The 72,089-nt window shown below is 43.2% G+C and overlaps 1 long non-coding RNA gene across 1 annotated transcript; it reads right to left on the reverse strand.

Annotated features, from left to right (window-relative positions):
* Nucleotides 1-31,976: 31,976 nt before the first annotated feature.
* On the reverse strand, nucleotides 31,977-50,360 carry LOC148150522 (uncharacterized). Its single transcript, XR_015751776.1, has 3 exons — nucleotides 50,182-50,360; nucleotides 36,510-36,701; nucleotides 31,977-32,305 (listed from the first exon to the last, which is right to left on the reverse strand). It is a non-coding gene; the product is annotated as an uncharacterized LOC148150522 (long non-coding RNA).
* Between the last annotated feature and the right edge of the window lie 21,729 nt (nucleotides 50,361-72,089).

The raw sequence follows: 72,089 nt of genomic DNA on the forward strand, positions 1-72,089 counted from the left end.
GTGACGCGTGTGGATCTCATTAATCTGGGAGTGTGAGGCGTGTCGAACTCATTAATCCGGGAGTGTGTCGCATGTCGAACTCATTCATCCGGGAGTGAGTCGCATGTTGAACTCATTAATCCGGGAGTGTGACGTGTGTCGAACCCATTAATCCGGGAGTGTGACGCGTGTTAAACTCATTAATCTGTGAGAGTGATGCATGTCAAACTCATTAATCCGGGAGTGTGACACGTGTTGATCTCATTAATCTGGGAGTGTGACGCGTGTCGAACTCATTAATCCGGGAGTGTGTCGCATGTTAAACTCATTAATCCGGGAATGTGACACGTGTCAAACGCATTAATCTGGGAGTGTGACGTGTGTCAAACTCATTAATCTGGGAGAGTGACGCATGACAAACTCATTAATCCGGGAGTGTGACACGTGTTGATCTCATTAATCTGGTAGTGTGACGCGTGTCGAACTCATTAATCCGGGAGTGTGTCGCATGTTGAACTCATTAATCCGAGAGCGTCACACGTGTCAAACACATTAATCCGGGAGTGTGACGCTTGTCAAACTCATTAATCCGAGAGCGTGATGTGTGTCAACTTTATTAATCCGGGAGTTTTTCACGTGTTGAACTCATTAATCCGGGAGTGTGACACGTGTTGAACTCATTAAACCGGGAGGTTTTCACGTGTTGAACTCATTAATCCGGGTGTGTGACACGTGTTGAACTCATTAAACCGGGAGTGTGACGCGTGTCGAACTCATTTTTCCAGGAGTGTGACGCAATTTGAACTAATTTATCCGGGAGTGATTAGAATGTCGAACTCACTAATCTGAGAGAGTAACGCGTGTCGAAATCATTAATCCGGGAATGTGACGCATGTCGAACTCATTAATCCTGGAATGTGATGCATGTCAAACTCATTTCTCTGGGAGTGTGACTCTTGTCGAACCTATTAATCCGGGAGTGTGACACGTGTCAAACGCATTAATCCTGGAATGTGACATGTGTCGAAACCATTAGTCCAGAAGTGTGACACGTGTCAAACTCATTAATCTGGGAGTGTGACACGTGTCAAACTCAGTATTCCGGGAATGTGACACGTATCGAACTCATTTACCCAGATGTGTGACGCGAGTTGAACTAATTAATCTGGGAGTATGACGCATGTCGAACTCACTAATCTGGGAGTGTGACGCGTGTCGGACCCAGTAATCCAGAAGTGTGACACTGTCAAACTCATTAATCTGGGAGTGGGACGCTTGTCAAACTCATTAATCCGAGAGCGTGATGTGTGTTAACCTCATTAATACGGGAGTTTTTCACGTGTTGAACTCATTAATCCGGGAGTGTGACGCTTGTCAAACCCATTAATCCAGGAATGTGAAATGTGTCAAACTCTGTATTCCGGAAATGTGACATGTGTCGAACTAATTTATCAGGGCGTGTGATGCGGGTCCTACTAATTAATCCGGGAGTGTGACGCGTGTCGAACCATTAATCCGGGTGTGTGACAGGTGTCAAACTCAATGTTCCGGGAGAGTGACGCATGTCGAACTCATTAATCTGGGAGTGTGACATGTGTCAAACACATTAATCTGGGAGTGTGACACTTGTTAAACGGATTAATCCGGGAGTGTGACATGTGTCAAACTCATTAATCCGGGAGTGTGACACTTGTCGAACTCATTAATCCAGGAGTGCGACACATGTCAACCCATTAATCTGGGAGTGTAGCACGTGTCAAACTCAGTATTCCTGGAATGTAACACGTGTCGAACTAATTTATCCAGGTGTGATGAGAATGTCGAACTCACTAATCTGAGAGTGTAGCGCGTGTCGAAATCATTAATCAGGGAATGTGACGCATGTCGAACTCATTAATCCTGGAGTGTGATGCGTGTCAAACTCATTTCTCCGGGAGTGTGACACGTGTCGAACCCATTAATCCAGAAGTGTGACACGTGTCAAACTCATTAATCTAGGAGAGTGACGTGTGTCAAACTCAGTATTCCGGGAATGTGACACGTGTCAAACGCATTTATCCAGGCGCGTGACGCGAGTTGAACTAATTAATCTGTGAGTGTGACGCATGTCGAACTCACTAATCTGGGAGTGTGACGCGTGTTGAACTAATTAATCTGGGAGTGTGACGCATGTCGAACCCATTAATCAGGAAGTGTGACACGTGTCAAACTCATTAATCTGGGAGAGTGACGCATGTCAAACTCATTAATCCGGGAGTGTGACGCGTGTTGAACTCATTAATCCGGGAGTGTGTCGCATGTTGAACTCATTATTCCGGGAGTGTGACGCGTGTCAAACTCATTAATCTGGGAGTGTGACGTGTGTCGAACTCATTAATCCGGGAGTGTGACACATGTGAAAGCCATTAATCCAGGAGTGTGGCACGAGTCAAACTCAGTATTCCGGGAATGTGATACGTGTTGAAATAATTAATCCGGGAGTGTGATGCATGTCGAACTAATTAATCCGGGAGTTTGACGTGCATCGAACTAATTAATCCGGGAGTGTGACGCATGTCGAACTCACTAATCCGGGAGTGTGACACGTGTCTAACTCATTTATCCAGGAGTGTGAACCATGTTGAAATCATTAATCCGGGAGTGTGAAACGTGTCAAACTCATTAATCCGGGAATACGACGCGTGTTGAAATCATTATTCCGGGAGAGTGACGCTTGTCAAACTCATTAATCCGGGAGTGTGACATGTGTCAAATACATTAATCCGGGATTGTGACACGTGTCTAATGCATTAATCCGGAAGTGTGACGCATGTCGAACTCATTAATCTGGGAGTGTGACGTGTGTCAAACGCATTAATCTGGGTATATGACGCGTGTCGAACTCATTAATCCGGGAGTGTGACGCATGTCGAACTCATTAATCCGGGAGTGTGACACGTGTCGAAATTATTAATCCGGGAATGTGACACGTGTCAAACCCATTAATCCGGGAGTGTGACACGTGTCAAACTCAGTATTCCGGAAATGTGACACGTGTCGAACTAATTTATCAGGCTGTGTGATGCGGGTCCTACTAATTAATCCGGGAGTGTGAAGCGTGTCGAACCATTAATCCGGGTGTGTGACAGGTGTCAAACTCAATGTTCCGGGAGAGTGACGCATGTCGAACTCATTAATCTGGGAGTGTGACACGTGTTGAACTCATTAATCCGGGAGTGTGACATGTGTCAAACTCATTAATCTGGGAGTGTGACACTTGTTAAACGGATTAATCCGGGAGTGTGACACGTGTCAAACGCATTAATCCGGGAGTGTGACACTTGTTAAACGCATTAATCCGGGAGTGTGACACGTGTCAAACTCATTAATCCGGGAGTGTGACACTTGTTAAACGCATTAATCCGGGAGTGTGACACTTGTCGAACTCATTAATCCATGAGTGTGACACGTGTCAACCCATTAATCCGGGAGTGTAACATGTGTCAAACTCAGTATTCCGGGAATGTAACACGTGTCGAACTAATTTATCCAGGAGTGTGACGTGATTTGAACTAATTTATCCGGGAGTGATGAGAATGTCGAACTCACTAATCTGAGAGTGTAACGCGTGTCGAAATCATTAATCCGGGAATGTGACGCATGTCGAACTCATTAATCCTGGAGAGTGATGCGTGTCAAACTCGTTTCTCTGGGAGTGTGACTCTTGTCGAACCTATTAATCCGGGAGTGTGACGCGTGTCAAACGCATTAATCCTGGAATGTGACGCGTGTCGAACCCATTAATCCAGAAGTGTGACACGTGACAAACTCATTAATCTGGGAGAGTGACGCGTGTCAAACTCAGTATTCCGGGAATGTGACACGTGTCGAACTCATTTATCCAGGCGTGTGACGCGTGTTGAACTAATTAATCTGGGAGTGTGACGCATGTCGAACCCATTAATCAGGAAGTGTGACACGTGTCAAACTCATTAATCTGGGAGAGTGACGCATGACAAACTCATTAATCCGGGAGTGTGACACGTGTTGATCTCATTAATCTGGGAGTGTGAGGCGTGTCGAACTCATTAATCCGGGAGTGTGTCGCATGTTGAACTCATTAATCCGGGAGCGTGACACGTGTCAAACACATTAATCCGGGAGTGTGACGCTTGTCAAACTCATTAATCCGAGAGCGTGATGTGTGTCAACTTTATTAATCCGGGAGTTTTTCACGTGTTGAACTCATTAATCCGGGAGTGTGACACGTGTTGAACTCATTAAACCGGGAGGTTTTCACGTGTTGAACTCATTAATCCGGGTGTGTGACACGTGTTGAACTCATTAAACCGGGAGTGTGACGCGTGTCGAACTCATTTTTCCAGGAGTGTGACGCAATTTGAACTAATTTATCCGGGAGTGATTAGAATGTCGAACTCACTAATCTGAGAGAGTAACGCGTGTCGAAATCATTAATCCGGGAATGTGACGCATGTCGAACTCATTAATCCTGGAATGTGATGCATGTCAAACTCATTTCTCTGGGAGTGTGACTCTTGTCGAACCTATTAATCCGGGAGTGTGACACGTGTCAAACGCATTAATCCTGGAATGTGACATGTGTCGAAACCATTAGTCCAGAAGTGTGACACGTGTCAAACTCATTAATCTGGGAGTGTGACACGTGTCAAACTCAGTATTCCGGGAATGTGACACGTATCGAACTCATTTACCCAGATGTGTGACGCGAGTTGAACTAATTAATCTGGGAGTATGACGCATGTCGAACTCACTAATCTGGGAGTGTGACGCGTGTCGGACCCATTAATCCAGAAGTGTGACACTGTCAAACTCATTAATCTGGGAGTGGGACGCTTGTCAAACTCATTAATCCGAGAGCGTGATGTGTGTTAACCTCATTAATACGGGAGTTTTTCACGTGTTGAACTCATTAATCCGGGAGTGTGACGCTTGTCAAACCCATTAATCCAGGAATGTGAAATGTGTCAAACTCTGTATTCCGGAAATGTGACATGTGTCGAACTAATTTATCAGGGCGTGTGATGCGGGTCCTACTAATTAATCCGGGAGTGTGACGCGTGTCGAACCATTAATCCGGGTGTGTGACAGGTGTCAAACTCAATGTTCCGGGAGAGTGACGCATGTCGAACTCATTAATCTGGGAGTGTGACATGTGTCAAACACATTAATCTGGGAGTGTGACACTTGTTAAACGGATTAATCCGGGAGTGTGACATGTGTCAAACTCATTAATCCGGGAGTGTGACACTTGTCGAACTCATTAATCCAGGAGTGCGACACATGTCAACCCATTAATCTGGGAGTGTAGCACGTGTCAAACTCAGTATTCCTGGAATGTAACACGTGTCGAACTAATTTATCCGGGTGTGATGAGAATGTCGAACTCACTAATCTGAGAGTGTAGCGCGTGTCGAAATCATTAATCAGGGAATGTGACGCATGTCGAACTCATTAATCCTGGAGTGTGATGCGTGTCAAACTCATTTCTCCGGGAGTGTGACACGTGTCGAACCCATTAATCCAGAAGTGTGACACGTGTCAAACTCATTAATCTAGGAGAGTGACGTGTGTCAGACTCAGTATTCCGGGAATGTGACACGTGTCAAACGCATTTATCCAGGCGTGTGACGCGAGTTGAACTAATTAATCTGTGAGTGTGACGCATGTCGAACTCACTAATCTGGGAGTGTGACGCGTGTTGAACTAATTAATCTGTGAGTGTGATGCATGTCGAACGCACTAATCTGGGTGAGTGACGCATGTTAAACTCATTAATCCGGGAGTGTGACACAAGTTGAACTCATTAATCCGGGAGTGTGACGCGTGTTGAACTCATTAATCCGGGAGTGTGTCGCATGTTGAACTCATTATTCCGGGAGTGTGACGCGTGTCAAACTCATTAATCTGGGAGTGTGACGTGTGTCGAACTCATTAATCCGGGAGTGTGGCACATGTGAAAGCCATTAATCCAGGAGTGTGGCACGTGTCAAACTCAGTATTCCGGGAATGTGATACATGTTGAAATAATTAATCCGGGAGTGTGATGCATGTCGAACTACTTAATCCGGGAGTTTGACGTGCATCGAACTAATTAATCCGGGAGTGTGACGCATGTCGAACTCACTAATCCGGGAGTGTGACACGTGTCTAACTCATTTATCCAGGAGTGTGAACCATGTTGAAATCATTAATCCGGGAGTGTGAAACGTGTCAAACTCATTAATCCGGGAATACGACGCGTGTTGAACTCATTATTCCGGGAGAGTGACGCTTGTCAAACTCATTAATCCGGGAGTGTGACATGTGTCAAATACATTAATCCGGGATTGTGACACGTGTCTAATGCATTAATCCGGAAGTGTGACGCATGTCGAACTCATTAATCTGGGAGTGTGACGTGTGTCAAACGCATTAATCTGGGTATATGACGCGTGTCGAACTCATTAATCCGGGAGTGTGACGCATGTCGAACTCATTAATCCGGGAGTGTGACACGTGTCGAAATTATTAATCCGGGAATGTGACACGTGTCAAACCCATTAATCCGGGAGTGTGACACGTGTCAAACTCAGTATTCCGGAAATGTGACACGTGTCGAACTAATTTATCAGGCTGTGTGATGCGGGTCCTACTAATTAATCCGGGAGTGTGAAGCGTGTCGAATCCATTTATCCGGGTGTGTGACAGGTGTCAAACTCAATGTTCCGGGAGAGTGACGCATGTCGAACTCATTAATCCGGGAGTGTGACACGTGTTGAACTCATTAATCCGGGAGTGTGACATGTGTCAAACTCATTAATCTGGGAGTGTGACACTTGTTAAACGGATTAATCCGGGAGTGTGACACGTGTCAAACGCATTAATCCGGGAGTGTGACACTTGTTAAACGCATTAATCCGGGAGTGTGACACGTGTCAAACTCATTAATCCGGGAGTGTGACACTTGTTAAACGCATTAATCCGGGAGTGTGACACTTGTCGAACTCATTAATCCATGAGTGTGACACGTGTCAACCCATTAATCCGGGAGTGTAACATGTGTCAAACTCAGTATTCCGGGAATGTAACACGTGTCGAACTAATTTATCCAGGAGTGTGACGTGATTTGAACTAATTTATCCGGGAGTGATGAGAATGTCGAACTCACTAATCTGAGAGTGTAACGCGTGTCGAAATCATTAATCCGGGAATGTGACGCATGTCGAACTCATTAATCCTGGAGAGTGATGCGTGTCAAACTCGTTTCTCTGGGAGTGTGACTCTTGTCGAACCTATTAATCCGGGAGTGTGACGCGTGTCAAACGCATTAATCCTGGAATGTGACGCGTGTCGAACCCATTAATCCAGAAGTGTGACACGTGACAAACTCATTAATCTGGGAGAGTGACGCGTGTCAAACTCAGTATTCCGGGAATGTGACACGTGTCGAACTCATTTATCCAGGCGTGTGACGCGTGTTGAACTAATTAATCTGGGAGTGTGACGCATGTCGAACCCATTAATCAGGAAGTGTGACACGTGTCAAACTCATTAATCTGGGAGAGTGACGCATGACAAACTCATTAATCCGGGAGTGTGACACGTGTTGATCTCATTAATCTGGGAGTGTGAGGCGTGTCGAACTCATTAATCCGGGAGTGTGTCGCATGTTGAACTCATTAATCCGGGAGCGTGACACGTGTCAAACACATTAATCCGGGAGTGTGACGCTTGTCAAACTCATTAATCCGAGAGCGTGATGTGTGTCAACTTTATTAATCCGGGAGTTTTTCACGTGTTGAACTCATTAATCCGGGAGTGTGACACGTGTTGAACTCATTAAACCGGGAGGTTTTCACGTGTTGAACTCATTAATCCGGGTGTGTGACACGTGTTGAACTCATTAAACCGGGAGTGTGACGCGTGTCGAACTCATTTTTCCAGGAGTGTGACGCAATTTGAACTAATTTATCCGGGAGTGATTAGAATGTCGAACTCACTAATCTGAGAGAGTAACGCGTGTCGAAATCATTAATCCGGGAATGTGACGCATGTCGAACTCATTAATCCTGGAATGTGATGCATGTCAAACTCATTTCTCTGGGAGTGTGACTCTTGTCGAACCTATTAATCCGGGAGTGTGACACGTGTCAAACGCATTAATCCTGGAATGTGACATGTGTCGAAACCATTAGTCCAGAAGTGTGACACGTGTCAAACTCATTAATCTGGGAGTGTGACACGTGTCAAACTCAGTATTCCGGGAATGTGACACGTATCGAACTCATTTACCCAGATGTGTGACGCGAGTTGAACTAATTAATCTGGGAGTATGACGCATGTCGAACTCACTAATCTGGGAGTGTGACGCGTGTCGGACCCATTAATCCAGAAGTGTGACACTGTCAAACTCATTAATCTGGGAGTGGGACGCTTGTCAAACTCATTAATCCGAGAGCGTGATGTGTGTTAACCTCATTAATACGGGAGTTTTTCACGTGTTGAACTCATTAATCCGGGAGTGTGACGCTTGTCAAACCCATTAATCCAGGAATGTGAAATGTGTCAAACTCTGTATTCCGGAAATGTGACATGTGTCGAACTAATTTATCAGGGCGTGTGATGCGGGTCCTACTAATTAATCCGGGAGTGTGACGCGTGTCGAACCATTAATCCGGGTGTGTGACAGGTGTCAAACTCAATGTTCCGGGAGAGTGACGCATGTCGAACTCATTAATCTGGGAGTGTGACATGTGTCAAACACATTAATCTGGGAGTGTGACACTTGTTAAACGGATTAATCCGGGAGTGTGACATGTGTCAAACTCATTAATCCGGGAGTGTGACACTTGTCGAACTCATTAATCCAGGAGTGCGACACATGTCAACCCATTAATCTGGGAGTGTAGCACGTGTCAAACTCAGTATTCCTGGAATGTAACACGTGTCGAACTAATTTATCCAGGTGTGATGAGAATGTCGAACTCACTAATCTGAGAGTGTAGCGCGTGTCGAAATCATTAATCAGGGAATGTGACGCATGTCGAACTCATTAATCCTGGAGTGTGATGCGTGTCAAACTCATTTCTCCGGGAGTGTGACACGTGTCGAACCCATTAATCCAGAAGTGTGACACGTGTCAAACTCATTAATCTAGGAGAGTGACGTGTGTCAGACTCAGTATTCCGGGAATGTGACACGTGTCAAACGCATTTATCCAGGCGTGTGACGCGAGTTGAACTAATTAATCTGTGAGTGTGACGCATGTCGAACTCACTAATCTGGGAGTGTGACGCGTGTTGAACTAATTAATCTGGGAGTGTGACGCATGTCGAACCCATTAATCAGGAAGTGTGACACGTGTCAAACTCATTAATCTGGGAGAGTGACGCATGTCAAACTCATTAATCCGGGAGTGTGACGCGTGTTGAACTCATTAATCCGGGAGTGTGTCGCATGTTGAACTCATTATTCCGGGAGTGTGACGCGTGTCAAACTCATTAATCTGGGAGTGTGACGTGTGTCGAACTCATTAATCCGGGAGTGTGGCACATGTGAAAGCCATTAATCCAGGAGTGTGGCACGTGTCAAACTCAGTATTCCGGGAATGTGATACATGTTGAAATAATTAATCCGGGAGTGTGATGCATGTCGAACTACTTAATCCGGGAGTTTGACGTGCATCGAACTAATTAATCCGGGAGTGTGACGCATGTCGAACTCACTAATCCGGGAGTGTGACACGTGTCTAACTCATTTATCCAGGAGTGTGAACCATGTTGAAATCATTAATCCGGGAGTGTGAAACGTGTCAAACTCATTAATCCGGGAATACGACGCGTGTTGAACTCATTATTCCGGGAGAGTGACGCTTGTCAAACTCATTAATCCGGGAGTGTGACATGTGTCAAATACATTAATCCGGGATTGTGACACGTGTCTAATGCATTAATCCGGAAGTGTGACGCATGTCGAACTCATTAATCTGGGAGTGTGACGTGTGTCAAACGCATTAATCTGGGTATATGACGCGTGTCGAACTCATTAATCCGGGAGTGTGACGCATGTCGAACTCATTAATCCGGGAGTGTGACACGTGTCGAAATTATTAATCCGGGAATGTGACACGTGTCAAACCCATTAATCCGGGAGTGTGACACGTGTCAAACTCAGTATTCCGGAAATGTGACACGTGTCGAACTAATTTATCAGGCTGTGTGATGCGGGTCCTACTAATTAATCCGGGAGTGTGAAGCGTGTCGAATCCATTTATCCGGGTGTGTGACAGGTGTCAAACTCAATGTTCCGGGAGAGTGACGCATGTCGAACTCATTAATCCGGGAGTGTGACACGTGTTGAACTCATTAATCCGGGAGTGTGACATGTGTCAAACTCATTAATCTGGGAGTGTGACACTTGTTAAACGGATTAATCCGGGAGTGTGACACGTGTCAAACGCATTAATCCGGGAGTGTGACACTTGTTAAACGCATTAATCCGGGAGTGTGACACGTGTCAAACTCATTAATCCGGGAGTGTGACACTTGTTAAACGCATTAATCCGGGAGTGTGACACTTGTCGAACTCATTAATCCATGAGTGTGACACGTGTCAACCCATTAATCCGGGAGTGTAACACGTGTCAAACTCAGTATTCCGGGAATGTAACACGTGTCGAACTAATTTATCCAGGAGTGTGACGTGATTTGAACTAATTTATCCGGGAGTGATGAGAATGTCGAACTCACTAATCTGAGAGTGTAACGCGTGTCGAAATCATTAATCCGGGAATGTGACGCATGTCGAACTCATTAATCCTGGAGAGTGATGCGTGTCAAACTCGTTTCTCTGGGAGTGTGACTCTTGTCGAACCTATTAATCCGGGAGTGTGACGCGTGTCAAACGCATTAATCCTGGAATGTGACGCGTGTCGAACCCATTAATCCAGAAGTGTGACACGTGACAAACTCATTAATCTGGGAGAGTGACGCGTGTCAAACTCAGTATTCCGGGAATGTGACACGTGTCGAACTCATTTATCCAGGCGTGTGACGCGTGTTGAACTAATTAATCTGGGAGTGTGACGCATGTCGAACCCATTAATCAGGAAGTGTGACACGTGTCAAACTCATTAATCTGGGAGAGTGACGCATGACAAACTCATTAATCCGGGAGTGTGACACGTGTTGATCTCATTAATCTGGGAGTGTGAGGCGTGTCGAACTCATTAATCCGGGAGTGTGTCGCATGTTGAACTCATTAATCCGGGAGCGTGACACGTGTCAAACACATTAATCCGGGAGTGTGACGCTTGTCAAACTCATTAATCCGAGAGCGTGATGTGTGTCAACTTTATTAATCCGGGAGTTTTTCACGTGTTGAACTCATTAATCTGGGAGTGTGACACGTGTTGAACTCATTAAACCGGGAGGTTTTCACGTGTTGAACTCATTAATCCGGGTGTGTGACACGTGTTGAACTCATTAAACCGGGAGTGTGACGCGTGTCGAACTCATTTTTCCAGGAGTGTGACGCAATTTGAACTAATTTATCCGGGAGTGATTAGAATGTCGAACTCACTAATCTGAGAGAGTAACGCGTGTCGAAATCATTAATCCGGGAATGTGACGCATGTCGAACTCATTAATCCTGGAATGTGATGCATGTCAAACTCATTTCTCTGGGAGTGTGACTCTTGTCGAACCTATTAATCCGGGAGTGTGACACGTGTCAAACGCATTAATCCTGGAATGTGACATGTGTCGAAACCATTAGTCCAGAAGTGTGACACGTGTCAAACTCATTAATCTGGGAGTGTGACACGTGTCAAACTCAGTATTCCGGGAATGTGACACGTATCGAACTCATTTACCCAGATGTGTGACGCGAGTTGAACTAATTAATCTGGGAGTATGACGCATGTCGAACTCACTAATCTGGGAGTGTGACGCGTGTCGGACCCATTAATCCAGAAGTGTGACACTGTCAAACTCATTAATCTGGGAGTGGGACGCTTGTCAAACTCATTAATCCGAGAGCGTGATGTGTGTTAACCTCATTAATACGGGAGTTTTTCACGTGTTGAACTCATTAATCCGGGAGTGTGACGCTTGTCAAACCCATTAATCCAGGAATGTGAAATGTGTCAAACTCTGTATTCCGGAAATGTGACATGTGTCGAACTAATTTATCAGGGCGTGTGATGCGGGTCCTACTAATTAATCCGGGAGTGTGACGCGTGTCGAACCATTAATCCGGGTGTGTGACAGGTGTCAAACTCAATGTTCCGGGAGAGTGACGCATGTCGAACTCATTAATCTGGGAGTGTGACATGTGTCAAACACATTAATCTGGGAGTGTGACACTTGTTAAACGGATTAATCCGGGAGTGTGACATGTGTCAAACTCATTAATCCGGGAGTGTGACACTTGTCGAACTCATTAATCCAGGAGTGCGACACATGTCAACCCATTAATCTGGGAGTGTAGCACGTGTCAAACTCAGTATTCCTGGAATGTAACACGTGTCGAACTAATTTATCCAGGTGTGATGAGAATGTCGAACTCACTAATCTGAGAGTGTAGCGCGTGTCGAAATCATTAATCAGGGAATGTGACGCATGTCGAACTCATTAATCCTGGAGTGTGATGCGTGTCAAACTCATTTCTCCGGGAGTGTGACACGTGTCGAACCCATTAATCCAGAAGTGTGACACGTGTCAAACTCATTAATCTAGGAGAGTGACGTGTGTCAGACTCAGTATTCCGGGAATGTGACACGTGTCAAACGCATTTATCCAGGCGTGTGACGCGAGTTGAACTAATTAATCTGTGAGTGTGACGCATGTCGAACTCACTAATCTGGGAGTGTGACGCGTGTTGAACTAATTAATCTGGGAGTGTGACGCATGTCGAACCCATTAATCAGGAAGTGTGACACGTGTCAAACTCATTAATCTGGGAGAGTGACGCATGTCAAACTCATTAATCCGGGAGTGTGACGCGTGTTGAACTCATTAATCCGGGAGTGTGTCGCATGTTGAACTCATTATTCCGGGAGTGTGACGCGTGTCAAACTCATTAATCTGGGAGTGTGACGTGTGTCGAACTCATTAATCCGGGAGTGTGGCACATGTGAAAGCCATTAATCCAGGAGTGTGGCACGTGTCAAACTCAGTATTCCGGGAATGTGATACATGTTGAAATAATTAATCCGGGAGTGTGATGCATGTCGAACTACTTAATCCGGGAGTTTGACGTGCATCGAACTAATTAATCCGGGAGTGTGACGCATGTCGAACTCACTAATCCGGGAGTGTGACACGTGTCTAACTCATTTATCCAGGAGTGTGAACCATGTTGAAATCATTAATCCTGGAGTGTGAAACGTGTCAAACTCATTAATCCGGGAATACGACGCGTGTTGAACTCATTATTCCGGGAGAGTGACGCTTGTCAAACTCATTAATCCGGGAGTGTGACATGTGTCAAATACATTAATCCAGGATTGTGACACGTGTCTAATGCATTAATCCGGAAGTGTGACGCATGTCGAACTCATTAATCTGGGAGTGTGACGTGTGTCAAACGCATTAATCTGGGTATATGACGCGTGTCGAACTCATTAATCCGGGAGTGTGACGCATGTCGAACTCATTAATCCGGGAGTGTGACACGTGTCGAAATTATTAATCCGGGAATGTGACACGTGTCAAACCCATTAATCCGGGAGTGTGACACGTGTCAAACTCAGTATTCCGGAAATGTGACACGTGTCGAACTAATTTATCAGGCTGTGTGATGCGGGTCCTACTAATTAATCCGGGAGTGTGAAGCGTGTCGAATCCATTTATCCGGGTGTGTGACAGGTGTCAAACTCAATGTTCCGGGAGAGTGACGCATGTCGAACTCATTAATCCGGGAGTGTGACACGTGTTGAACTCATTAATCCGGGAGTGTGACATGTGTCAAACTCATTAATCTGGGAGTGTGACACTTGTTAAACGGATTAATCCGGGAGTGTGACACGTGTCAAACGCATTAATCCGGGAGTGTGACACTTGTTAAACGCATTAATCCGGGAGTGTGACACGTGTCAAACTCATTAATCCGGGAGTGTGACACTTGTTAAACGCATTAATCCGGGAGTGTGACACTTGTCGAACTCATTAATCCATGAGTGTGACACGTGTCAACCCATTAATCCGGGAGTGTAACACGTGTCAAACTCAGTATTCCGGGAATGTAACACGTGTCGAACTAATTTATCCAGGAGTGTGACGTGATTTGAACTAATTTATCCGGGAGTGATGAGAATGTCGAACTCACTAATCTGAGAGTGTAACGCGTGTCGAAATCATTAATCCGGGAATGTGACGCATGTCGAACTCATTAATCCTGGAGAGTGATGCGTGTCAAACTCGTTTCTCTGGGAGTGTGACTCTTGTCGAACCTATTAATCCGGGAGTGTGACGCGTGTCAAACGCATTAATCCTGGAATGTGACGCGTGTCGAACCCATTAATCCAGAAGTGTGACACGTGACAAACTCATTAATCTGGGAGAGTGACGCGTGTCAAACTCAGTATTCCGGGAATGTGACACGTGTCGAACTCATTTATCCAGGCGTGTGACGCGTGTTGAACTAATTAATCTGGGAGTGTGACGCATGTCGAACCCATTAATCAGGAAGTGTGACACGTGTCAAACTCATTAATCTGGGAGAGTGACGCATGACAAACTCATTAATCTGGGAGTGTGACACGTGTTGATCTCATTAATCTGGGAGTGTGACGCGTGTCGAACTCATTAATCCGGGAGTGTGTCGCATGTTGAACTCATTAATCCGGGAGCGTGACACGTGTCAAACACATTAATCCGGGAGTGTGACGCTTGTCAAACTCATTAATCCGAGAGCGTGATGTGTGTCAACTTTATTAATCCGGGAGTTTTTCACGTGTTGAACTCATTAATCTGGGAGTGTGACACGTGTTGAACTCATTAAACCGGGAGGTTTTCACGTGTTGAACTCATTAATCCGGGTGTGTGACACGTGTTGAACTCATTAAACCGGGAGTGTGACGCGTGTCGATCTCATTTTTCCAGGAGTGTGACGCAATTTGAACTAATTTATCCGGGAGTGATTAGAATGTCGAACTCACTAATCTGAGAGAGTAACGCGTGTCGAAATCATTAATCCGGGAATGTGACGCATGTCGAACTCATTAATCCTGGAATGTGATGCATGTCAAACTCATTTCTCTGGGAGTGTGACTCTTGTCGAACCTATTAATCCGGGAGTGTGACACGTGTCAAACGCATTAATCCTGGAATGTGACATGTGTCGAAACCATTAGTCCAGAAGTGTGACACGTGTCAAATTCATTAATCTGGGAGTGTGACACGTGTCAAACTCAGTATTCCGGGAATGTGACACGTATCGAACTCATTTACCCAGATGTGTGACGCGAGTTGAACTAATTAATCTGGGAGTATGACGCATGTCGAACTCACTAATCTGGGAGTGTGACGCGTGTCGGACCCATTAATCCAGAAGTGTGACACTGTCAAACTCATTAATCTGGGAGTGGGACGCTTGTCAAACTCATTAATCCGAGAGCGTGATGTGTGTTAACCTCATTAATACGGGAGTTTTTCACGTGTTGAACTCATTAATCCGGGAGTGTGACGCTTGTCAAACCCATTAATCCAGGAATGTGAAATGTGTCAAACTCTGTATTCCGGAAATGTGACATGTGTCGAACTAATTTATCAGGGCGTGTGATGCGGGTCCTACTAATTAATCCGGGAGTGTGACGCGTGTCGAACCATTAATCCGGGTGTGTGACAGGTGTCAAACTCAATGTTCCGGGAGAGTGACGCATGTCGAACTCATTAATCTGGGAGTGTGACATGTGTCAAACACATTAATCTGGGAGTGTGACACTTGTTAAACGGATTAATCCGGGAGTGTGACATGTGTCAAACTCATTAATCCGGGAGTGTGACACTTGTCGAACTCATTAATCCAGGAGTGCGACACATGTCAACCCATTAATCTGGGAGTGTAGCACGTGTCAAACTCAGTATTCCTGGAATGTAACACGTGTCGAACTAATTTATCCAGGTGTGATGAGAATGTCGAACTCACTAATCTGAGAGTGTAGCGCGTGTCGAAATCATTAATCAGGGAATGTGACGCATGTCGAACTCATTAATCCTGGAGTGTGATGCGTGTCAAACTCATTTCTCCGGGAGTGTGACACGTGTCGAACCCATTAATCCAGAAGTGTGACACGTGTCAAACTCATTAATCTAGGAGAGTGACGTGTGTCAGACTCAGTATTCCGGGAATGTGACACGTGTCAAACGCATTTATCCAGGCGTGTGACGCGAGTTGAACTAATTAATCTGTGAGTGTGACGCATGTCGAACTCACTAATCTGGGAGTGTGACGCGTGTTGAACTAATTAATCTGGGAGTGTGACGCATGTCGAACCCATTAATCAGGAAGTGTGACACGTGTCAAACTCATTAATCTGGGAGAGTGACGCATGTCAAACTCATTAATCCGGGAGTGTGACGCGTGTTGAACTCATTAATCCGGGAGTGTGTCGCATGTTGAACTCATTATTCCGGGAGTGTGACGCGTGTCAAACTCATTAATCTGGGAGTGTGACGTGTGTCGAACTCATTAATCCGGGAGTGTGACACATGTGAAAGCCATTAATCCAGGAGTGTGGCACGTGTCAAACTCAGTATTCCGGGAATGTGATACATGTTGAAATAATTAATCCGGGAGTGTGATGCATGTCGAACTAATTAATCCGGGAGTTTGACGTGCATCGAACTAATTAATCCGGGAGTGTGACGCATGTCGAACTCACTAATCCGGGAGTGTGACACGTGTCTAACTCATTTATCCAGGAGTGTGAACCATGTTGAAATCATTAATCCGGGAGTGTGAAACGTGTCAAACTCATTAATCCGGGAATACGACGCGTGTTGAACTCATTATTCCGGGAGAGTGACTCTTGTCAAACTCATTAATCCGGGAGTGTGACATGTGTCAAATACATTAATCCGGGATTGTGACACGTGTCTAACGCATTAATCCGGAAGTGTGACGCATGTCGAACTCATTAATCTGGGAGTGTGACGTGTGTCAAACGCATTAATCTGGGTATATGACGCGTGTCGAACTCATTAATCCGGGAGTGTGACGCATGTCGAACTCCCGGATAAATAAGTTCGACATGCGTCACACTCCCGGATTAATGAGTTCGACACGCGTCATATACCCAGATTAATGCGTTTGACACACGTCACACTCCCAGATTAATGAGTTCGACATGCGTCACACTTCCGGATTAATGCGTTAGACACGTGTCACAATCCCGGATTAATGTATTTGACACATGTCACACTCCCGGATTAATGAGTTTGACAAGCGTCACTCTCCCGGAATAATGAGTTCAACACGCGTCGTATTCCCGGATTAATGAGTTTGACACGTTTCACACTCCCGGATTAATGATTTCAACATGGTTCACACTCCTGGATAAATGAGTTAGACACGTGTCACACTCCCGGATTAGTGAGTTCGACATGCGTCACACTCCCGGATTAATTAGTTCGATGCACGTCAAACTCCCGGATTAATTAGTTCGACATGCATCACACTCCCGGATTAATTATTTCAACACGTATCACATTCCCGGAATACTGAGTTTGACACGTGCCACACTCCTGGATTAATGGCTTTCACATGTGTCACACTCCCGGATTAATGAGTTCAACACACGTCACACTCCCAGATTAATGAGTTTGACACGCGTCACACTCCCGGAATAATGAGTTCAACATGCGACACACTCCCGGATTAATGAGTTCAACACGCGTCACACTCCCGGATTAATGAGTTTGACATGCGTCACTCTCCCAGATTAATGAGTTTGACACGTGTCACACTTCCTGATTAATGGGTTCGACATGCGTCACACTCCCAGATTAATTAGTTCAACACGCGTCACACGCCTGGATAAATGAGTTCGACACGTGTCACATTCCCGGAATACTGAGTTTGACACGCGTCACTCTCCCAGATTAATGAGTTTGTCACGTGTCACACTTCTGGATTAATGGGTTCGACACGCGTCACATTCCAGGATTAATGCGTTTGACACGCGTCACACTCCCGGATTAATAGGTTCGACAAGAGTCACACTCCCAGAGAAACGAGTTTGACACGCATCACACTCCAGGATTAATGAGTTCGACATGCGTCACATTCCCGGATTAATGATTTCGACACGCGTTACACTCTCAGATTAGTGAGTTCGACATTCTCATCACTCCCGGATAAATTAGTTCAAATTGAGTCACACTCCTGGATAAATTAGTTCGACACGTGTTACATTCCCGGAATACTGAGTTTGACACGTGTTACACTCCCGGATTAATGGGTTGACACGTGTCACACTCATGGATTAATGAGTTCGACAAGTGTCACACTCCCGGATTAATGCGTTTAACAAGTGTCACACTCCCGGATTAATGAGTTTGACACGTGTCACACTCCCGGATTAATGCGTTTAACAAGTGTCACACTCCCGGATTAATGCGTTTGACACGTGTCACACTCCCGGATTAATCCGTTTAACAAGTGTCACACTCCCGGATTAATGAGTTTGACACATGTCACACTCCCGGATTAATGAGTTCAACACGTGTCACACTCCCGGATTAATGAGTTCGACATGCGTCACTCTCCCGGAACATTGAGTTTGACACCTGTCACACACCCGGATAAATGGATTCGACACGCGTCACACTAATGTAACACGTGTCGAACTAATTTATCCAGGAGTGTGACGTGATTTGAACTAATTTATCCGGGAGTGATGAGAATGTCGAACTCACTAATCTGAGAGTGTAACGCGTGTCGAAATCATTAATCCAGGAATGTGACGCGTGTCGATCTAATTAATCCTTGAGTGCGACACGTGTCAAACTCATTTCTCTGGGAGTGTGACACGTGTCAAACCCATTAATCCGGGAATGTAACGCATGTCGAAATCATTAATCCAGGCTTGTGACACGTGTCAAACACATTATTCCGGGAGTGTGACGCATGCTGAACTCATTAATCTGGGAGTGTGACACATGTCAAAATCAGTATTCCGGGAATGTGACGCGTGTCAAACTCTTTAATCTGGGAGTGTGACAAGTGTCTAACTAATTAATCCAGGAGTGTGACACATGTCGAACTAATTAATCCTGGAGTGCGACACGTGTCAAACTCATTTCTCTGGGAGTGTGACACGTGTCGAACTCATTAATCCGGGAGTGTGACACATGTCAAACGCATTAATCCGGGAATGTGACGCATTTCTAACTCATTAATCCGGGAGTGTGACCCGTATCAAAATCATTAATCCGGGAGCGTGACACTAGTCGAACTCATTAATCCGGGAATGTGACGCGTGTCGAAATCATTAATCCAGGAATGTGACACGTGTCGATCTAATTAATCCTTGAGTGCGACACGTGTCAAACTCATTTCTCTGGGAGTGTGACACGTGTCAAACCGATTAATCCGGGAATGTGGCGCATGTCGAAATCATTAATCCAGGAGTGTGACACGTGTCAAACACATTATTCCGGGAGTGTGACGCATGCTGAACTCATTAATCTGGGAGTGTAACGTGTGTTGAACCCATTAATCAGGGAGTGTGACACGTATCAAACTCATTAATCCGGAAGTGTGACACGTGTCAAACTCACTAATCCAGGAGTGTGACGCGTGTCGACCTGATTAAACCAGGAATATGATGTGTGTTGCACCCATTAATCCGGGAGTGTGACTCGTGTTGAACCCATTAATCCGGGAGTGTGATGCGTGTCAAACTCATTATTCCGGGAGTGTGATGTGTGTTGAACCCATTATTCCGGGAGTGTGACACGTGTTGAACCCATTAATTCGGGGCTGTGACACGTGACAAACGCATTAATCCGGGAATGTGATGCGTGTGGGTCTCATTAATCCGAGAGTGTGACACATGTCGATCTCATTAATCCGGGAGTGTGACGCGTGTCGAACGCATTAATCCGGGAGTGTGACACGTGTCGAACACATTAATCCGGGAGTGTGACGCGTGTCGAACTCATGAATCCAGGAGTGTGACGCGTGTCGAACCCATTAATCTGGAAGTGTTAACTGTGTCAAACTCATTAATCCAAGTGTGTGACGCATGTCAAACTCATTAATCCGGGAGTGTGACGCGTGTTGAAACCATTAATCTGGAAGTGTTAACTGTGTCAAACTCATTAATCCGGAAGTGTGACACGTGTCAAACTCATTAATCCGGGAGTGTGACGCGTATCGAACCCATTAATCCAGAATTGTGACATGTGTCAAACTCATTAATCCTGGAGTGTGATGCATGTCGAACTCATTAATCCAGGAATGTGACACGTGTTGAACTCAATAATCCGGGATTGTGACGCGTGTCGAACCCATTAATCCGGGAGTGTGACGCGTGTTGAACCCATTAATCCGGGAGTGTGACAAGTGACAAACTCATTAATCCGGGAATGTGATGGGTGTGGGTCTCATTAATCCGGGAGTGTGACACATGTCGATCTCATTAATCTGGGAATGTGATGTGTGTCGAACGCATTAATCCGGGAGTGTGACACGTGTCGAACACATTAATCCGGGAGTGTGACGCATGTCGAACTCATGAATCCGGGAGTGTGACGCGTGTCGAACCCATTAATCTGGAAGTGTTAACTGTGTCAAACTCATTAATCCAGGTGTGTGACGCATGTCAAACTCATTAATCCGGGAGTGTGACATGTGTTGAACCCATTAATCCAGGAGTGTGACACGTGACACACTCATTAGTCCGGGGATGTGACGCATATCGAACTCATTAATCCAGGAGTGTGACACGTGTCGAACCCATTAATCAGGGAGTGTGTCGCGTGTTGAACCCATTAATCCGGAATTGTGACATGTGGCAAAATCATTAATCCTGGAGTGTGACACATGTCGAACTCATTAATCCGGGAATGTGACACGTATTGAACTCAATAATCCGGGAATGTGGCGCGTGTCGAACTGATTAAACTGGGAATGTTTCGCGTGTCAAACCCATTAATCCGGGAGTGTGACGCGTGTTGAACCCATTAATCCGGGAGTGTGACACGTGACAAACTCATTAATCCGGGAATGTGATGCCTGTGGGACACATTAAACCGGGAGTGTGACGCATGTCGAACCTATTAATCTGGAAGTGTTAAATGTGTCAAACTCATTAATCCAGGAGTGTGACGCATGTCAAACTCATTAATCCGGGAGTGTGACATGTGTTGAACCCATTAATCCAGGAGTGTGATGCATGTCAAACTCATTAATCTGGGAATGTGACGCATATCGAACTCATTAATCCAGGAGTGTGACACGTGTCAAATCCATTAATCCGGGAGCGTGACACGTGTCAAACTCATTAATCCGGGAGTGTGACGCGTATCGAACCCATTAATCCAGAATTGTGACATGTGTCAAACTCATTAATCCTGGAGTGTGACGCATGTCAAACTCATTAATCCAGGAATGTGACACGTGTTGAACTCAATAATCCGGGAATGTGACGCGTGTCGAACCCATTAATCCGGGAGTGTGACGCGTGTTGAACCCATTAATCTGGGAGTGTGACAAGTGACAAACTCATTAATCCGGGAATATGATGCATGTGGGACACATTAATCCGGGAGTGTGACACGTGTCAAACTCATTAATCTGGAAGTGTGACGAGTGTCGAATCCATTAATCCGGAAGTGCAACGCATGTCAAACTCATTAATCCGGGAGTGTGACAAGTGTCAAATTTATTAAACCGGGAGTGTGTTGCGTGTCGAACTCATTTATCCGGGAGTGTGACGCGTGTTGAACTCATTACTCCGGGAGCGTGACATGTGTCGAATTCTTTAATCGCAGAATGTGAAAGGGTGTCGAATTTATTAATCCAGGAGTGTGTCGTGTGTCGATCTCTTTAATCCTGGAATACAACGCGTGTCAAACTCATTAATCCGGGAGTGTGACATGTGTTGAACCCATTATTCCGGGAGTGTGACACGTGACAAACTCATTAATCCAGGAATGTGACGCATGTCGAACTCATTAATCCGGGATTGTGACACATGTCAAATCCATTAATCTGGGAGAGTGAAACATGTCCGGGAGTGTGACATATGTCAAACTCATTAATCCGGGAGTGTGACATGTGTCGAACCCATTAATCCGGGAGTGTGACACTTGTCGAACCCATTAATCCGGGAGTGTGACACTTGTCGAGCACATTAATCCGGGATTGTTACGCATGTTGAACTCATTAATCCGGGAGTGTAACGCGAGTCAAACTCATGAATCCGGGAGTGTGACGCGTGTCGACCTGATTAAACCAGGAATATGATGCGTGTTGCACCCATTAATCCGGGAGTGTGACTCGTGTTGAACCCATTAATCCGGGAGTGTGATGCGTGTCACACTCATTATTCCGGGAGTGTGATGTGTGTTGAACCCAATATTCCGGGAGTGTGACACGTGTTGAACCCATTAATTCGGGGCTGTGACACGTGACAAACGCATTAATCCGGGAATGTGATGCGTGTCACACTCATTATTCCGGGAGTGTGATGTGTGTTGAACCCAATATTCCGGGAGTGTGACACGTGTTGAACCCATTAATTCGGGGCTGTGACACGTGACAAACGCATTAATCCGGGAATGTGATGCGTGTGGGTCTCATTAATCCGGGAGTGTGACACATGTCGATCTCATTAATCTGGGAATGTGATGTGTGTCGAACGCATTAATCCGGGAGTGTGACACGTGTCGAACACATTCATCCGGGAGTGTGACGCATGTCGAACTCATGAATCCGGGAGTGTGACGCGTGTCGAACCCATTAATCTGGAAGTGTTAACTGTGTCAAACTCATTAATCCAGGTGTGTGACGCATGTCAAACTCATTAATCCGGGAGTGTGACATGTGTTGAACCCATTAATCCAGGAGTGTGACACGTGACACACTCATTAGTCCGGGGATGTGACGCATATCGAACTCATTAATCCAGGAGTGTGACATGTGTCGAACCCATTAATCCGGGAGTGTGTCGCATGTTGAACCCATTAATCCGGAATTGTGACATGTATCAAACTCATTAATCCTGGAGTGTGACGCATGTCGAACTCATTAATCCGGGAATGTGACACGTATTGAACTCAATAATCCGGGAATGTGGTGCGTGTCAAACTGATTAAACTGGGAATGTTTCGCGTGTCAAACCCATTAATCCGGGAGTGTGACGCGTGTTGAACCCATTAATCCGGGAGTGTGACACGTGACAAACTCATTAATCCGGGAATGTGATGCCTGTGGGACACATTAAACCGGGAGTGTGACGCATGTCGAATCCATTAATCTGGAAGTGTAAAATGTGTCAAACTCATTAATCCAGGAGTGTGACGCATGTCAAACTCATTAATCCGGGAGTGTGACATGTGTTGAACCCATTAATCCAGGAGTGTGATGCATGTCAAACTCATTAATCCGGGAATGTGACGCATATCGAACTCATTAATCCAGGAGTGTGACACGTGTCAAACTCATTAATCCGGGAGTGTGACGCGTATCGAACCCATTAATCCAGAATTGTGACATGTGTCAAACTCATTAATCCTGGAGTGTGACGCATGTCGAACTCATTAATCCAGGAATGTGACACGTGTTGAACTCAATAATCCGGGAATGTGACGCGTGTCGAACCCATTAATCTGGGAGTGTGACGCGTGTTGAACCCATTAATCCGGGAGTGTGACACGTGACAAACTCATTAATCCGGGAATGTGATGCATGTGGGACACATTAATCCGGGAGTGTGACACGTGTCGAACTCACTAATCTGGGAGTGTGATGCGTGTCGAATCCATTAATCCGGAAGTGCAACGCATGTCAAACTCATTAATCCGGGAGTGTGACAAGTGTCGAATTTATTAATCCGGGAGTGTGTTGCGTGTCGAACTCATTTATCCGGGAGTGTGACATGTGTCGAATTCTTTAATCCCAGAATGTGAAAGGGTGTCGAATTTATTAATCCGGGAGTGTATCGTGTGTCGATCTCTTTAATCCTGGAATACAATGCGTGTCAAACTCATTAATCCAGGAGTGTGACATGTGTTGAACCCATTATTCCGGGAGTGTGACACATGACAAACTCATTAATCCAGGAATGTGACGCATGTCGAACGCATTAATCCGGGATTGTGACACATGTCAAATCCATTAATCCGGGAGATTGAAACATGTCCGGGAGTGTGACATGTGTCAAACTCATTAATCCGGGAGTGTGTCGCGTGTCAAAATCATTAATCCGGGAGTGTGACATGTGTCGAACCCATTAATCCGGGAGTGTGACACTTGTCGAGCACATTATTTCGCGATTGTGACGCATGTTGAACTCATTAATCCGGGAGTGTGACGCGTGTCAAACTCATTAATCCGGGAGTGTGACACTTGTCAAACGCATTAATCCGGGATTGTGACGCGTGTCAAACTCATTAATCCGAGAGTGTGACACATGTCAAACTCATTATTCCAGGAGAGTGACGCATGTCGAACTCATTAGTCCGGGAGTGTGACATGTGTCGAACTCATTAATCCGGGAGTGTGACGCATGTCGAACTCATTAATCCGGGAGTGTGACACGTGTCGAAATCATTAATCCGGGAGTGTGACACGTGGCAAACTCATTAATCCTGGAATGTAACATGTATCGAACTGATTAAACCGGGAATGTGACGCGTGTGGAACCCATTAATCCGGGAGTGTGATGCGTGTTGAGCCCATTAATCTGGGAGTGTGACACGTGACAAACTCATTAATCCGGGAATGTGATGCGTGTGGGACACATTAATCCGGAAGTGTGACATGTGTCGAACCTATTAATCCGGAAGTGTGACATGTGTCAAACTTATTAATACGGTAATGTGACGCATGTGGAACTCATTATTCTGGGAGTGTGACGCGTGTCGAACCCATTAATCCGGGAAAGTGACGCGTGTCGAACTGATTAAACCGGGAATGTGACGTGTGCCGAACCCATTAATCCGGGAGTGTGACGCGTGTTGAACCCATTAATCCGGGAGTGTGACATGTGACAAACTCATTAATTCGGGAATGTGATGCGTGTCGAACTCATTAATCCCGTAATGCAACGCGTGTCAAACTCATTAATCCGAGAGCGTGACGTGTGTCAAACCCATTCATCCGGGGGTTTTTCATGTGTCGAACACATTAATCTGGGAGAGTGAAGTGTGTCAAACGCATTAATCCGGGTATATGACGCGTGTCGTGCTCATTAATCCGGGAGTGTGACATGTGTCGAACCCATTAATCCGGGAGTGTGTCATGTGTCGAACTCATTAATCCGGGAGTGTGACGCATGTCGAAATCATTAATCCAGGAGTGTGACACGTGTCGAGCACATTAATCCGTGATTGTGACGCATGTTGAACTCATTAATCCGGGAGTGTGACACGTTTCGAACCCATTAATCCGGGAGTGTGACACGTGTCAAACTCATTATTCCGGGAGAGTGACACGTTTTGAACTCATTAATCCGGGAGTGTGACACGTGTCGAACTCATTAATCCGGGAGTGTGACACGTGACAAACTCATTAATCCGGGAGTGTGACCCGTGACGAAATCATTAATCCGGGAGTGTGACACGTGACAAACTAATTAATCCGGGAGTGTGACCCGTGATGAAATCATTAATCCGGGAGTGTGACACGTGACAAACTAATTAATCCGGGAGTGTGACCCGTGATGAAATCATTAATCCGGGAGTGTGACACGTGACAAACTCATTAATCGGGGAATGTGATGCGTGTGGGACACATTAATCCGGGAGTGTGACACTTGTTGAACTCATTAATCCGGGAATGTGACGCGTGTCGAACCCATTAATCCGTAAGTATGACATATGTCAAACTCATTAATCAGGGAGCTTGACACGTTCAAACTCATTAAACCGGGAGTGTGACATGTGTCGAACGCATTAATCTGGGAGTGTGACGCGTGTCGATCTCTTTAATCCTGGAATGTTACGCGTGTCGAACTGATTAAACTGGGAATGTAAGGCGTGTCGAACTGATTAAACTAGGAATGTGTCGAACCCCTTAATCCAGGAGTGTGACACGTGTTGAACCCATTAATCCGGGAGTGTGACACGTGTCAAACTCATTAATCCGATAATGTGATGTGTGTGGAACTCATTATTCCGGAAGTGCGACGCATGTCTAACTCATTAATCCGGGAATGTGACACGTGTCGAACTCATTAATCCGGGAATGTTACGCGTGTCGAACTGATTAAATCGGGTATGTGTCGCGTGTCGAACCCATTAATCCGAGAGTGTGACGCGTGTTGAACACATTAATCCAGGAGTGTGACACGTGACAAACTCATTAATCCGGGAATGTGATGCGTGTGGGACGCATTATTCCGGGAGTGTGACACGTGGATTAATGAGTTGGACATGCAACACACTCCAGGATTAATGAGTTCGACACGTGTCACACTCCCAGATTATTGAATTCGACACCCTTTCGCATTCCGGAATTAATGAGTTCGACACGTGTCACACTCCCGGATTAATGCGTTCGACACACATCACACTCCCGGATTAATGGGTTCGACATGTGTCACACTCCCGGATTAATGAGTTTGACATGTGTCACACTCCCGGATTAATGAGTTTGACATGTGTCACACTCCCGCATTAATGAGTTCGACATGCGTCACATTCCCGGATTAATGAATTTGTCACGTGTCACACTCCCGGATTAATGGGTTCAACACATGTCACACTCCCGGATTAATGAGTTTGACACGTGTCACGCTCCCAGATTAATGGATTAATGGATTAATGAGTTTGATATGCGTAATATTCCCGGATTAATGAGTTTGTCACGTGTCACACTCCTGGATTAATGAGTTCAACACATGTCACACTCCCGGATTAATGAGTTTGACATGCGTCACACACCTGGATTAAAGAGTTTGACACATTTAACACTCCCGGATTAATGAGTTCGACACGTGTCACACTCCCGGATTAATGTGTCCCACACGCATCACATTCCCAGATTAATGAGTTTGTCACGTGTCACACTCCCGGATTAATGGGTTCAGCACGCGTCACACTCCCAGATTAATGGGTTTGACACGCGACACATACCCGGTTTAATCAGTTCGACACGCGTCACATTCCCGGATTAATGAGTTCAACACGTGTCACATTCCCGGATTAATGAGTTTGTCACATGTCACACTCCCGGACTAATGGGTTCAACACGCGTCACACTCCCGGTTTAATCAGTTCGACACGTGTCACTTTCCCGGATTAATGGGTTTGACACGAGTCACACTCCCGGAATAATGATTTCCACACGCGTCACATTCCCGGATTATTGCATTGGACACGCGTCACAATCCCGGAAGAATGAATTTGACACTTGTCACACTTCCGGATTAATGTGTTCGACACGCGTCACACTCCCGGATTGATGTGTCCCACACGCATCACATTTCCGGATTAATGAGTTTTTTTACGTGTCACACTCCCGGATTAATGAGTTAGACACGCATCACACTCCCGGATTAATGAGTTCGACATGCGTCACACTCCCGGATTAATGAGTTCGACACGCGTCACACTCCCGGGTTAATGAGTTCGACATGCGTCACACTCCCGGATTAATGAGTTCGACATGCGTCACAATCCCGAATTAATGTGCTCGACAAGTGTCACACTCCCGGATTAATGGGTTCGACACGTGTCACACTCCCAGATTAATGAGTTCGACATGCTTCACACTCCCGGATTAATGATTTTGACACGCGTCACACTCCCGGCTTAATGAGTTTCACACACGTCACACACCCGGATTAATGAGTTTGACACATGTCACACTCCCGGACATGTTTCACTCTCCCGGATTAATGGATTTGACATGTGTCACACTCCCGGATTAATGAGTTCGACATGCGTCACACTCCCGGATTAATGAGTTCGACATGCGTCACATTCCCGGATTAATGATTTTGTCACGTGTCACACTCCTGGATTAATGGGTTCAACACATGTCATACTCCCGGATGAATGAATTTGACACGCGTTGTATTCCAGGATTAAAGAGATCGACACGCGACACACTCCCGGATTAATAAATTCGACACCCTTTCACATTCTGGGATTAAAGAGTTCGATACGTGTCACACTCCCGGATTAATGCGTTCGACACACATCACACTCCCGGATTAATGAGTTCGACACGTGTCACACTCCTGGATTAATGATTCATTAATCCAGGGAGTGTGACGAGTGTCGAAACCATTAATCCGGGAGTGTGTCGCATGTTGAACTCATTAATCCAGGAGTGTGAAGTGTGTTGAATTCTTTAATCCCGGAATGTGAAAGGGTGTCGAATTCATTAATCTGGGAGTGTGACACGTGTCGAACTCATTAATCCGGGAGTGTGTCGCATGTCAAACTCATTAATCCAGAGTGTGACGTGTGACGATCTCTTTAATCCCAGAATGTAATGTATCGCAAATTCATTAATCCGGGAGTGTGTCACGTGTTGTACCCATTAATCCGGGAGTGTGACACGTGTCAAACTCATTAATCCTGGAGTGTGATGCGTGTCGAACTCATTAATCTGGGAGTGTGACGCGTGTCGAACCCATTAATCTGGGAGTGTGACATGTGTCGAACTCATTAATCCGGGAATGTGATGTGTGTCGAACACATTAATCCGGGAGTTTGTCGCATGTCGTACTCATCAATCTGGGAGTGTGACGCATGTCAAAATCATTAATCCGGGAGTGTGACATGTGTCGAACTCATTAATCCGGGAGTGTGACGCATGTCGAACTCATTAATCCGGGAGTGTGACGCGTGTCGAACCCATTAATCAGGGAGTGTGACACATGCCGAACTCATTAATCCGGGAGCGCGATGTGTGTCAAAATCTTTAATCCGGGAATGTGACGTGTGTCGAACTCATTAATCCGGGAGAGTGACGCGTGTCGAACCAATTAATTCGGGAGAGTGATGCGTGTCGAAACTCATAAATCCGGGTGTGTGACGCGTGTTGAACTCATTAATCCGGGAATGTGACATGTGTTAAACTCATTAATCCGGGAGTGTGACGCGTGTCAAACTCACTAATCCGGGAGTGTGACGCGTGTTGAATCCATTAATCGGGAGTGTGACGCATGTCGAACCCATTTATCCGGTAGTGTGACACGTGTCAAACTCATTAATCCGGGAATGGGATGCCTGTCGAACTCATTAATGCGGGAGTGTGACACGTGTCGAACTCATTAATCTGGGAATTGGACGCCTGTCGAACCCATTAATCCGGGAGAGCGACGCGTGTCGAACTCACTAATCTGGCAGTGTGACGCGTGTCGAAATCATTAATCCGGGAATGTGACGCGAGTCAAACTCACTAATCTAGGAGAGTGAAGCGTGTAGAACTCATTAATCCGGGAGTGTGATGCTCGTCGAACTCACCAATCTGGTAGTGTGACGTGTGTCAAACTCATTAACCTGGGAATGTGATGCGTGTCGAAATAATTAATCCGGGAGTGTGACACGTATCGAACTCATTAATCTGAGAGAGTGATGCGTGTCAAGCGCATTAACACGGGAATGTGACGCATGTCGAAGTCATTAATCCGGGAATGTGATCGTGTCAAAATCATTAATCCGAGAGTATGATGCGTGTCGAACACATTAATCTCGGAATGTGATATGTGTCAAAATCATTAATCCGGGAGTGTGACACTTATCGAACTCATTAATCTGAGAGTATGATGCGTGTCGAAATCATTAATCTGGGAGTGCGATGCGTGTCAAACTCATTAATCCGGGAGTGAACGCGTGTCAAAATTATTAATCCGGGAGTGGGACACTTGTCAAACTCATTTATCCGGGAATGTGATGCGTGTTGAGCTCATTAATGCGTGAGTGTGACACGTGTCAAAATCATTAATCTGGGAATGGGACGCCTCTCGAACTCATTAATCCGGGAGTGTGACGCGTGTCAAACTCATTAGTCCGGGGGTGTGTCGCATGTCGAACACATTAATCCGGGAGAGCGACGCATGTCGAACCCATTAATCCGGGAGTGCGATGTGTGTCAAACCCATTAGTCCGTGAGTGTGACGCGTGTCGAACTCACTAATCTGGCAGTGTGACGCGTGTCGAAATCCTTAATCCGGGAATGTGACGCATGTCGAACCCATTAATCCGGGAGTGTGACGCGTGTCGAACTCACTAATCTGGGAGAGTGAAGCGTGTCGAACTCATTAATCCGGGAGTGTGATGTGCGTCGAACTCACCAATCTGGTAGTGTGACGCGTGTCGAATCTATTAATCTGGGAATGTGATGCGTGTCAAAATAATTAATCCGGGAGTGTGACACGTATCGAACTCATTAATCCAGGAGTGCGATGCGTGTCGAACTCATTAATCTGGGAGCATGTCGAACTCATTAGTCCGGGAGTCTGATGCGTGTCAAACTCATTAATCCGGGAGCACAATGTGTGTCGAGCTCATTATTCCGGGAATGTGATGCGCGTCGAACTCATTAATCCGAGAGTGTGACTTGTGCCAAACTCATTAATCCAGGAGTATGACTTGTGCTGAACTCATTAATCCAGGAGTCTGACGCGTGTCAAACTCATTAATCCGGGAGCACAACGTGTGTTGGACTCATTCTTCCGGGAATGTGATGCACGTCGGACTCATTAATCCGGGAGTGTGACTTGTGCTGAACTCATTAATCCGGGAGCGCGATGTGTGTCGAACTCTTTAATCCAGGAGAGTGATGTGTGTCGAACCCATTAACCGGGAATGTGACGCGCGTCAAATTCATTAATCCGTGAGTGTGACTTGTGCTGAACTCATTAATCCGGGAATGTGACGCGTGTTGAACTCACTAATCTGGGAATGTGACATGTGTCGAACTCATTAAACCGGTGTGTGACGTGCGTCGAACTCATTAATCCAGGATTGCGATGCGTGTCGAACTCATTAATCCGGGAGCATGTCATTAGTCCGGGAGTCTGATGCATGTCAAACTCATTAATCCGGGAGCACAATGTGTGTCGAGCTCATTATTCCGGGAATGTGACGCGCGTCGAACTCATTAATCCGAGAGTATGACTTGTGCCAAACTCATTAATCCGGGAGTCTGACTCGTGTCAAACTCATTAATCCTGGAGCGCAATGTGTGTAGGACTCATTCTTCCGGGAATGTGATGCACGTCGAACTCATTAATCCAGGAGTGTGACTTGTGCTGAACTCATTAATCCGGGAGCGCAATGTGTGTCGAACTCTTTAATCCAGGAGAGTGATGTGTGTCGAACCCATTAATCCGGGAATGTGACGCGCATCGAACTCATTAATCCGGGAGAGTGACACGTATCAAACCCATTAATCCGGGAGTGTGACGCGTGTCAAACCCATTAATCTGGGAGAGTGATGCGTGTCGAACTCACTAATCTGGGAATGTGACATGTGTCGAACTCATTTATCTGGGAGTGTGACGCATGTCGAACCCATTAATCCGGGAATGTGACTTGTGTCAACTCATTAATCCGGGAACGCTAGAACTAGAGCCAAATTTTGCAGGCATGATATCTAAACTGGAGATTTTGTGTTGTGTGCTTTAATTTGTAGGATTCCCAACAATAAGGTGGTCATAACATGTATAACTATGGTTCTTTAGCACATCTTAATGAGCCATGGAATTAGTATTGATGCTGAAAGGCTCATGATAATGTGTTTGTTTGATGTAAATTTACAGGCTAAATGGAGAAAGGGGGGAAAATAATAAGCACAGTCCAGCAGAGTTTCACAAACAGTACCCAGTGATTTTATTTCACATAACTTGGCTTTTGAGATCCTGGAATCAACACTTAGAATAGACATCTTGGTAGGTTTGTGGAGCCAAGTACCCTGTAGGCCTTTCAGAAACAGTCAGATGCAGTGAAGAGGGAATTGTAGGTTTTTTCCTGGGTCTTAGATTTTCCAGCCAGGGTGGGCCCAAGTGATTTCAAAAGCAGTAACTATTTTTAAAGTCTGATATCAGAATTCAGTATTTCTCAATACTTGTTAACTGTCCAGGACACAATTTCCTTTGGATGTCGGTCTTTTCTTATATAGGAAATCTGGAAAACAACTATAGCAAATGGATCATATATAGCTGACCAGTTTTGTAAGTTTATTTTCAGAATTTTTAACCAGCTTTTCCTATAGCAGCTGTCTACATAGGAGTACATTAGCTGCTTCAGATTTAATATAGCTTAGGCTACACATTTTCTTGAATGAAAACACAACTACATCACAGAGATATAATGCAGGAAGGCTGTTAGTGTTACCCTGACTCATAAAGCTCTTCACAAAGTCATAGAGTCATTCAGCACGGAAATAGACCCTTCGGTCCAACCAGTCCATGCTGGTCATAACCTCAAACTAAACTAGTCCCACCTGCCTGCACTTGGTCCTTGTCCCTCCAAACATTTCTTATTCATGTACTTATCCAAATGTCTTTTAAATGTTGTAACTGTACCACATCCACCACTTCCTCTGGAAGTTCATCCTACACACTAATCACTCTGTGTAAAAACGTTGCCCCTCATATCTTTTTAAAATCATTCTCCTCTCACCTTAGAAATATCCCTCAAGCTTGGAAAAAGACACCTGCCATTTGCCTTATCCATATTGTCATGATTTTACCAACCTCTATAAGGTCATCCCTCAACCAGAATGCTCCAGGGGAAAAAAGTCTCAGTTTATTCAGTCTCTCCTTATAACGCAAAACCCTCTATTCCTGGCAACATTCTGGTAAATCGTTTCTCAACCCTTTCAGACTTAATAACATCCTACTTATAACAGAGTAACCAGAACTGGACACAGTACTCCAGCCTCACCAATATGCTGTACAACTTCAGCATGACATCCCAACGCCTTTACTCAAAGATCTGAGCAATGAAGGCAAGTGTACTAAGTGCCTTCTTAAGCATCCTGTCAACAGGTGACACAAACTTCAAAGAATTATGTACCTGAACCCTAGGTCTCTCTGTTCTACAATACTACCCAAGGCTCTACTTTAATTGTTGCTGAAAATGTGTTGCTGGAAAAGTGCAGCAGGTCAGGCAGCATCCAAGGAGCAGGAGAATCGACGTTTCGGGCATAAGCCCTTCTTCAGGAATCTTATGCCCGAAACGTTGATTCTCCTGCTCCTTGGATGCTGCCTGACCTGCTGCGCTTTTCCAGCAACACATTTTCAGCTCTGATCTCCAGCATCTGCAGTCCTCACTTTCTCCTCTACTTTAATTGTATAAAGCCTGCTCCTTTTTTAACCGAAAGGCAATGTCCACTAACTTGTGCAATTTAAACTCACAGCTGTAATTCTCTTGATAATTCTGCAACTGTAGGACTCAGGTAATTAACTCATAACAGAGCAGTTATTTATATTTTACCACCTTACACAAACATTGCACAACAATTTGTTATATATCAAAATATCTTACAGAACTCCAGGAAAAGAATAATTCTGGAAGGGTAGATGAATAATTTGCTTCTGGTTAAGCAGATTCTCCAATGCTTAAGTATACACATTGGAGAAAAAAACATATTTGTTTGGAGTTAAAAATCACACAACACCAGGTTATAGTCCAACAGGCTTAATTGGAAGCATTAGTTTTCGGAGCACCGCTCCTTCATCAGGTGGTTGTAGAATACACAATTGTAAGACACAGAATTTATAGCAAAAGTTTACAGTGTGAGGTAACTGAAATTATACATTGAAAAATACCTTGATTGTTTGTTAAGTGTCTCATCTGTTAGAATGACCATGTTGGTTTCACTTCCTTCATATGTAAATCACAAAACTTTTTTAAAAAGTTACATCCTCAGGTTAACTTTAACAATTGGTGTCAGCCCAGATAACGTGTTGAAAGTGTTAGCCCCCTGTGTGCTGTTGTCTGTGCCATAATGTTTAGACTGATTCTAATCGAAAAAAATGAGTTAACAGAGTCCTATTTGTTTGGCTTAGTGTTCTGTTGGCATTTTTGAAAGTATTTTGAAGATGTCAACTTATATTTTGATAAACATACGCCCCAAATTCTTCTGCTTATTACTAATATTCCTTTGCACAATGCAGTTTGAAATGACAGCTCCCAAAATGATAGTAAACAAAGCAAAATGCAAAAAGGTGTCACTTTATAGTTACTTGAAAGATTTGTTCTGTTAGTCTGCTTTGCACTTTGCTTTCTTTATACTGGGACTCATGCAGCTTCACAATTTATGTTTAATATTCTAGCTTTAGTCAAGAGACAGATCCTTTGAGTAGGTATAGTGTGTGTTTTTTTGCCATGCAAGTCTTGATAATGCTGTGGCAAATTCAGCTTGTAGGTCAAAATACATAATAGTGCTTGCACATGATTCTCGCACATTTCAGCTTTATGTCGATTTTACTAAAGATTTAAAGCTGTTTCTACCTTTGTATTTTTAGTCTTGGCTATAATTATTTGAATACATATATTTTTGACTAGATGAAACCCCACTTTAATTCATAAGTTAAAAATCTTGCTTGCAGATTCGAGAGAGTGGAAGAGGGTGGGGTTGAAGCCTTGTCTAAACGTGAAACCAAAATGATACCGAAGCCTACCAGCTCGTGCTTTGTAAAGTGAATTATATGTAATTACTTGTTAAGTATTTGCAATTACATGCAATTGTCTCTAATTGCATTTTTTTTTTGCCATCTTAAATAGATTTCTCCTCTGATTTCCACTAAACTCTGGCCTTTTGAATTTTTCTCCATTTTGTTGAAACGTGTGGAATAATTACAGAAAGATCCCCGGGAAGTTGAGAAATAAAGTAAGTGAAAACAGCAACGCTAAACACAATGATCACAACTGATGGGTAGTTTGTCATGTTAATCTCAACTCGGTGTGCAGTTCGTGAGAGATATAAATTCTGACTATTCTGGTTGATATGTGTCAATTCCGCAGAAATTATGGTCTCATTCAGTATGAAAATGACAGTGCGGAATATTTCAAGTGTTCTATTTTATATCTCAAACACTATAACAAAAGTATGTCTACAAAGTGAAAGAACATCTGTTGAAATAACTGCAGGAGAATCAATGCTCTCTCTGCATGTATTAGCCTTGAATATTAACGAATGTTAATACATCTTTATCCAATGACATCACAATGGGACAACAATTAGAGCTGAGCTCCATTAACTATCTCAACTGGGATAGGGACCAAACAGATGCTGTCAGTTTTGTTTAGTACACAACTGAGCTAACCTGAGCCACCACTCAGTGCTGACTACTATAATAAAATTGGAACAGTGAAAAATAAATTCACATTTGTCAGTTGTGACCACTTATCACAAACTCCAAATGGAAGTTCAAATTAGCATTTTAAGTTAGTCTGAAGTCAAGTTTGATTCTGAAATAAAAGATTTTTAAAAACACAAGTAACTAGGATTCGTGAAAGTCTGTAGAGATCCTGGTCATGCTGACATAGAGTCATAGAGAGTCATTGACAATAGAGGCTTGACCCATTGAAAGACAGGAAATAGGTTCAGTGGCAAATGCTGCTCAATTGCTGAGAGGGAGGTTGAGTTTTTGATCTTTGTTTTTGTGTGTGTGTCTGATTGTAGCAGTTCACTGCAGAATTGGCCACCCTACAAAGAGGCCATACTTGAGCCTTGTTATTAGTGGGAACCTCTTGCCATCCAGCCATCTGTCCCTCAGGTGTCATGTTGAAATAGAACAAAAACAATGGGCTAAGAAAGTATTAAAGTGTCACGACATAAGAAGGCTCTGTACTTAGAGTGTCTCTTATCCAGCATTAGACACTAACACATTGACAGACAAATCGAATTCTGTTGTCAGAAATTCTCAACTCATCAGAGATCCATTCCTCTCACCAAATTCTCAGTTTATGTGAAATTGTTGCTTCTCGCAATCATGAGCTCATTTTCTGTTACCCATTGTCATCCATGAAACCCAAATAGCAGGGCAAATGATATCAACTATTTACAAAAGAATAATTTGGCTCTGTCTTCTCACATAGTATGTTTCTTTAACCAGGTTTAACCCTTCTTCATGCAAGTTGAGGGCTTCAGCTCAGAGGTAGAAAGATGGGGTACTTGATTATGAGCTTTCTAGAAAATTAACAACTCTCTTTTGAATATCCCTACGTTCTGGGATATATACCTGTTAACTAGGTGACCTTTTGTCATTGACCAACAGCCAGGGTTTCTGCTAATGGAGCAGGAAGTATATCACTATGCATCCACTGGAACTGGGAAGCAAGGTTCAGTAATAGAATGGACTCCACTGGATCAAAAAGAGCTTCACATACTTGAGAGAGAGAGAATTCCTCCGAGATGCTCCCATGTATAATTTGCACAAATGTTTTCAATACCTTCTTCAATTGTAGTCCCAGGTTCTTCATTCAGTTCCTCTCCAGTGTTAATCTGATTTACCTGGATCTTGCTTGAAGTGAGGCAAAGTTAGGAAAAGGTCCCAGAGCTTTCATTTTCTTCAGACTTCCCTATAATGAGAGCACAGAAGCAGGATGAGCTTACTTCCCTGTTAAAATTCACACCACACTAGGTTATAGTCCAGGAGGTTTATATGGAAGCACTAGCTTTTGGAGTGCTATCCCTTCATTGGGTAGCTACCTAGTAAAGGAGCAGTGCTCCGGAAGCTAGTGCTTCCAATTAAACATGTTGAACTATAACCTGGATGATGTATGATTTTTAACTTTGTCCACCCCAGTCTAACAGCGGCTCCTCCATATCATTGGCTGCCATTGACCTCATTTCTCTGGGCTACCTTATAATGAGAACATAGAAATGGAAATTGGTGATTAGTCCCCTTGACGTTGCTCTGCTATTTGATAAGATTGTGGCTGATCTGATTGTGGCATCAATACCACTTCCCTGACCTACTACCCAGTGATCCCCTCTTAGATGTTGATTGTTGTATAAGGCTCTAAAAGGTGTTATGCTTTGAAAGGGGTAATGCTGAGGTGTGCATTACATAAAGACTCACTTAAGTTTAATAGTTATCCTCCAGAAAATGTTACAGGATTAAAAACCAATACTAACTGCTATTAAAGAGAACAGGACCATAACCCAGTGTAATTTTTGACTCTGTGATATGCTGTGAGAGGGTTGTAGGTTTTGTCGGTTGTATAATGGAGCACCACTCGTCGGAGTGTGTGTCTCTTAAAATGGACAGTGGTAAGAAGTTAACACCTGCTCTTGTATCAATTTTTGCTTTCAGAATGTGTCAACCTGCTTTTGGAGATATATAATGGCGACTGGCATAAACGTTTCTGCTCATCTTATACTGTTGACATGACGTGTGAAGTTGACTATTTGAAACTCTCGGTTAGCTTCCAAAGGTTAGAAGGATCAAGGCTGTTGTGACCCCAGCGTGCTAACATATATTACAGATTGTAAAACCCTCAAGCAGAATGCTGACAAGTTAATTTGCTTCTGGGAAAAGTGTGATATCCTGAAGGGCTAAGTTTCACTGTTCTAGCTTTGAACTTCTTGGTTTCAATCTAAGTGCCACTCTCCCTTATTCGTCTAAATGTTTTTTTTTTGTTGAACTAGTGAGGTTATTAAACTTCTTCCAACGCTGCAACTTGTTCTTGAGGGTAGTACAGTTACTTCCTTGGTTACCTGGTGGTCTGCTGCATATGCTGCCTCCCCTTTGTTTCTCTACATGTCATTCTTCCATTTTCTCATTTGTTATAGCAAGTTTTCCCATCAGCCTGTGAGAATTTACAAGGCTGCCTTTTTTTTCCTTCCTTCACTCTCGCCACTTCAGTTTCTTATTTAAGCATCTGTTCATCCATTAAACACGGATGAGTCTTTTACAGAAGCAAGTTCCACCTATTTTTCTACTCAACCTGTTCAGAGATGTTATTACACACCTCTGGAGCAGGTGGCATTTGAACCTGCGTCTCTCAGACTAGGGGTAGGGACAGAGTCACTGTGCCACAAGAGGGCCCTGCCTCAGTCTGTTCCCTTGCTTTCTGAGAGAAATATGGAATGATCCCCTGACCTCCACCCTCTCGAGTATTCCCAGGATGTAGATGCTTTGAAGCTGCAGCTGCTTTAAAAAATTTTCTTAATGGCTCCATCCTGCGTTCAAATTCTCCTTTGAAATGGAGCAGTCTAACAAGCTCCAGTTCCTTGATGTGTCATTATTTATACGTTCCATACTACTGTCTACTACAGACCTAGCTTCACTGGTCAAGATGCATATTAGAATTCCTACAGTTTCATGAAGTATATGATTAGCGTTTTTTTCTTTATTTCTCTATTTTGTTTTGAAGATTTGCACTTTGAGGAGCGATACTATAAAGTTTTCACTGTACTCCATGACAATAAACCTAATTCTAATTCTAATATCATGTGTGGGGCCAAGCTATTTGCTCACCACACAAACTTGAGCCCATTAAAAGGAAAATCATAGATTTGCTGCAGAATAATACTTATGCCAATCATATCATTGCTCACTGTCTATCACTGATATCCACAAGTGGGCCTACGGTTGCGATTTTGAGGTAAAAAGTGCCCAATTTCCATCAAATTATATACCTTTGACATTTGAGTAATGAATGAAGATATCTATTTCAAGTTACAACTATGCAAAAGTAACTCCAAAGCCATTTTTCATTGGTAGGGTACTGCCGTCCAGAGAATAAGACATTTTGCATGCTAGATCAATAATGCAGGCTACCTAGTTCAAAATCAGTGCAATGCCATGTATGTAGACCCTATATCCAAGTGACTGACAGATCATAGAGAACAATCTATCCTGTTCATAATAGACAGAGTGCTGACTCTACCAACTAACCTGTGCTTGCAAAAAATAGAAAATAATGTCTAATATTAGTTGCAATTCTATGATTGTAAAGCACTTGCTGAACAATCCAAGTGCATTAAGAAATACACTAACAACCAATTTAAGATTATAAACCCAAATCACAACGTGGCTCATTCACATTTGCTAGAAGCTACATCTATTCATATGCAAGGATCTTTCCTTTGCATGGAAAGCATGAAAATATCATGGCATTGTGCCCTTTTTAAATCAAGCAAAACTTTGATGGACATTTGTTCCCTTGTGCATTCTCCTTAACAAATCTCAGATAATCAGAAGCCAAAGAAGTGTGGATGCTCGAAATCAGAAACAAAAGCCAAAAATACTGGAAAAACTAAGCAGGTCTGGCAACAACCATGGAGAGAGAAACAGAGTTAATGTTTCGGGTGCAGTGAACCTTCTTCCACGCTGACAATATCTCCAACAATCCATCACTGCAGTATCAGCCTGGAGTTTTGTGTTTGCTGTGGAACAATGATACTTGAACCTAAAACTGGATGATTAAGAGACAAGAAAATGCAATCACTTGTTGGCAATGTTTTTTGTCTGTTTAGCATAAGATGCAAAACAGACATGTATTTCGTTCTTATTAACTGCACCATTTAACTAACAGCTAAAATGAGAGGACTTTGGTAAAGGACAGCAAATAAATTTATTGATTAAAATTTGTGGAGATGAAATAAGCCTATAAAATGCACATCTAATTGAAACACAATTCCTGCTCAGTGTCTTAGGCTGAAGGTGACAGGCAATGTTAGCTTCTGTTTGCAATTTTCTGATCTCCACTGGGTCTAGCACGTCCAGCAATAGTCCCTGTCTTGTGGCAAAGTCTGCAATATACGCACTGGAAAAATCTTCCAATCAACTTTGATAAATGAGGTGACTGGCGCAAAGAGCCCATAGCTTCTTTCTGAAGCATGAGGGATTTGGTGAATTTTAGTCCCCAAGGCAGTGACAAAGCTAAAACGAAAGTGAAATGCTTGTTACGAAATTAAAGAATAGTAACTCAGGTACATCAAAACCATGTAAAAGCAGAACATGCTGGAGAATTCAGCAGGTCCTGGTAGCAACTGTGGAGATAGGAGGTTTTCGAGACCAATGACCCATCGTCAAAACTTTCCAGCATCTACAGTACTTTGTGTAGTGATTGTAACAAGGTCAGCCGACTGGACCTCATCGAATATGAGCTCCCTGATTGGGGCTGATAATCTGGTCCCATCAGGGAGCCCTGAATATGTGGTTTGCTAAGAAGCCCAACAAGAAAGGAGCCAGCAAGGGTGTAAGCAAAAAATAAAGTAGCAATCTCTGCTTGGACCAACAGTCTCAATTATTTAACATCTCTTGTTCTTGAGGATGGCATCCATGTGGTATATTGTATTTCAAGTGGTTTATTTTGAATAAACTTAAGATGATGGAAAAAAAAGAGTGTGTCAGAGATACTGACGCTCTGGTAGCTGACTCTGAATGAGGCAGTACTATTGTCAAGGGCTGTTCATATGTTAATAAAGGGTGATTTGGTGACTGGATACTGTGGAGTTATTTCACTTTACTTTTATCAAAATGGTATTCCTAACAACATTATAGAACAAATTCACTATTGGCCTATCACATGGATTAAAATGCTTATTTGTCAATAGTTTAAAATGCCTTTTTAATTGCAATGATGTAATTTTCTTTCTCAAATGATTGTATTGCATGCTAGTGAAAAGATTTTGATGAAGGGACATTTGTTACATTTTAGAACTGTAAACGAGGTCACTAAAATGAACGTTAAAAGAAAACAACAGGCCAAATCTTTCTCTGGGAAGTGGCAATTGTGAGGTAGGACTAATCCTGCCATCCTGGTCCTGACTGCATCCTTATATTGCTCGGAAATGATATCCAGGCTGGACTGACCTTAATTCTGAAGATGATTCTAAATCGGAACATGTGACAATACACCTGCTGGCTGAGGAAGGGGAGAAGGAAATGACTCCAGAAAGAACCTATCTCTGTTACCAAAAGTGATTGACCCAATTCTTCCAATTAAATTCATTGCAAAGGTTGATTGTGTTGGGAAGGGCTCACAATCAACAGAGAATTAATCCCTTTCCCCTTACTCATTATTAACTTTATGAACACAGCTCACAACTTTGCTGAGGATTCTTGGATGATGTTGAATAGCCCATGTAAATAAACAGTAGCAATAAACATAAATTACACAAAATGTGCAATTACATAAACCAGCTGTGAACAGAGGTAAATAATTGCAAAACGGTTAGGCAGGTGGATTGCAGCCAAGAGTCAATAAAATTTCCCATGTAAACAAACTGACCTCAGAACTAAGTCTAAGGTGCAAACATGAAAGCAATGGGAAATGATTAAACATTTGCATATCATTATCATGCCAGAATGCCCATCAAATAGTGTACAATGGACACTTTTTTATCTGTTAGATGAACTTTGTATAAATAATCTGAAAATTTTTACAATCTTGATTTTTTTTATTATACGAAAGCTTTCCAGTTTGCAGAAGTGACAATTTGACATATTTTTGGTGAAATGTAAGTTACATTAAGTTTTGTGGTGGGATCCTTGTTGTGAAATCAGGTGAGTTTTTGCATTATACCTTACCAATCACACCTGATAAACGACCTACCAGATGGCGTCCCTCATATCTGATTCTATTTCCAGACCAACTCGCCTCTCAGTGGATAGCCATTGAAACACTGGCATCCCTTAAACCCCTTGTCACACTTAAAAGCCTATAGTGCACTCAGACAATCACTCTCAGTCTAGACCTGCCCTGAACAGCTCTTGGCATTTGGTGTCCCATTTTTCAGGCAGGGACTGGAGGTCCTACTGAATGGTAGGGTACAGATGTGAATGTTTATCTTGTTCAGGAGAAGCAATGGAGGCACAGACACCAGGCCATGCCAGCCTGGACTGTGGTTGCTGCCTGGGTCAGTGCAGTCTCAAGTCAAGTAAGGAATGCACAGCAATGTAACATGAAGGTCAGTGACCTTCTCCACTCTATCAATCTAACTGTTGCCACTTCCCTCTGACTCGATCCTTGCTCTGTTCATGACACAAAGATAGGTTGAGGGATAGGTTGTATTGAGGAAATGAGGAGGTTGCAGAAAGACTTGGATAGGCAAGAGTGTACAAATAAATAGCAGATGGAATATAATGTTGAAAAGAGTGAGGTTAAGAACTTTGGTAGGAAGTATATAGACATAGACTATTTTCTTAATATGGAAAGGCTTTGGAAATCTGAAGCACAAAGGGGCTAGTTCAGGATCCTTTTCAGGTTGACAAGCAGGTTCAGTTGACAGTGAAAGTGCAGCAGGTCAGGCAGCATCCAAGGAGCAGGAGAATCGACGTTTCAGGCATGGAGCCTCATGCCCGAAACGTCGATTCTCCTGCTCCTTGGATGCTGCCTGAGCTGCTGCGCTTTTCCAGCAACACATTTTCAGCTCTGATCTCCAGCATCTGCAGTCCTCACTTTCTCCTCAGTTGGCAGTGAGGAAGACAAATGAAATGTTAGCATTCATTTCAAGAGGGTTGGAATACAAGAAGGCCTGTCATATGAGAAGCTGTTGGGGACTCTGAGTGTGTGGTCGATGGAGTTTAGAAGGATGAGGGAGATCTCATTGAAACTCACAGAATACTCAAACACCTGGACAGAGTGAATGTGGAGAAAATGTTTCCACTAGTAGAAGGGACTAGGACTGAGGGCACAGCCTCAATGTGAAGGGATGACTCTTTAGAGTTGAGATGAGGAGAATTTCTTTCGTCAGAGGTTGGTGAATCTGTGGAACTCATTGCCATGGAGAGCTGCAGAGACCCAGTCATTAAGTGCATTTAAGACGGAGCTAGATAGTTCTTGATTGATAAGGGGATCAAGGATTATGGGACGAAGGCAAGAGAATGGGATTAGGAAACATATCAGCTATGATTGAATGGTGGAGCAGAACCGATAGGCCAAATGGCCTAATTTTGCTCCTGTAACCTATGGTCTTATGGTCCTACCACTCTCACTTTCACCTGCAACATTTTCTGTCACTCATCCACCCAATCCCCAACATTACTGACCCTGCATGCCCTCTGTGCTGCCCACTCACTCACTTGGGGCTCCATCCCGCCCGCACCAAAAGTAACAGCTGTGCCAATAACTTCCATCTCCTCAAATCCTTGCTCCTTTCATTCCAAGAGGAAACCAGCCCACAATAAGGCGGAAAGACTCAAGATGGATGGTAGATCACCAGACCCTTGACTATACGCATTAATGTAGAGGCCATCTTGACTTTAAATCCAAAGCAGCTGACTGACCTTGTCCTTGACCCTTGACTAGAATCAGAGACTGCCTTTGACTGACTGTGTGAAGATTATCTCTTTTGACTTGACTGAAGACTGCTGACAACTACGACAAGTTTCCTGGATTGATGTCTGTGCTAAAGAGCAAGCCCAGAAGAGGTAATAGGAACCTGGCTGAGGAGAGAAAGCACAAAAAAGGCAAGGCAAATCAATGCATGTCAGGGATGCTCTGTGCATATCTTAGTTCTGTCTGGACTTGCTGCTTCACACAGACACAAATCCAGGAGGTTTGTCGTAGTTGTCCAGAGTCCTTACTTACCTCAAGGTAGATATCTTCACTCAACACAGCAAGTCAATGGCAACCTTTTAATATCAGTCCAGGGGCTTGGATATAGTTAGACATTTGTGTGGTTTGAGCCAGGGTCCTCTCTGTATAAGGGGTGAGGAGCCAAATGTTGGCCAGCCCACCACTCATCTTGAATCTTCTTGCCCAACCATTGGCTGTTCTCCTGCTGGAATGAGAAAACAGCAGGTAATCAGGGCAGTGAAAATGAGTGACACTGCTGCTACTTTTGGTGTAGATGGAGAGATGGCCTGAGTGAGTAAGCAGTGCAGAGAGTATGAAAGTGTAGTGGTGCTGAGGGTTGCATTGGGCGAGGATGAGTGGAGAAATTGTTGCAAGCAGTAGTGAGGCTTGGTGAGATGTACGTAACAGTAGCAGAGATAGAGAGAGAGAGGGTGAAGTATCAAAGAAAGGATAGTGGCACTTACACTGGTAGAGTGGAGAAGATCATTAACCTTCTTTCTTCATTGATGGGCATTCTTTTTGACCATTGAGCCTGCACTAACCTGGCACACAAATTGTGATCTCCATCAATGGATGCAGCACTGGCATGTGTAAACCTGGTCAAGCTAGGTCATGTCATCATAGCAACACTGTTCTCCATCACAGTACCCTTGAAGCTTCATGGATACAAATGTAATCAAAAAGAGCTTAGCTCTCAGCAAAAATCTAAACTGTCTGCCTTGTTTCCTGCTTATGGGAGCAACATAAGGTTCTAGGGGAAAATGAGGACTGCAGATGCTGGAGATCAGAGCTGAAAAATGTGTTGCTGGAAAAGTGCAGCAGGTCAGGCAGTATCCAAGGAGCAGGAGAAGGGCTTATGCCTGAAACGTTGATTCTCCTGCTCCTTGGATGCTGCTTGACCTGCTGCACTTTTCCAGCAACATATTTTTCAACATAAGGTTCTGTCCCATGTGTTTGTAAATGATAACCTCTGAGCTGCTGAATTTATCCATGAAACTTCCTGCTGGTGCGTAGCTTCTCAACAGGATAAGTAGAAATCTGTTTAACTTACAATGTCTCCAGTTCAGAGCAAAAGACCATCTTAACCTCCATCATTGAGATGCAGTATACACATGACATTCATGGGTATGTATGCTCAGAGGTCAAACTCCAAACTATCATCAGTACACACACTGAGGTATATGAGAGAATTAGCCTTAGGGTTATCATCCACTCTGCTCCCAACACATATCAGTGGTTCAACCAACCACCTACCTGCAACGATTTACCTGAACTGCACATCCCATTTCAGAAGAAAAATGAATGCATTACCAAGCATTAGCTGCCAACAGCTTTCTTATGGATTTCTTATTTAACAGCAAATAATCCTTGAATTAACAAGTACTACTTGTATAAGGAACACAATTTATACCATAGCAACCCATCAGTTCAATAGTGCTACATTTCATCACCATAGGGAGGGGTTGAAAACTGTGAGAATTCATAGACTTTCAAAATTGCTGCCTTTCGTCATTTAGCTAGTGCAGACATGTTTCATTGTGAATGTCAAAGCTATAAGTTGGGACACAATTTAAAATTAATGGACTAGGAGCTGTGGGAATTATAAGCTTTCCAAACTTTGCCAAAAATAAGGGACAGGTTTTTAAGTTAAAGGGTCCAAATAAATTACGGGCCTCCCATCCATTCTGTGGGAGAAAGTAAAGGAAAATTAACCAGGAGAAAGTGAGGACTGCAGATGCTGGAAATTAGCGTTGAGAGTGTGGTGCTGGAAAAGCACAGCCGGTCAGTCAGCATCCGAGGAGCAGGAGAATCGACGTTTCAGACAAAAGCATTTCAGCACGAATACAGTTTGTGGGCTGGGGGGGCTGAGAGATAAATGGGAGAGGGATGGGGCTGGCGCAAGATAGTTGAGAGTACGATAGGTAGGTGGAGGTGAGGGTAATGGTGATAGGTTGGAGAGGAGGGTGGAACAAATAGTTGGGAAGGAAGGTGAACAGGTAGGACAGGTCATGAGGGCGATGCCAAGTTGGAAGGTTGGAACTGGCATAAGGTGGGGGGAGAGGAAATGAGGAAACTGGTGAAATCCACACTGATGCCATGGGGTTGGAGGGTCCCGAGACTGAAGATGAGGCGTTCTTCCTCCAGGCATCGAGTGGTTAGGAAGTAGCGATGTAGGAGGCCCAGGACCTGCATGTCCTCAGCAGAGTGGGAGGGGGAGTGGCTTATGCTGCTTCCAAGAGCAGAAAACAAAGCAGATAGGACAGTTTATTCACACGAGGTCAAAAACCAGGTTCCCATTGGTGGGATGAGGGCTTCCAATTAAGCTCTCAAAGCCTCCTCATTCAGCTCACCACCACGAAGATCCCATTCCAAACCAAGCATTATGTGACTTTTAATTCCAGATTGGAAACAAGAAGGAGAGGTCATTAGTAGGCTTTTGCTATTGCTGAGGGCACAGCCTCAGATTGAAGGGGTGACCCTCTAGAGCTGAGATGAGGATGAAAAAGCTGTTGCTTTTTCTTCCGTGGGCCAGAATCATCAATTCCGTGCCATGATTGATATCCAATGGCTGTCACCCATATTACACAAGGCACAGAGGATGGCCAAGGGAGGGCGACTGGAGTACAATGGCCATAGGCCAAGGAAATCTGTTTGGAATGGGCTAGCAGGCTGACTAGAGAACTGCAGAAGTGACAGTGTCAGGTATCTAATTTGAAATGTTGAAAGATTCTCATGGTTTGCAAGGAATGAATGCCAATAAAAGTGCTTCCTAAATATGATGGGAGGTCCCTTGGCCACATTCTGCATTGGCAGTGGCATCAATCTTCTGTCTGCTGTACCCAGAGATTCACTACAGTTCTCGTACATATCGTGTGATGAGTTGACAACCACCTAATTATGTGAGAAAAGTCAACATGTACTGGAGTACAAATGGTGCTCACTTTTATGCCCACCACCGAACTTGTACCCCACAATAGAAGATTCCACCCCTAATTGGTAGGATGAGTTAGTTCCATCCTATATGAAGGTGTGGTGCTGGAAAAGCACAGCAGGTCAGGCAGCATCCAAGGAGCAGGAGGATCATTCCTGATGAAGGGCTTATGCCCGAAACGTTGATTCTCCTGCTTGTCAGCTACTGCCTGACCTGCTGTGCTTTTCCAACACCACGCTCTCGACTCCGATCTCCAGCACTTACAGTCCTCACTTTCTCCTCCATCCTATATGGGGCACAGTGAATGAGGAGGAATTGGGGAAGATTGCAGTGGGGGATGTGAGACAATAGTGGTAAGCTAAAGACTATAAATTTTCAGCATCAATCATCTTTAGTAAGGCGCTTGATAAGGTTCCCCATTGTAGAGTAATGGAGAAAGTGAAGTCACATGGTTTGCAGGGTGTTCTAGCTAGGTGGATAAAGAACTGGTTGAGCAACAGGAGACAGAGTAGTAGTTGAAGGGAGTTTCTCGAAATGGAGAAAGGTGACCAGTGTTGTTCCACAGGGGTCAGTGCTGGGGCCACTGTTGTTTGTAACATACATAAATGATCTAGAAAAGGGCACTGTTGGTATGATCAGCAGGTTTGCAGATGACACAAAGATTGGTAGAGTAGCAGAAAGCATAAGGAACTGACAGAGAATACAGGAGGATATAGATATACTGGAGAGTTGGGCGGAAAAGTGGCAGATGGCTTTCAATCCAGACAAATGTGAGGTGATGCATTTAGGCAAGTCTAATTCTAGAGTGAATTATACAATGAATGGAAAAGCCTTGGGAAAAGTTGATGGGCAGAGAGATCTGGGAATGCAGGTTCATTGTACCCTGAAGGTTGCTGCACAGGTGGATAGAGTGGTCAAGAAGGCATATGGTATGCTTGCCTTCATTGGATGGGGTATTGCGTATAAGAGCTGGCAAGTCATGTTAAAATTGTACAAGACGTTGGTTCGGCCACATTTAGGATACTGTGTACAGTTCTGGTCGCCATATTACCAAAAGGATGTGGACGCTTTGGAGAGGGTCCAGAGAAGGTTTATGAGGATGTTGCCTGGTTTGGAAGGTGCTAGCTATGAAGAGAGGTTGAGTAGGTTAGGTTTATTTTCACTAGAAAAAAGGAGATTGAGGGGGGACCTGATTGAGATTTACAAAATCATGAAGGGTATAGACAGGGTGGATAGAGACAAGCTTTTCCCCAGGGTGAAGGATTCAATAAAGAGAGGTCACGCTTTCAAGGTGAGAGGTGGAAAGTTTAAGGGGGATACACGCGGCAAGTACTTCACACAGAGGGTGGTGGGCATCTGGAACGCATTGCCAGCAGAGGTGGTAGAGGCAGGCATGGTAGATTCATTTAAGATGAACAGATGCATGAGTAGGTGGGGAGCAGAGGGATAAAAATGCTTAGGAATTGACTGAGAGGTTTAGACAGAACATTTGGATCAGCTCAGGCTTGGAGGGCCAAAGGGCCTGTTCCTGGGCTCTAAATTTTCTTTGTTCTTTGTTCTATCTGATTTTAACACCAAGGACCTTCTTGGAATAAAATAGTTTAAATTAAGGAAAAACACCCACTTAAAATGGCCACAGATTAGGCAAACTTCATAAAACAGTGTGAGATAAGTAAAGAGAGAGAAATGAAATTAACATTTTCAAAATCTTGAAACACATGTCTGTATCACATTTGATTTGCATCTTTATGGATGTAAATTTGCACAGAAAAATTGAAAATGAAAGAGACATTTGCAAATTAACATGGAAAACAATGAAACTAGACATGAGAATATATGGTTGGGCTTTTATTCCAAACAGGAGAAAGTGATGCTGGAGACCAGAATCGAGAGCGTGATGCTGGAAAAGCACAGCAGGTCAGGCAGCATCCGAGGAGCAGAAGAATCGACGTTTCAGGCAAGAGCCCTTCATGAGCTCTTCCTGATGAAGGTCTCTTGCCCGAAACATCGACTCTCCATTTCCTGGGATGCTGCCTGACCTGCTGTGCTTTTCTAGCATCACACTCTTGACTTTTATTCGAAACAGCTGTTTCGCAGAATGGCAAAGAGAAATATGATTTGGAACAGGGCTTGTAGAAGATTTGCTCCCTCTCTCTCTCTTTTCCTTTCTTCTCTCAGTCTTTCTCAAAAGATACAATCTAATTACAAATGAAACTGAAGAAGCATCAATTCATGGAGAACTCAAAAATATTTGCAAAATTTGCTACAATTGAGGATGCAAGACATCAGTTAAAAAAACATGTTCTTAGGTTAAAATTTGACACGAAGGATTGTAATGACTTTTATCTTTCTTTTTGCACAAGACACTCTTGCCTTTTTTCAAACTGCGTTATTGTGAGTGTCTGATGTCACGTTTTTGTTATTTTTATTCAGAATTAACAAGTAAGATTGCTCTTCCGCTCACTCCTGTAATAGCTCCTTATTTAATTCTAGTGAACTGCAGCTTTATTGGGGTGAGACAGAGCTGTGCAATAAAAAAGATTTAAAAACCTTTGTTGCGGCCAACTGAGATGCTTAAAGAAAGTTGGAGAGTGATTCACCCTCCTCACCTAGTCGTAACGGAAGCCTCAGTTTTATTTGTGAGTCCTGGAGGAGCACTCCTGTCCTTTGTACTTGTTAGAACCATTGTATGTGCAATATGTTCAATCACAATTTACTGATAGCTTAATCATTAATCTTCATTTATCCCCCCTACATTCTCCTTTGGGTTTAATCACAATGCTTCTCAAGACAGGTTTACTGTGGCTCACTTGGAGATTTCGATCTTGAATTGGATTTAAAATCCCTCTTTAATTAAGCTTATCAATTCGTAATTCCTCACTTTCTGGGTTAATTATTTCACCAACATCAATATTTTAGAAAACATATACCTTATATTTAATACAGCTCATACTTAGATTTGTTGACATTCAATATCAACATACACAGTGACCCTGGAATATAGTTCAAAAGCACAAAGGGAGTAGGAAGATTATTTTCAGGTCTTATTACCTGGAATTACTGCTTACCTGAACATATAGCTTCTTTGTGGTTCTCCTCGTCACAGCCAAGCCTGATTGACAGGTTGCAAGCTAATTTCAGTCCAGAGGTTTGACAGCACAAGGCCATAACTAAGATAGCCTGAGAGCAGGAGGGTTTATTGTGGTGATGGCAGGCTGTGAGAGAGTGATGGGTCCAATCATTTAGAAGCTATGACTTTGGTTAGCAAATCTCTTGGTGTTTTTGCTGGTGTTTGGGCAGTCATGGGTGGGGCTGGGGGGGAGCGGTGGAGAGGAGGGCATCTAGAGGTGGAGATGAGATTTAAGGGTCACTGGGGCTGGTTTGAAAGTGAGTGTGGGAAAGTGTGAGGCTGTGTTTAATCGGACAGCTCCTACTCCTCCCAGCCCACAAGCAGTGGGTAAAGGTACTTATACCCGAGATTTAACCTTCCTCACCTGCTGTTTCTGGGACCTGGAAAACCTCACAAACATGCATTCAGAAATAAAAAAGACAGTAAAATGAAAGCTCACAGCTGCAAGAAATTACTTAACTGACCAACTCATCTCCTGCGAGTGGATTCATTATCTGCCTGTTCTCTCTTCAAATTGGAAGTGGACAGGCCCAAAGCAGATTGTGTTCCAGTCTCAGGTTTGCTTTTGCATTTAAGATTCTGCCACCAGCCCAACCCATCTGTTTGTCGATGCTCATTGAGCCTCTTGACTCACACTATTTACAATTCCTTAATCGACTCCTTTGAATCCTTGAGTTAATTTATGCAAAACTGGTTTGTGTTGTTACACGATTGTACCAGGCAGTCACTTGCTTTGTTCATGATAGGGTAAGCAATCATTAATAGAGTAGCAAGCGGATCTGTCAACTGATAAGTCTTTACCATTCCTTTGCTGTCCTGCCTTCCTGATGATGCACTTGACCTTTAAGTCAAAGTACATCTTGTTTGTTTTTATTAGCGTGTCTAATATTTGCTGTTGCAAAGACCTGGATGTCTTTGTGGTTGCTTTGCCAACTGTTCCACACAGTTCTCCAGAATGAGTGCCTTTGCTTGAGGGGATGTAAGATCAACATGCATAAAATTCTCTGGTGACCACAATTCTCCTTCCACAGTGGCTCAGTGGTTAGCACTGCTGCCTCACAGCACCAGGATCCCAGGTTCGACTGTCTGTGTGGAGTTTGCACGTTCTCCCCGTGTCTGCGTGGTTTTCCTCCGGGTGCTCCAGTTTCCTCCCACAATCCAAAGATGTGCAGGCCAGGTGAATTGGCCATGCTAAATTGCCCATAGTGTTAGGTGCTTTAGAGGGAAATGGGTCTGGATGGGTTACTCTTCGGAGGGCCGGTGTGGACTGGTTGGGCCGAAGGGCCTGTTTACACACTGTAGGAAATCTAATTAGGAGAGGTTGGATAAACTCAGATTGTTTTCACTGAAAAGGCAGAGGCTGAGGGGTGTCCTGATAGAGGTCTACGAAGATATGAGAGGCATAGTTAGGGTGGACAGTCAAAGGCTTTCTCCCAGGCTGGAAAGGTCAACTATAAGAGGTCACAGGTTCAAGGGGAAAGTTTATGGGAAAAATGCAGGGAAAGTCTTTCCCACAGAGGTTGGTGGATATGTAGAATGCATCGCCAGAGGAGGTGGTGGAAGTAGGTACGTTAGCATGTATCTTGATAGATGCATGAATAGGAGGCAAACAGAGAGATAGAAACTGTGTATGGGCAATAAGAAGAAGATCTAAATGAGGATTAGAATTGGTGCTGGATTGGTGGGCCGAATGGCCTGTTCCTGTGCTGTATTGAATTGTATTTTAATTGCATAATTGTATTATTCCCATATCAGTTACCTTGATGATTTGCCTGATTTGTGGTCAAATCATATTAATGTCAATGGCAATAGCTGATCTCAGGAAACCATTAGAACTGTATAATTTGTTCATTCAATGGTGTTTTCGGGGTGTGATTCATTCTTCTTCAATAACAAAAGTTGCAAGATGGTGAGATATAAAGACTGTTGTTTTGAATCCCAACAGGTGTATTTCATTTCGCAGAACTGCTTCAGTTAAATTACTTCCTTGATCTGAATGTATTGATTTGCATAGACCCCATCTGATGAATATGTGCTTCACTAAACTACTGACCATGGGCTCTACTGGGCTCTAGTAGTGGGAGATATCTCTAACCATTTTGCAAAAGTCTCAAACATTAGCAATGCATTCTGATGTCCCTAGCCTGAACAGAGAAATGGCCTCAACTCATCAATTTGGTGGTCATTCCCTGATTTTACTGCTGGCTTGGTATGATACATCCTTTTGGTCTTGGCATCTGTTTTATTCATTGACAATTATAACCATGAAATCATGTTCAATATTCCCTCCCTGCTTAGACACCAAGCTGCCTTTAATTAAAGCAAACAGTGACCTGAGTGATCTGTGCCTGACACGCCATTTCATTTCATTGTTTCTTGTAACCAACCTCTTTCTTCATATATCAAGAAGTCACTTTTCAATTCAAGTACTTTTGTTGGGATGGCTACCCTTCTATAAAAGTTGGTTTTCTTCTACAACTTCTTATTCCCTGTTTATATTTGGTTTAGTTTTATGGGTTTGGGGAAGCTTAGATCGGGCACGTAATTCCTGCAATGTTAACTCTTCGGAATCCCACCATATCCCTTCCCTAGCTGTCATGTTGACTTCATCGATTTTCTGATTGCCTTCATTTTATGGTTCACCTTAGTCTGGACCTTAACCCTGTGGATTATTACTACTTTGAGTATTGGCTTAATCATTTCTATAATATTTCTGCTGAGGTTTGGGATTTCCCATGTGGGGAGGTTGTTCTTCAGGTGACATTCTCTTTGAACACAGCAGTTTGTCTTTATCCATAGTAGATGCTACAGCACTTGACACTCTATATCCCTGAGATATATTCGAACTTGGAACAGATACAGGATTTGAGCATAAACAAAAACAGTTGAGAGAGCGAATGGTAATATTCCATTCTGCAGGCCTTCTTGATGATATTCCCTTTCCAAAACATTCAGCCAAGCTTTTAGTGATAGTTTCTCCCACATTGAGTCTTAATAAGTGATAGTTGCAACATAAACATGGCAGTTTGGAATTCCTTTTGTCAGAGCATTAAGACATCATTGAAACAGAAAGAAAGTCTTCAGCACTCTTTTTGCATAATGAATTTCCTTTGTATCCGATAGTGTCTGCATTCTTTTGATCCCATAGAATGACATAAAATTGAAATCTTATAATGTTGGTTCTCTTCTCACCTTGATCCTACACTGCTGTGCTGACTTGGAGCACACACTGCTGCTTAACACTTACTTGGCCATGTTAAACTTGTAGGCGTAAGGATGAGGAGCAGGAGTAGGCCATTTGAGCCCAGTCCGCCATTCAATAAGATCATGGCTGATCTTTTCATGGCCTCAGCTCCACTTACCCGCCCTCTCACTGTAACCCTTAATTCCTTAACTGTTCAAATAATTATCTACCTTAGTTTCAAAAGCATTCAATGAGAAATCCTCAACTGCTTCACTAGGCAGGGAATTCCACAGATTCACAACCATCTGGGCGAAGAGGTTCCTCCTCAACTCAGTCTTAAATCTGCTCCCACTTATTGTGAGTCTATGCCCTCTTGTGCTCGTTTCACTGTCAGTGGAAACAACCTCCCTGCTTCTATCTATACTACTCCTTTCATAATTTTATGTGTTTCTATAAGATCCCCCCCTCATTCTTATAAATTCCAATGACTATAAGCCTAATCTACTCCATCTCTCCTCATAGGTCAACCCTCTCAACTCGGGAGTCAACCTCCTCTGCATCTCTGCAAAAGTTCCAGGAAGTGAAATGCATCTGTTAGGATTTTAAAATGGACCTTGTTGACTTTGGGTGGGTGTCCTTGTTACTTCTCCAGTTGAAATTATGAAAATCTAAACTGATTAGATCCTGGCACCTCCAGTGTTACTTGGTAACTTTGCCAATTTTCGCAGTTGACCTGCCTCCTCTCTCTCTAATGGCTATAATCATCATGGGTTTGTCTCAGAGTTTGCAAAATTAATGACTTACTGGTTGAAACCAAATTAGCTGAAACTCTGACTGATTGGTGATGATGTTTTCAGTAATGAGATGATTAAAATGGACTTGAGGGGCAATTTATTCACACAGACGTTGGTTCATGTGTGGAATGAACTGCCAGAGGAAGTGGGAGATGCAGATACAGTTATAACATTTAAAAGGAATTCGGACAGATACATGAATAGGAAAGGTTTAGAGGGATATAGGTCAAACACAGGCAAATGGGACTAGTTTAGTTTGGGAAACTTGTTTGGCATGGACGAGTTGGACCAAAGTCTCTGTTTAGTTTGGGAAACTTGTTTGGCATGGACGAGTTGGACCGAAGTCTCTGTTTAGTTTGGGAAACTTGTCTGACATGGAAGAGTTGGACCGAAGTCTTTGTTTCCGTGCTCTATGACTCTATGAGAGAATAATCTAAAAGGTAAGACATCAATAGAAGTAAAACTCAAGAGAAACCTGAAAAGGTTTCTGTCTCGCCATCACTCTGTCAAAGTCTAACCAACATGTGCACAGTTGCCAGAGGATAAGGGAGGCGAAAAATTGGAAAATATTAATGTTTATTTTCAGTTAATCTGCACATATTCTATTTGATTACAGTGAATTAAATTGCTGTGTAATGTGTTTACAGTTCAGCTGATTTCCATTTTCATAAATGCTTGCTATTAACTTTGCTGATTTTAAAAAAAAAATCTAATTGTGGCTTTCTTTCTGTAGGGATTACTAAAAAGATATAATGGGTGAAGGCAATATTAATTTCTGGCGATCACTGAGTAAAATGAAAAGCAGCATTTTTCTGAAATGCAGTTATGCCCTTGCATGTTTCAGAAAGTAGTAAAAACAATTATGTAAAATAAGCTGTTTTTTTGAATACAAATAATGACTAGTTCGGTCAGACTTTACTTTTTAATTTCATTCCTGCCAGCTGCTGCTTTTCTTTTACACTACATTTCAAAGATACTTGAATTGTTTTCTCATTTTTCAGCATTGCTAATCTCTGCTTGTTCTCAGTGAGATAATGCCACGTTGAGACAAATCACATACAATTTTGCTCAGATAACACAGCCATGGGAAAGCTAGCATGGTTTGTTGTTTAGATGATGGAGAGTCAAAGCTTCTAAACGATGAAAATGAGAATCTCCTCACCATTCTAAGAATCATATCTAGGTGTTATGATAAAAAATACTGATAATTTGTTTACGTATTGGTTTCTGACAGAAGATGTGACCTTTCTGTTATAGCTTTATTTTTAGCTTCATTTAAGATGCTTTCAAAGCTGCAAATGTCATGTGTTTTTAAACCCATCTCCCCAAGAAGCAAAGATAAGTGGCCGCCTAGTTTAATGCTGTAGCAAGAATGAAAAAAAAAGGTGGATTTCGTACACTAAAAAGCCCAGAAAGCCCAGAAATATGACATTGGGAGCAGAATGTGTGCAGAATAGCTGGCTGGTGCAAGATACTCACAAGCCCTGGATTAACTTCCATTCCATTGCTGAGGTATTCATTTAGAAGAGAAATTTACTGTGGTTCACCAACTCTGCATGGCCCAGTAAATGTGCCAGGATAGGAACTCAGCTGCAAGTTTATCTGCTGAGGGTCAAGTCTGGATCAACATGGCATTAGCCTATAGAACCCCTTAACTATAGACTCTGTGACACTCTTTGAGGAGAAAGTGAGGTCTGCAGATGCTGGAGATCAGAGATGGAAATGTGTTGCTGGAAAAGCGCAGCAGGTCAGGCAGCATCTAGGGAACAGGAGAATCGACGTTTCGGGCATTAGCCCTTCTTCAGGAAGGGCTAATGCCCGAAACGTCGATTCTCCTGTTCCCTAGATGCTGCCTGACCTGCTGCGCTTTTCCAGCAACACATTTCCATCTCTGTGACACTCTTACCTATTTCAGGTGGGGCTCTCAGTCTGCCACTGTAAAGATTCTGTAAAGATCCTGTAAAGGTATTTTGTGATCAACCTGTTTAGAAATCCTATGACAAACCTCTAGAACAGTGGGGCAAAAGTGAGGAGTGCAGATGCTGGAAAACAGAGTTTAGGTCAGAGTGGTGCTGGAAAAGCACAGCAGGTCAGGCAGCATCCGAGGAGCAGGAAAATCGATGTTTCAGGCAAAAGCCCTTCAACAGGATTCCTGATGAAGGGCTTTTGCCCGAAACATCGGTTTTCCTGCTCCTCGGATGCTGCCTGACCTGCTGTGCTTTTCCAGCACCACTATGACCTAAACTCTAGAACAGTGGGGGCTTAAACTCAGGCCTCCTGGCTGAGAGATAGGGATACTACCACAGGATGTCGGTGTAAAGGCAAAGTTACAATTGAAAGCCTGAAATAACAACTCACAGAAACTGTGATTTAACCATGCCTGGAGGCACCAAAACAGAGACCTGCATACTTTGGGTAAGCAATTCCAGAATTTCCTATGTAACGCAGTAATAGATGGAGTATCCACTTACTCTGTAACTATGACCCCTGGTTCAAGATATCTCCACTAGTGAAAGAAGTGAAACTATCACTGTATTCTAACAGATGAAAGGCTTAACAGTCAATCAATTCTTCAATGTATAATTTCAATTACATCACACTGCAAATTTTTGCTATAAATTCTGTGTTACTATCGAGCCCTCCACAATCACCTGATGAAGGAGCGTCGCTCCGAAAGCTAGTGTGCTTCCAATTAAACCTGTTGGACTATAACCTGGTGTTGTGTGATTTTTAACTTGTACACCCCAGTCCAACACCGGCATCTCCGAATCATGACTACCTTAGAATCTTGTGGGCTTCATTAGATAACCGTTCATTCTTTTAAACTCTAATGAGCACAGGCCTAAACAATTTATTTAGTCATTCTTGACAAGTTGCTCTCATCATCCCTATCAGTCTCGTGGATCTCTATTCAACTGCTTCTAATGCCATTACATCCTTTCTAAAATACTAGTCCTGAACTGTACACAGCACACCACGTATTGCCTTACCAACACCCTGTAGAGCTGTAACATTACCTCCTTATTTTTAATCTCCAACACTGTAGCAATAAAGGCCAAAATTGCTTTTGCCTTCTTAATCACTTGCTACAGCTGCTTTTAAAGCCTTTTTTTGTTTCGTGCACAAGAACACCTAGATCCCTCTGTACTGCATGTTTTAGGAGTCTCACTCTATTTAAGTAAGAGACTGCCTTCTGATTCTCCTGACCAAAATGCAGCCCCCCCACCCCCCCCCCACCCCCCCAGACCCTACCACCCTTCTACACTAACCTCCATCTGTTACGTTTTTGTCCACTCACACAACCCATACCCCCTTGTGGATTCATTATGACCTAATGTACCCTTTTTTTGTATCAGACTGGGTACAGTACGCATTGCTCCACCTCCAAGTCATTAAGATACATAGCAAAGAACTATGGACCAACCTCTGATCCTTATTGCACTCCACTAGTTACATTTTACCAATCTGAAAAAGGCTAATTAATTCAGTTTCAGTGTAATGTGTATTAACCAAGCTTTAGTCCATGCTAATACGTTACCCCTCATCTTGCTTCTCCTACTCTGTAACTCCTGAATATGATCCTTTGACACACTTGTTAGCGATAACAGTTGGACTCTCTTGTGGTTGCTCAGGCTTACATTCCGTCCAACATGATTCTGGATTCCTCCTCTCTCCTCGAGTCGTGATGCTCTGCTTGGCATTATCATCCCCTTCCCCTCCTATTTCTCCAGTAGACTGGAGAGAAAACTTAACAGGATTCCCATGATAAATCACTCCCTTTCTTTTGGGAGATGTCCATAAGAAAATAACACTACACTAGTGTAAAACTCTCAGAGAATTTGTTGAATAAATGTTGATAAACACGTTAGGGAATTCACACCAAAGTGTCCCAGAAGTTCTTGTGAAACGCATTGAAATTCTTCTTCATATGCAGTGTTGATTTCATCAGTGATCAATGAACACAAGAACATGGCTTTAAATATAGTTGCAGTTCTCACCAGGATGGTGGCTCAGTGGTTGGCATTGCTGCCTCATAGACCCAGGGACCTGGGTTTGATTCCACACTGGAGCGACAGTTGCTGTGAAGTTTGCACATTTTTCCCCGTGTCTGCGTGGGTTTCATCTAAGTACTCTGGTTTCCTCTCACAGTCCAAAGATATGCAGCCTCAGCATATTGGCCATGGGCAGTGCAGGGATACCAGGATGGGGTGGGTCTGGGTGGGATACTCTTCGGAGGGTTGGTGTGGATTCAGTGGGCCAAACGACCTTCCACACTGTAGGGATTCTATGTCTCAGTTAGTCCATCCAAGGAAAGTTGGTTATTGCAACACTCACCATCAAAATGGTGTGCCACCTCTTTGAGTATTTGGAGCCAATTTCATTGGTAATGAAATAATTCATGCTCCCAGCGCATTTGTTCCAAACACACACTTTAGTTCTTCTGCCGCTATGGCATCTTGCAGTGAAGTCATCATTGCAACACAAAACCACATCTGGTCACTCTGAAGGCTGTTTAGCACTTAAAATACTTTGACCAAATATCTGACAGTAGACGTCATCACAGCAGCTTGCAATGTCTAAAGCAGGTTCTTCTGTCAAACTGATTGCTCAAGTTTAACAGAAAACAATCATCTTCATTGCTTTGCATAATCCATCATATAACATAGAGTACAGTATACACAGTTTGAGGGGAGGAGCTGGCGTTGTAATGTCAGTAGGCCAGTGATCCCGGTTAATGTTCTCAGGCTTTGAATCTTACCTAAGCAGCTGGTGTACTTTGAATTCAATAAAAATCTGGGATAAAATAAGCTAGCCTACTGGTAAGCATGTAACTCCTGTCAAATGCCATAAAACCGTCCCAGTTCATAAATATCCTTCAGTGAAAAATTAGCCATCCTTACCTGATTTGGTCTACACATGACTCCAGACCCATATCCATGGAGTTAACTACTGTCTGGAAAATTAGGAATGGGTAATAGCCAGTGATGCCCATATACCACAAATGAAATAAAAATGTATCCTGTTTTTATTTGAAGTGTTATTATGATCTTATTGAATGCATTGACTCTGTCCCGAGTTTTTAAATTGCACTAGAGTTTTGTAGCTAACTTTCAGGCACCTACTCTCCACACAGCAGATTGGCTATTAAGCCATCAATTTTCCAAGGCACAAACCTTATGATTTTGTCATGTTTCGAAATTAATAGTAGACACTGATTTAGGCTGCAACAGAAAATTAAAAATAGGTAGCTAATGTCTAAAATTAAACCTGACAGTCTTATCCTTCAACTGCTTATCTTCATTTCCCCAAACGGGAACAATCTGTAATTACTATTATCAATCCCATTTCATGAGTGTAAAACAGTGTTGATGGAATTGATGCCTGGATTTTTGCAGACTTCAGCAGGGAATACACTACTGCTGCTGCGAGTTAAGTGAAAATTAATTCCCATCGTGTCTGCAGCATTCTCTTTGCTTGGCTTGCTCTGTGTTGGGTAATTCTCCTGTACAGTTGTGTCTGAATGCTGTAATCTGCCACTGGCATTAATGAAGTAGTGATTATCACTGCTCTATGTTTCATAAAAATAATGATAATGCTTAACAATCAGAAATACCATGATTTATCATGTTAGAACGCCTTCCTGAATGAGCTACTTCCAAACTGTACTGATTGTTTTAATGTGAGTAACGATAGTAGTCACAAATAGAAGTCTATGTTTTCTTGGATATATCAGCTGATGCGGAAATGACTGGCAGGATGATAGGAAGATGTACTGCTCTTCTTCTGGTCGGCCTGTGGAATGTTTAACATCAACCTGAATCACTGGAATAGGCAGAAGAATTCTCATCTAAAAGACAGCACCTCTGACAATGCGACCCCTCCTCTCTCTCTTTGCCACACAAGTGGATTCTGAGTTTAACTCCTGATGTTAAGTTCCAATTTCCTACTTTCAATCAAAAAACAGCCATATTTTTACATAATGACAAACATGTTTGATTGAATAATTAATTATTGATCAACCTTTTTGCTCAATAAGAATTTAAGAGAGACTATCGCAGAGCGCTAAGTTGCTTATAAATTCTCCATAGAGTCATTTAACACAGACACAGGTCCATCAGTCCAACCAGTTCACATTGAACATAATCCCAAAGTAAGCTAATCCCTGCACCACCCAACCATCTGCTCCTGACCCATATCTCTCCAAACCTTCCCTATTCATGAATTTTTCTAAGTGTCTTTTAAATGTTCCAGCTACATACCTGCATCTACCAATTCCTCAGGAATGTTCATTTCACACACAAATTACCCTCTGTGTAAAATATTTGCCCCTCCCGTCTTTTTAAAAACTCTTTAAACGCGCCCTTTAAAAATATGTGTAGTCTTGAAATCCGCCTCCATTAACTCCATATGTACCCCTCCTGAATTTATAAACCTCTATAAGGTCACCTGTCTACCTCCTACGCTCCAGGGAAAGAAATCCAAGTGATCCAGCTTTTCTTTATTACTCAAACCTTCCATACCTGGCAACATGCTGGTAAATCTCTCCTGAATCCTCTCCAGCATAGCCTTCTTATAACAAAATGATAATAAAGAGACACATCTAAAATATTATTTAACAAATGCCTGTTAATGATATTTTAGTTTCTACCTTTGTTCCTTGTGGGTTGTTCCTGGGTTATGAATGGATTCTGTTCTTAAGTTGACTTCCATTTGTATGTCAATTTGTAAGCAAGTCAGAATACAATATGGTACAATATAAAATACAAGCTGGCTGTAAAGTAAGAGCAAATGTTTACATGTCAGATCTTTAAAATTAATATCAATACAGGGGAGGTGATAGCTTGTGGTATTAGATTAGATTAGATTAGATTACTTACAGTGTGGAAACAGGCCCTTCGGCCCAACAAGTCCACACCGCCCCGCCGAAGCGCAACCCACCCATACCCCTACATTTACCCCTTACCTAACACTATGGGCAATTTAGCATGGCCAATTCACCTGACCTGCATATCTTTGGACTGTGCAAGGAAACCGGAGCACCTGGAGGAAACCCACGCAGACACGGGGAGAACGTGCAAACTCCACACAGTCAGTCGCCTGAGGCGGGAATTGAACCCAGGTCTCTGGCGCTGTGAGGCAGCAGTGCTAACCACTGTGCCACCGTGCCGCCCACAAAATTGTATTGTTGCTGGACTGTTAGTCTGGAGACCAAGGTAATGTTCTGGGGACCTGGGTTTGAATCTTGTCAAGGCAGATGGTTGAATTTGAATTCCATTAAAAAAAATCTGAAATTAAGAGTCTGATAAGGACCATGAAACCATTGTCCCTTGTCAGGAAAAAAACCCATTTGGTTCACTAATGTTCTTTCGGGAAGGAAGCTGCCATCCTTACACATGTGGATTACACATGACTCCAGGCCCTCAGCAATGTGGTTGACACTTAACTGCCCTCTGGGCAATTAGGGATGGGCAATAAATGCTGGCCCAGCCAGCAACTCTCTCATCCTGTGAATCAATTTTTAAAAAATCCCTCTATGGGTTGGTAAGTACAAATGTTTATAAAACAGATGTTCGTAAATTCGGAACCACCTGTATTTCACTATCTGTAAAATTAAAAAGTTCACTCAATGCTTTTTTATTTTCTATTTTGCTATGATTGCATCAATATGATTGTTTGGTCACCATTCTAGGTGATGCCACGCTGCAGATGCCTGGAAATCACCTTGAAGTGGTTCCAGATTCAAACTGACATAAGGGAATTTGGGGGGGGGTGGGGAGATGTTGGGGAGGGAATACTCCATTTTACAGAAACAAATACAAACCTTGGTAGCAATTTTCTTCAAGGTTGGCCACAAGTTGCTTTGCTGTGGAACACAAAATCCAACACCTTTACTGCTTGTGTTGATAATTTCAGTTATAATTATTTATCACTCTATCTTTGCAGTGTGACATTGTATAACAAGCCATGCCTGGGATATTATGGGAATGGATGATGTTCACCTCAGTAACAGTGTTCTAACTGCACAATTTTGAGTCAAATATATTTATGCTTGAATAAATGTCAAGGCATTTTCCACATGAATATACAATTTATGCAATCATACATAGATAGGAGTCCTCAGAGTGTCATAAGCTTCTAGCCCCTGAGAGTGTACTGTGCACTGATGTGTCTTATTTAAAACAGCAATGGATAAGCTACATAGACAGGAAAAATACTATACTGGATGAATAAATCATGTAGAGAAGGTAAACCAAACATACTATGGAAAGTTTCACAGACTAATAGATACGTTTCAAGTATTTCACTTTGAGTAAAATTGAGTATACCAGCTCACAATGTTACTTAAAACAAATCTTACTTTTGATAAAGAATATATTTTGTACATATCAAAAAGCATTAGACAATAATTAGCTTCACCCACTACACCAATAACAATTAAAGTGAAGTGGTAATGAAATGAATTGTTTGAAATGAATATATTTACATAAGAAAACTTTGAGGACTTTGAAAAATATTCTCTCATGACATTATCGATATTTTCTAACCAAACTGTTCAGAAATGTTATTACACACCTCTGGAGCAAGCAAGGACTTAAACCCAGGCCCCTTGTCTCAGAGATAGGAACACTACCATTGCGTCACATGAGCACTGAGGCTAGAAAGCTATTAGCACTCCAAAGCTGGCATCAATCCGGCCCATAAGGGGTAATTTTCATCTGCTTTTCATTCATAGAATAGGAATGCTGTTCAACTTTGACTGCAATATTTTGAATGATCCTGCAATCTATGTCAATTAATATACATTACATTTGCTTGGCATTTGCATTTACTGAATCTTTTGACATTTTTATTGTAAATTAATTAACAAATCCTGCTCCCTTTGGATAAATGTAATTACTCGTCTGCAAAATTTCATCATCCTTTATTTTGAATGTGATGAGCCAGTAAGAAAGTCAGTCAGATGTGCGTGAGACTTGTAGCTACTATTGCTACATGCTTGGCTTCCGTCCAGAACATGGATTATCATTCCCAGGATGCCCTTTCTTATCTATGCTACAAGCTTCTAAATATCTCTGAGCTCCTCCAATTTTGCTTTTGCATAACCTCATTTTTAATTACTCCACCATTTATGGCTGTACTTTCAGCTGCCTCAGTCCTAAGCCCTGAATGCTGTCCCTAATCTTCCTAACTCTGTTCCTTTAGGAAGCTCCATTAAACCCACGTTTTTGCCCCAATATTTTCTTCTCTGGTTCAATGGTGAAATTTGCTTGAAAGCACCCCTGTGACGTGCCTTTGGGAATTTTCGTCATGATAATGGCCCTATACAAATGCAAGTTGTTGTCATCAATCAAATCTCTCTTTCAGATCAGGAGATAATTCAGTTGGCACTTTGTTGTTCTTCAGTGGGATGGTTCAGAATAGAGGTATAACAGGTAACAATTAATTCACTTGATGTCAGGCTATCATTAAGCAAAATTATTAGTTGTGGTTGAGATACCCCTAATCTGCTTGCAGTGTCCACTTAACCAATGCACAGTAGGTACAGTGTGGAGGCGAAAATTTAAATGTAAAAGGAATCATGCACAATTTCGCCCACATCACAGCTGACGTACCTTTGCAATTCAGTATTACAGCTGCTGTTTTTCATGGGACCTCAAGAGGAACTAATGTGAGCTTCAAACTGCTCTGAAATTGGAGGCTAAGTAACTGTTCAATCTGCATAGCATTCATTAATGGGATATACGTATATCTGTACATTGTTTACTGTCTGCACAGAATAACAAATCACGAGCAGTAACTTGCAAAGAAGCAATCCAATTGAGCAGAAACCATAAGAGCAAAGTCTCTTATGAATGTCAGAATAGTCTGAAATGACTGAATTGGATTAAAGTGGGCTCTTAGATATTTGTTATTGCCTGTAATATAGTATACGTGGTTTCCAACACAACACGCTTTAACCTCTTAAATGTAAGACGTGGTGCAAAAAACAATGTAAATGTTTTGTGTTGGATGTAAGTTGATAACAACAGTCGTAGGTAAACACACCATGATTCATACAACTTTTAAGATGTTTGCGTAATTTAGAAATGATCTGTAGATTATCCACAAATTCAGATTTTGAAATTATAGCCATTGTTCATGATTTCAAGAGAACTGTTTATGCGTTTTATATCAAAATCACTGTATCAGTACCTGTAGTAGCAGTCTATTTAAAGCTAAACTTGCCAAAAGACAAATTAGCTGCCTCTAGTAACTGTTACATGATTTAAATTATTGACACGCTTCTAAGACAAATGTTCTTTGAAGATATTAAGGTCATTTGAAATGTCTAACATTTTCACCATCCTTTAAATGTTAATGAATATACCAGTTTGCAATAGCTCAATCAGATGATCTACTCTGCAGTAATTTGCTTGATGATATTGTGGTTAAAGTAATTCAAGATTTTGATTAGTAAGAGGATCAAGCGTTACAGGGAGTATATAGTAGAATGGGGCCGAAAAACAGATCAGCCACAATCAAACAGTAGAGTGGACACGATGGGCCAAATGGCCTAATTTTGCTGCTATATTAAATAGTGTTTTGTTATTATTCATAACTACAATCTTGAGGGATCATTACCAAAATGACTTCAGCAACAGTAGTTTGGGATGTCAATGCCTCAGATTCCAGACAGTAGGACTTTACAAAGCCAAATAATACTTTCTGGAACATTGTGATGAACATTTCATGTGTTATGACGAGTTCAAGAGGGTGATTGACTCATGTCTTTTTAATCCTCGGCTGGTCAGTTGCAACAATTTTTTTTTTAGCATTTGGATGTCGCGCCTCAGTTGGGTTTAATCAGGGTAAAAATGAAGGCAAGCCAATTTCAACATAACAAACATAAAAACGAACGTGTGGGGAAAGTCTTAATCCAGATATGAAGGTTAAGGTTGCTACAGTTTGTCAATTTTAAAGTGTCAATTTTATAGAGCTTGAGTTGAGAGAATGAAGGCTGAATTCCAATGGTGTAACTGTTGTTCTGTTTGCTGAAAAGTGGTGGTGCTTGAAAATAATATTGATTTCTCAGCGAACAGTGGATTTTCTAAGTTACGTATTGACCATGTTGTGACTTTTAAGTTTGAGAGACAGAGAGAGAGAGAGAGAATGTTCCAGCCTTTGCACAAATCCACTTTTACTTGACTCCACTCTGCTTCTCAGAGGTGACTGTTGATTGAGTTTTATTGGTACATTTCCATTCATGAAATGTCTGAGGTGTTGAAATCAAATGGTGGAAACTCAGGGTGTGTCTTACACAAGGCTGCCAGGGTGAATCATGTATGGAGGTGGTGGTTATTGAAGATCATTTTGTCTGTTAATCCAAGGTAAATCTTACCCCTCTGTCTCTCAAGAGCAAGACAATGTATGCTCCATATCAGGCAGGGAGACCTTTTTCCAGAAGATTTTGCAGGACCATTATTTTAATGTTTTTCTTAGTTATGATGGTGGGTTCCTGTGTACACTACTGCACTGACAGAACACATTGGCCTGGATCTTACCAGAAACAAGCTATATGTGATTTCTGTTGAGTTTTAAGGTGGGTTTTTCTTGGTCGTACCTAGATGGGTTTCATAAGACATAAGACCATAAAAATAGGGACAGAAGTAGGCCATTCAGCCCTTGCTCCACCATCCAATATGATTCTGACTTTTCCCCACAGCTCTCTGTTGTAAGGAGTTCAAAAGACTTTCAACCCTATTGAGAGAAGAAATTCTTCCTCAGCTTAGTCTTAAATTAGCTTCCTTTTATTCTGAGACTATGCCATCTGGTCCTTGACTGTCCCACGAGGGGAAATGTCCTGTCAAGCCCCTTAAGGATCCTTTATGTTTCTTTAGCAGAGTCCCAACCTGGTAAACCTTTGCTCATCAACCAGTCCTTCCAAATCAAGGATCATCCCCAGAAACCTTCTCTGAACTGCCTCCAATAAGGAGACCAAAACTGCTCATGCCATTCAAGTGCAGTTTCACCTTGTGTACAGTTGCAGGAAGACTTCTGTATTCTTATACATTCCATTACTCATCCTGATTACCTGCTGTACCTGTGTGCGCGCTTTCTGTGTTTCGCGCACTAGTCCCTATATGCTGCAGCTATCTGCAGTTTGTCTCCATTTAAATAATATTCTGTTCTTTTGTTCTCCATTCTTAAATGAACAACTTCACATTTTCTCATAATTATACTCTATTTGCCAACTTACATAACTGTAGTGATTGGAAGCAGAGCCAGATGTATCTCATTGAATATAAGATTCTTGATTGGGGTTATTAACCTGGGTCAGAGAGCCCTGGATGACAGCTATAAACAGGAGTTTCAGAAGGTCTCCTCAGTCGAGGGACTGGCTTTGAGCTGGCCAGTCAGAGCCCATGTACAGTGCACATGTAAATAAAGTGTGACTTGGTGACAAGCCTCTTTGCAGTTATTTAATTAATCTATCAATATCTCTCTGTAAACTGTTTGTAGCCCTCTGATAACTTGAATTTCCACTTATTTTTGTTTCATCTGCAAATGTAACTACAGTACATTCGCTTCTTACTCCAAGTCATTAATAGATATTGTAAACAGCTGTAGTCCCAGCACTGAGCCCTATGGAACACCATGGATCACTGGTTGCCAACCTGAAAAATAATCCTTTATCCCCACTTGCTTTTTCCTGTTCGGTAGCCAATTCTCTGTTCATGCCAATGTACTACCTCCAACACCATGGGCTCTTATTTTATGACTTAACCTTTTGTCAAACTCCTTCTAGAAGTTCAAATAAAACACATCTATTGTGTTCACCTTTTCATAGGAAGGATGTTACTAAACTGCAAAGAGTGCAGAAGAAACCTACTAGGATGTTGCCAGGACTCAATGGTCTGAGTTACAGGGGGAGGTTGGACAAGCTAAAACTTCTTTAGAGCGTAGGAGACTGAGTGGAGGCTTTATAGGGGTGTATAAGATCATGAGAGACATGGATGAGGTGAATGCACTCAGTCTTTTTACCAGGATTTGGGATTCGAGGCCTAGAGGGCATCAGTTTAAGGTTAGAGGGTAAAGAATAAAGGGGAACCTGAGGGACAACTTTTTTACATAGGGTGGTATGTATGTACGCGTATGGAATGAGCTGTCAGTGGAAGTTGTTGAGGTAGGTACATTAACATCATTTAAAGGCAATTGGGCAAATACTTGGATGGGAAATGATTAGAAGGCTATGGGCCAAGTGCAGGGTAATGGGGTTCGCGTGGATGGACATTTTGATCAGCATGGACCAGTTGGGCCAAAGGGCCTGTCTCCGTGCTGTAGGACTTTATAACTCTATCTACTGGATCATCTCTATCTATTTGTTTGAGGCTGCCTTGAAAAACTCGAATAGATTAATCAAACACAATTTCCCTTTCAGAAACCATGCTGACTCTGCTTTGATCCTGATTTTCCAAATATGCTGCTATTAACTTCCTTAATAAATGTTTCCAACATTTTTTCAACAATAGATGTTAATCCAATTGACTTATAGTTACTTGCTTTTTGCCCCCATCCTTTTTAGCATGTGACATCACATTAGCAATCCTTTGGTACTTCTCTAGAATTCAAAGATGTTTGGAACAGTACAACCAATGAATTCAATATCTCTGTAGCTAACACTTTTCCAATTTATGTGCCTTTAGCCCCATTAGTTTGTCGAATATTACCTCTATAGAGATGGTGATGGTGAGTTAATTCCTCTCCCATGTTCTTTCGTATTAATGGAATATTCAAAGTATCTTCCACTATAAAGACTGATGCAAAATATCTGTTTAAATCGTCTGCATTTTCTTGTTCCCCATAACTATCTCCTCAGATTTATTTTCTAAGGTGTCTGTGTTCACTTTGACTCTCTCTTCCTTTTGTATATGTTTAGAGAATGTCTTATTGTCAATTTTTATATTCTTCTCCAATTTGCCCTCAGTTTATTTTCACTGTCTTTACTATCTTTTTATTCCTTCTTTGCTGGATTCTAAATTTATCCCAGTCTTCAGGGCGACCACTGACTTTTGCTTTGCTTTTTCTTTCAACTTTGTACTCTATTTAACTTCCTTGGTCCGCCATGGTGGATTTATCTCTCTCTTCAACTCTTTCTTTCTAACTGGGATACATTTTTGCTGAGAGTCATTTAAATAAAAGATCTTTTTTTTTCTAATAAACCTGTTCAGGGAGGCTGTTACACAACTCTGGACCAGGTGTCACTTGAATAGGGCTTGAATAGTGGAATGCTGACCACTGTTGGGAAATCTCAGCAGTGAGAGAGGAAGGTATAATTACAACATTTCAAAGATATCCGGATAAGTACATGAAGAGGAAGGGTTTAGAGGGATATGGACCAAATGCTTCCAAATGGGACTAGGTCAGATTGGGATTTCTAGTCAGTGCAGATTAGCTGGACCAAAGAGTCTGCTTCCGTGCTGTATGACTCTATGACTCTATGATTCCTGATACCAGTGAAGTGTTTGAGAGATCCTTATGTCCCCGCCTGGCATTTTGTCGTTGCACTTGGAAACTTTCCCCCACACATTACAGTCAAGGGTAGTTGGCGTTCCACTTTGTGAGCTGGGGCCTGGAGGTTCTAGTGGATGGCATGGTGTAGAGCAGTGACATCATTGTCTCCAGAGCTAGCAGAGGAACCCAGAGCAACAGATTCTGTCAACCTGGTCTGAGGTTGGGACCTGGGTCAGTGTGGAGTCTACGGCCTGGCTAAACACCCAATGATGCTGAAGGCCAACAAATGTCTCCACTCTGCCAGGGTAAATGCTGCCATCTTCCCTTGTCTACCTCAGACTCACTCTATCTCTAGGACTGCACCCACCTCCCACTAAGCCACAAGCTGAACCATTCCCATTGCTGCCTGCGAAACCCTCTCTCGCTCACTCTCATCCGTACCATTAACCCGGATTACAAACCTCTGCACTGCCTCTTCTTTCACTCGGGATAGTTCACCACCATTAGCACTACTGTCTCACAGCGCCAGGGACCCAAGTTCAATTCTGGCCTTGGGTGACTGTCTGTGTGGAGTTTGTACATTCTCCCCGTGTCTGCATGGATTTCCTCCAGGTACTCCAGTTTCCTCCCACAGCCCAAAGATTGGCAGGCCAGATGAATTGGCCATGCTAAATTGCCCATAGTGTTAGGTGTATTAGTCAGGGGTAAATGTTGGGAAATGTGTCTGGGTGAGTTACTCTTCAGAGGATCAGTGTGGACACGTTAGGCTGAAGAGCCTGTTTCCACACTCTAGGGAATCTAAACATCTAAACACTTTTCCCCCAACTGCACCTGCATTGAAAGCTTCATTGTCCACTTGCATCTCACTTAATCTGGTCCGTTTTCTCATCACAGGAGAGGGTGGCTGAAAGAGCCAGGAAGGATGGTGGGCTGCCCAATATCCATCTCCACACCCACTACAGAGAGAGGATCCTAATCCTCACTGGCAAGTAGAACGATCAGTCATGTGGAGATGCTGAAACTTTCATGCCCTAGCAACCACGAGATTTATTTTTTGTTACTGTACTGTACTTTCATTAATCCCTCTGTAAACATATGGTTATCATACAAACAACTACTAGCCCTTGGTCATGACGCATTCTCCTGCAGGTTCAGCACGCCAATTGACTTCCAATTCCGGATTGCATGGTGGTTCAGTGGTTAGCACTGCTGCCTCATAGCGCCAGGGACCCGGGTTCAATTCCAGTTTTTGATCACTGCCTGTGCGGAGTTTGCACGTTCTTCCTGTCTCTGTGTGGTTTTCCACCAGGTGCTCCAGTTTCCTCCCACAGTCCAAAGGTATGCAGGTTGGATTGGCCATGCTAAATTGCCCTGTAGTGTCCAGGGATTTGCCAGCGAGGTGGCTTAGCCAGGGTAAAAGTGCGGAGGGTTGATGCAGGCTTGTTGGACTGAATGAGATGTTCTCACACTGTAAGGATTCTATGATTTGGAGGTACCGGTGTTGGACTGGGGTGAACAAAGTTAAAAATCATGCAACACCAGGTGCAGTCCAACAGGTTTATTTTTGAGGCACTTGCTTTTGAAGTGCTGCTGTTTCACAACCACATGATGAAGAAGCAGTGCTTTGAAAGCTAGTGCTTCCAAAATAAACCTGTTGGACTATAACCTGGTGTTGTCTGATTTTTTAACTCTACGATTCGAAGTTGCTGCAGCGCATTGGCCTCAGAACCAGACACAACCGGTAAGACAGGACTGCTAGAAAGTAAAAACATATTGAGTCCCAACCAGGAGATGATCCCATGATATCAGCAATCCAGGACTTTGTACAAGTGGTCACAGGAGCAGCAAGCAGGCTGGTCAGGGGCACTGGGCAAACTGACCCAAAGACTGCAGGACTGCAGCAACACAGTTAAACACAGCCGCTTCTGTTATGCGATTGTCTAGCTACCTTCATGGACAAGTCAATGGCCGACATAGAGAGCCAGGTCCAGCACATTCAGTGTCTGCTGGATTTGTGCAAGGACCTGCACTCCATTGCCCTGCACATAGATACTCAGTGCCAATAACTAATCAGCAGGGGCACAAGGCAACTTGACTTCAATCCACGGGTACCTCTTGAGCATGGCGGCAGGTCAGTGCTGGTAGGCACTTGGCCAAAGGAGGAACTGCACACAGACCCTTTCCCTCAGAAATCTCCTGTTGGGACACTCCAGCGGTGGCTGAGTCTCCCCCCCCTCACCTCCACCTGCCTATCACCCTCAGCCACATGGGAGGTCAAACAATGCAGGGTTATCTGCCTCTTGGCAAGATACATTCAGCATGTCTGGGCACAATCTATACAATCACCCCCAGGGTCACCTGACCAAAACTCCAAGACCAACATCTTCACTGCTGGGCAGGGTCTCTCCAGCCCATCTGGGAAACTTCAAATTGCACTGAGAAGGAGCAGGAGAGAAAGACAGAAAGTCAATCCTCAGAGAGCACATAGATAGCACAGCTCAATGTAAATTCCTTATCAAAGTTGTTAATGTGTTCATGTTTCAACATCAGCTACACATGTTTAGCCGCAGTTACAATATTGAAGGTACAAAGCCTAGCCTTGGTTAGTGTTACATGATGTTCACTGGTACAAGGTGTTAAGTGAACAGCTCCTACACTATGTGTAAGTAATGTCTCAGTGATTGTTACTTTAGCAGCTGGGCTCCCTCTTTCCAGGGAGATAAGCATTGTTATTGCATCAGTGGGATTCATTTGTTATCTTGTACAATACTTGGTGCCAGACTATTGCCAAGTTTAGCAAAATTGTTATCACTTGCAGGTGCGTTTTAGCTTTAGTGTATGAGTGCCTGATTCATGCTGTTTACCTTTGAAGGTTCCCACATCGTTTGAATTTATTGCCCGTCCCTAGTTGCCCTTGAGGAGGTGGTGGTGAGCTGCCTTCTTGAACCACTGAAGTCCAAGTGCTGTAGGATGACCCACATTGCTGTTCGGGAGGGATTTTGACTCAGTGATGGTGAAGCAATGCCAATATATTTCCAAGTCAGAATGGTGAGTGACTTGGAGGTGAGCTTGCAGGTGGTGATGACTTCCTCCTTCAGATGGAGCCACTTACATTGCCCATTCAGGTTTTGCGGCAGCCATGTTTATCCATTGCATGCTCCTTATTTGCAGCAAGATGGAAGGCAATTGTGGCTTTTCTTTGGACAGGGACTTTCAGACTCAACCGCTTATCCTCAGGAATCTCTAAATGTCGACATTGACTCTGTTTAAACATCCCATCAGCCCCCATAGACTTTGAACTTCCCCAGGTCCTGACCCAACCCATCTATCTAAATTTTCATCAGTCCACTTTCCAACAATGAAGTTCCCATGCTCCATCCCTTAGCCGTGGTCCTGGATATTCTCCCCTGCTGTTCAGTGAACAGACCCTCAGGACTGACCTCCTTAATGTCATTGAGCCATAGCACAGGAAAAGGCCCTTTGGCCCACCAAGTCTACAGAGGTCAAAAACAACCACGGAACAATTTGAATACCATTTTCCAGCACATGTCCCATAGCCTTGTATGCATTACGCATGTAACTAATTTTTAATCATTATGAGGGTTTCTATCTCTATCACCCTTACAAGCAGTGAATTCCAGACCATTCCCTGAGTGAAAAGACTTTTCTCACATCCCCTTGTCTTAAATTTATGTCCCTTGGTCATTGAACCCTCCACCAAGGGGAGAAGTTCCTTCCTGCCGATCCCATCTAGGTCCCTCAAACTTTTTACATCTCAATCCTGTTTCCCCCCCAACCCCACTCAGTTTCCTCTGCTTCAAGGAAAACAATCCCAGTCTATCCAATATCGCTTCATAACTAAAACACTCTAAATCAGACAACAGCTTGGTAATTCAGCTTG

This window comes from Chiloscyllium plagiosum, unplaced genomic scaffold (assembly GCF_037043375.1).
Source record: "Chiloscyllium plagiosum isolate Xiang-an unplaced genomic scaffold, Cpla_swu_hap1 HiC_scaffold_3, whole genome shotgun sequence".
Taxonomy (NCBI): domain Eukaryota; kingdom Metazoa; phylum Chordata; class Chondrichthyes; order Orectolobiformes; family Hemiscylliidae; genus Chiloscyllium; species Chiloscyllium plagiosum.